This window comes from Lutra lutra, chromosome 11 (genome assembly GCF_902655055.1).
Source record: "Lutra lutra chromosome 11, mLutLut1.2, whole genome shotgun sequence".
Taxonomy (NCBI): Eukaryota; Metazoa; Chordata; class Mammalia; order Carnivora; family Mustelidae; genus Lutra; species Lutra lutra.
This window is the reverse complement of record NC_062288.1, coordinates 43893504-43965592: the sequence shown is the minus strand read 5'-3', so window position 1 is coordinate 43965592 and position 72089 is coordinate 43893504.

Here is a 72089-nt window from a genome sequence, read left to right as displayed (position 1 = left end):
GCCAACACCAAAATGACAGTGATATTAGAATCAGCTGACAATGATTTTTAAAGTATCTATCCTAAAAATATTTCAATAAGCAATTATGAATATGTTTGAAAAAATGAAGAAAAAAAGTCTCAGTAAAGAAATAAAAAGTCTAAGCAAAGAAATAGAAGCTGTGAAGAAGAGCCAAATAATATCTTACCTATGGAGGCAAAACAGTGCCAACAACAGCAGATTTCTCATCAGAAGCAATGGAAGCTAGAAGGAAGTACTGTCTTTTTCAGGAATAAAAGGAAAGAATGTCAACAAAGAATCCTATATCCAGAAAAATATCCTCCTGGAATGAAGGAGAATTTGATACATTATCAGAAGAAAGAAAACTAAAAGAACTTTCACTAGCAGAATTACTCTAAAAGAATGGCTAAAGGAAATTCTGTAAGCAACAATGAAAAGATAAATGAAGTTACCTTGAAACATCATGAGGGAAGAAAAATATTGTAAGAAAAAATGTGGATAAATATAATAGACTTTCATTCTCTTAAGTTTATGAATTACATTTCATGATAGAAGCAGAAATTATACTGTCTGAAAAATGTGATAAATGTGTGCAATTGTGATAAATACAAATATAAATAAATGTGTGATGTGATAAATATATGCAGAGCAAATATTTAACACAATAACATGTTATGTTCACATGACCTGTATATACATTTTTATAACATTATAGCCAAAATCTAGACACAACACAGATCTTTCCATGGATTCATGTTCAAACAAACTGTGTACATTCATATTATGGAATACTTAAAACCATCAGTAAAAAGGAGCAAACTATTGATGTACAGCAACAACCTGGATACATCTTCAGGAAATTAAGCTGAATGAAAAGAGCCAATCTTCAAAATGATACATACCGATATGAAACTACTTAGCAATTTTCTTGAAATGACAAAATTCTAGAAATAGAGAGGAGATTAGTTGTTGCCTATAATTAAAGAAGGGTTGTGACATAAAAGGAAATAGATATATCTTTAATAGAGCACCATGGTAAGTGATGAATCACTAAATTCTACACCAGAGAAAAATATTACACTGGATGTTATCTTATTGGAATTTAAAAAAAAACTTGAAAAAGAAAAAGGAAAGTGCCATGAGGGATTTTTGTTTTGACGGAAATAGTCTATATTGATTCTATTGATGTCAACATCCTTGACATGATATTGTATTCTAGTTTTTTAACCTGTTACCATGGGGGAAAACTAGGTAAAGAGAACAAAGTATCATTATAATATTCTGTACTGTTATTTCTTACAATTGCGTCATGAATCTATAATAATTTCAATATAAAATGCTTAATTCAAAAATGCAGGTGAGGGGCACCTGGGTGACTCAGTGGGTTAAAGCCTCTGCCTTCAGCTCAGGTCATGGTCCCGGGGTCCTGGGATCAAGTCCTGCATCGGCTCTCTGCTCAGCAGGAAGCCTGTTCCTCCTCTCTCTCTCTCTGCCTGCCTCTCTGCCTACTTGTGATCTCTCTCTATCAAATAAATAAATAAAACCTTTAAAAAAATTAAGGTGAAATAAAGATGTTTATAAAATGACTATTCTCACATTTTTTATCCTTGAAATTCATTAAAATGGCTTTGATGTCTACCTGACAGCCACGCATAAACAGTAAAACATCATCAAGTGGTGGTTTTTCATTGCTCAGGACAATTACAATGAGATAGATTACAATTTTTATTTCTCTAGGTTTTAGCTGCCAGAATTCAGTTGCTGAGGTTCTGAAATTTTAGCAAATTATTTTCTGCAAGAATTTGTCTATCAGTAAAAACTATTTCTTTATTTGTTTATTTAGCATTCAGTTGGATAAAATAAGATTTTCACCTTAGAAATTTAAATGTCAGCATTTCTTGGAGTGCTTGGATTGTTCAGCTGGTTGAGGCTTTGGCTCATGATTTCAGCTCTGGTTATTACCTCATGGGTTTTGAGATGGAGCCCCATGTTGGGCTCTGCCCTCAGTGGGATCTGCTTGAGATGCCCTGTTTCTGTCACTCCCCCCACTTATACACGAGAGTACTCTTTCTCTCTAGGATAAATAAATAAATCTTTTAAAAAAATCAGCATTGTTTTGTGCAGAACTCACATTTATTTTAAAAAGGGCAATAACAAAAAAAAGAGAGAGTAACCAAAAAAAAGGTAATAGCATTTTTTCCTAATAAAGGCTATCGTCCATACTTAGTTTTATCTTGAATATTTTCTAGGAATAAATAATAACAAATATTTGAACTAGTCATAGATCTATGGGGTAGAGGACACCTTATAAAGCCATTCAATCATACCCTTGTTCCTTACTTTCCAAATTACAGGAAAAAAAAATAGTGATTCCAGTAATGAACAATGCAGGTTATTATCACCTTCTCATTGAGCAAAATTTTCCATCTGTGCAAAATACATAAATCTGGAGGAATGATACAGCAGCAGTCCTGCCTTATAAAGAAAAGAGCTTTCACATTCCCAAACTTAGCAGTATGTCTGTAGGCATTCGTGTACACATCTTATATCTTCTCTATGTAGGTGTTTGTGTATACTTCTTGTATCTTCTCTCTCTCTCCCTTTCCCCATATGTGTGTGTGTGTGTGTGTGTGTGTGTGTGTATAATTTTCATTTGTAGAAATTTTTCTGTGCTCAGTTGGGCTGCTGTAGTTACAGAGGTAAAGTAGAGACCTAGTGGCACTTTGTTTCATAGGAATGTTGCTTGCCTTATAACACAATGAGCTCTACTGTAAAGTAAGAAAAAAAAAAAAAGCCCTGGGGTGCCTGTGTAGTACAGTTAGTTAAGGGGATGAGTCTCAGTTTCAGCTCAGGTCTCGATCTCAGGGTTGTGAGATCAAGCCCATCTTGGGCTCTGTGCTCAGCATGGAGTCAGCTTGGGTTTCTGTTTCTCCCTCTGCCCCAACCCCTGCTCTCTCTAGAAGAGAGCAGGGGTTTACCAAATCTTTATCAAATCTTTACCAAAATCTTTATCAAATTTACCAAATCTTTATCAAAAAATCTTTACCAAAATCTTTACCAAAAAATCCTTGAACAATAAAGCCACATCTTAAAATCCCACCTAGCTTTGTAGGCTTTTTTTGTACCCAAGTTGATCAGGACACTGAAAGTGAGACTGACTTCCAATGAAAATATGTGGAAACAATAATCACAACATCCTAGCGAAAGCTCTTTTGCTTCCCTAAGGCTTCCTTTGCTTTGCCTATCTTTAAAAATACTATTTTTCTTATTTACAACAACTAACAGAGAAATGAAATAAAAGTATTTTGTTTTCTTGGTTAAAGAGTGACCAAATTCTTTTAAAAAATGCTTTCCTCATTTTAAATTTTTCCATACATGGTGGTTCTATTATCAAGTGTTCTGTTGGTGTTAATTTTTAAAAATTGTTGTAAAGAGTTAAATTATATGGGAAACTCACAGTCATAAATGGAGCTAAAATGTAATTATGATTTCTTAATGTTTTAATTTGTAATAGGGTGTAAAGTCTTTTTTGTGTGAGTGAATTTTCATTGGCAATATGCAAAAAATTATTGGAAAATTCATATGATCTTTCTCATATCTAAATAATTTAGGATTTATATAGCGCTTTCTTTTCTGAAGTTGTTTTAAAGATAATTCATTAACTTTTTCACCACAATTTTGAAGGATAAAAAAATAACATTTCCTTTGATTATCTAACAGTTTGTTACGATTCCTATATTCTCTATTTACAAAAATGTAGTATATTAAACGCAGTGTACTTTTCAATTAGAAGGGAAAATAAAAAAGAAAAAATCAGATAAATAATTTTGCCCAAAAATATAAGTTTAGAAATAAAATTGTTAAAAGAAAACAACATACTATTCCATGCATCCTAGCAACCAAGGCAAAAAGGAAAACATTATGAATTTCTTAAAGAATTATGAATTTCTTAAAGAATTATACTAGTTCACCAGGGTAAAAATAAAGCTGTAACACAGAAGCATTTGTGATGTGACTGTGCTAGAAATCATTACTTTCAGTAAGTCTTTCATGAATTCTACAGAAACATTCTATGGACTAGAGATTTTCTTATTTTATACATCAGGGGATGTATGCAAAATCAGCAGATCTAAAACCGTGAACCTGATCTTTCAATTCTGATGTTGTGTCCTATTGTTTAGATACAGTCTAGACTCCCACTATTTCCTTTTAGAGAACCAGTTCAACTCCATGAATCTGAAAAAGTAGGTATTGTTTAGGATCATCGTATCAGCTGGGCCATTGGACTCTGTGGTTTGACTTGTTTAACAAATCAGAAAATTGGCTGTAATGAGATGGTTTAGATATTCATTTTTTGCCTATGTCTAAAGTTCCTTTATAGGGAAATAGGAACTTTTATTTTACTACTTAAGTAATACACATAAAAGTAAATTCTTTTTATATTGAAAGTAATAATTGCCTTGATATATCACTAAGTTTTGATGGTAAACTGATAGCAGGAAGGTGATATTGGGGTGAGATAAAAAAAAGTAAGCAAGATAGAAAAAGGTATGGTTCTGTGGTCAAAGTCATCTAAAATAATCAGCTGTATTCTTACTTTAAAGTAAAAATGTATGAATCGTATCTCCAAAGATTCTGCTTTATTATGTTGGACTGGGTTTTAAACATCTCTGTATCTAAGCAGCAAACTTCTTGGGTGACTCTGCTTTGAGCAACAGACCTTATGCAAAGAGGCCATCAATGCGGGGAAGAGCCAGAAGCAAAGGCCATTTAGACAGCAGGATCAATGGGTGAAAATGGGCTCCATGTACTTTATAGTGACCAATCACAAAGAGTGAGTCTTCTCAAAGAAACATTAATTAGGGATTATTTCGTATAAAAGTTGTATACCATAAAGCATCCTTTTGAAGTTGAAAATGTGTTCAACCAATTTTCTGAGTGTTTTTTATGCATTGACTCTTTTATCCTTGGATTAATAACCATCAATTCACCTGTCAAATATCATTCAATGAGAAAGATGTATTTTAATTTAAGAAAGTACATATATCTCATAACACATGACTTAAAATTTGAGTAGCATAAATAACCTACCAGATATTCATTTAACAATGTATTTTTTAATTTTTTATTTTATTTTATTTTCTCAGTGTTCCAAGATTCATTGTTTATGCACCACACCCAGTGCACAATATATTCAATTATTAACTAAATGCCAGAACAGCCTTAAAAAGGTCCAAGTTTGAGGGCTTCATGTTGTCATTATATATTCCTATAGGAGAAGCAATGAGGTATTCTACAATAAGCTCATCATTGTTCTGTTATTGAGAAAAGAAAAAAAAAACAGAAAAAAAGAAAAGAGGAAATGGAGGGACTTAACATATGCAGAAAAAAATAACTCAAAATGCAGCAAAAACTAATGAAGTAAAATAACCTAGTTATAGAATCAGTAAAGTAAAGATTGATGAATCCTCTTTTTGTTTTTTGCCAAAAGCACTAAGTGAATAGGTAGATTAGAAATAAGACCAAAAAACATCAGCTAGCTGATAGAATCATTTTGATTTTTATATAGTGAAATAAAAATCTCCATAATTTTTGTAGTTGCCCAAATACTTTTGAATTAGGTTCATTATATCAAGGGCTTTAGATATGTTGACATTTATTTTTCACATATCTTTTGTCAAGTCATATTATTTTTAAACATACCACAATCTGTGGTTTATGTTAATCTTACTACTTGAAAGTTCTTTGTACGGGAATTTTCATATCTTAATAAAATATATTCTGAGCCTTACATAATGCAAAAAGATTATAGTACAACTACAAATACAGAGCATTTTAAAATTCATTTTAAATTTTGAATACTTAGTCCAAGATTAATTTTAATATATCAAAAAAAGGTTAAAATGTCTACTCCTTTGTATAAATTTGTTTTGTCATTGAATAGGTATGAGAGAGGGGAAAAAGTACAAAAAAGAAACTGATAGGATGAGGGAAAAAATGCCAAATCTTGAATATGTTATATATTAATATCATAACTCCATATACTTTAATCTTTTGGATGTAAACCTTATTATTAAATTTTTCAAATTAAAGTTATTGCCTAATGAAATATTTTGTTGAGTGCACAAGGAAAAATTTCATTATGAAGATTTTTAAAATATAATTTTCTTAAATATAAATAAATCATTTCAAACTAACGTGTATTTAAGAAAATACTTCTTTCTTTAAGATTATCTTTTCATTTAGTCACTGAAAATGCCTTTTATTATCTCTATAACTAAATTAAATGTACTCAAATTTATCTCTGTTAAACAAAATGAAATCTCAGATCTTTTTTTTTTTTTTTTGGAAGTTACTGGGCAGTACTTAATTTTCAGTGCATAGGTAGATTAGAAATAAGACCAAAAAACATCAGCTAGCTGATAGAATCATTTTGCTATTACTAAATAGCAAAATGTTGGTCAAAGCCAGTTGTATATTTTGAAGAGAATAGTGGAGTTTGTTAAAAAGATGGTAGATCCCAGACATTCTATCATTTCATATTTTGCATCATATTTCAGCTATATGTTTATAAGGTTTGAGATAAATTTAGGTTAAAAAATAAATATCGTTCCAATAATATGATTTTTAAATATTTAAAAAAACCTGACCATTAAGGATTAAACTAACTTTGATGCACCTAAGAGTCTTTTAGAATATTTCTGGGGGCTGAAAGAAGTCACTTGTTGATAGTCATTGTTTTGAAAAAGTCATTTTAAACTCTTCAGTAAATATCATGTAAAATAATATAAAAATTATTTTAATATTTTACAATGATTCAAAGATACATATATTATATTATAAATTATAAAAATGATTCAAGGTACTCATTTAAAAATTATTATAAAATATATAATAATTTAAATGATTATATTAATTATAATATATAATTATTATAAAATTATAATTATATAAATGATTATAAAAATGATTCAAAATGATTCAAGCTTATAAAATGATTCAAGGTACTCATTTAAAAATTTTCAAGTTTCCTCAAAAGTTGACAATGATAATATACTTTCTTGTAAAATTAGGAACATAACATTTTAACAGGTATGCGCACTTTACTTACTTTTTTTTTTTTAATTTCCAAAATGTCACTGAAAAAAGATTTTCATCCAATTTCTGAAGACAAAAATGGCAGGATTAAGGGAGTTGTTGCCTTGAGAAGGCTTGGCTTTGAACCATTCTGCACTTCATTATCCTCTAATCAAGCAGTCAAGTTTCCTTACCTCTAGAATTCACATTCTGCTGATTATCATTTAAGTACATTAATTGGTTACACTGTAATTTCTGGCTAGACCGGTATGAACAAAGAACTGTTACTGATGGCTCATTCACGGTTTTACTCCCTTTTGTGTAGTTGGCTAAGAGATTCCCTCCAGATTTCTCTATCATCACCTACACAGCTCTCCCACTGGCTATAAAATACTGCAGCAGCTTGTAGGTAATTGATCAGACAAGTGAACTGTAAAATATTCATTTTCTACTTCAACAGCCAGATAAATCTCTTGGGAAGAGGATGAAAATATTGCTTATGCACATCAGGGTCGGGAGAGTAATAGCAAGGTTGCTGATAAGCAGGGGTCCACTACACAGCTAATACTTAATTCGGTGCTATGCCAGAGACTGAAAGCATTCAGCATCCCTGTGTCTGAAGCTACAAGTCTCATTATACACTCAACCTGAGGCATCAACATCAGTGCCCTAGTCATGTTGCTCAAAGAATAGTGCTTCCTCTTTTAATTAATCAGGTTCATCTTGGCATAACATGCCAAATAGCCAATTAACATTTAGCTACTGTAACCAACATGCTAAACACAAAATTGCTAATGAAATGAGAGTTGGTAGAAAGGTAGCTGTGCAAAGGATGGGAAAGCAGGTTGGCTGGGTTGTTTTTTTTTGTTTTTGTTTTAATAGCACCTGTGTTTTGGTGGTTTTGTTTTTTTTTTTTTCTCCTTCAGTTGGTTTCTTTCCTTTCTGCCAACTTTTCAAATAACTGTCAAGCTGCTTTAATTGGAAGTTGTTAAAAGTACCCTGTACTCAGACTAGTTAAGCTAAAGCAAAAGGTAGTACATTATTTTAATCCTTTGCTCTAGGGGTTTTAATAGTAAAAAAAAAAATAAAAAATAAAAGTTAAGAGACATTTTCCTTGGTCTTGTCCTTATTTTATATCTGTAACAGCTTTTTAAAGAGTCTCAAATCAGTGAAATATAAACCTGAAATAATTATTTTTTTTCTATAATCATCACTTTTGCTAGAGCTTTAATACATATTCTTTTCCTGTCCTGTAATGGAATCTCAGGCAGATTTTAAAAACAGTCCATAAACTGTGGTCATTAAAATGTAGTGAACTTCAGGGGTGCCTGGGTGGCTCAGTGGGTTAAGCCGCTGCCTTCGGCTCAGGTCATGATCCCAGGGTCCTGGGATCGAGCCCCGCATCGGGCTGTCTGCACAGCAGGGAGCCTGCTTCCCTTCCTCTCTCTCTGCCTGCCTCTCTGCCTACTTGTGATCTCTCTGTCAAATAAATAAATAAAATCTTTAAAAAAAATTAAAAAAATAAAAAAAATAAAATGTAGTGAACTTCATAATTTAAATTATAATCTTGGTTTCAAAATCATCTGGTTTTTTCTCTGTAGCAAAGGCATGGATCCTTCCCCCTTTCCATTGAACCTGGGTTCTCCAGTATAGATGAACTGGGAAGGAGAAGGAGAATTGGTCACAGTTGATTTGTTCCCTCCTGTTTCTTGGACTTACTCTGATGAAATACTGATGCCATCTTTCTGGAAAGTTTCCAAAGGATGGTTCTCAGAAGAACACTCCATTGGAGATCCTGTGGAATCTCTCCACTAAGCACATCTCTATTATAGAATGTCCAGTTCTGGCTCATCTCCTTCCAACGGTCTATTCTCCCCTGTGCTCAGCACATATGCTCTTGCTGAGCTCCTCCCACTATAGATGGAACACTGCCAAGATAGTCCATGCTTTTGTGATGTCCACTTGACATTTGAAGGGAAACATGCATTCTTTTCCATACCACTTTGCAAAGTTCACCCACTGTTCTTTCTCTCTCTCCACTACCTCTCTTCAGGTTCTCTCTCTGGCTCAGATAGGTGTAGATTTTGGATGCCTAAGCAGACATCCAGCTAGGGAGTGGAAAGTCTATCTCCCTTACTTCAGGCACTCTTAAGATCTTTGCTCTATAGGTCATTTTCTTCCCTCTACACTCTGTTGTCTTGAGATAGAAAAGAAATACTCTCCTCTCCCTCTCTCTCATCAACAAGGTAATGAGTTTACCAATATGTTGTTTAGGGAAACCCTGCATGGCTCTCTGTAAACCTGGACTCTCTCTCTCAGCCTCCTCTCTTAAAAGTCAAGAAAGTTGTAGCAGGGGTAAAGGGGTTCTCTTAACTCTTAATAAACTATGATAAATGTTCCTGGTCTCAATTCTTAGCTGTCATCAGTAGTTTGTGAAGTACTGTTGTTTTTTGCTGTGAGCTGCACTTAAAATTCTGGGGCAATAAGAAAAAATTCACTCCATATCCTTTTATATATCTAATCTGTGCTAACAAGCTTAATGGAAAACTAAAAAGCAATCAAAAAATGCCTGCACTGTCTTGCATCTGGCTTTATTCCTTATATAAGAAAGGAAAATTGGAAAGATAGTTAAAAACAAGAGCTTCATGTTTAAAATTGCGTCTGGTTAGTAGAAGGGTCAGAGAATATGAATTTTTCTTCCTGAAAATAGAGTTCTCCTCCATCAGCCTTCTCTTTCTATATGTTTCAAAGTCTAGCTTTATCATGTACCTATATACTTTTTTTCTTTTTTCTTTTTATTTTTTTTGTAAGATTTTTATTTATTTATTTGACAGAGATCACAGGTATGCAGAGGCAGGCAGAGAGAGAGAGGAAGGGAAGCAGGCTCCCTGCTGAGCAGAAAGCCCGATGCGGGGCTCGATCCCACGACCCCAGGATCATGACCCGAGCCGAAGGCAGAGGCTTTAACCCACTGAGCCTATATACTTTTTTTCTGATTTATGCCATTTTTATGTTTGTCGATTCATTGATAATGGAGAAATGAAATACCTTATAAACATTCAGATACTAACAGGCTCACTGTATTTTTAAGGAGGAATTCATTAGTGGCCAACTAATTTTATGTTTAGTTCCATTTAATTGTCATCAAAATTGGTAGAAATCACCTCAACATTTTGGCAACAAATAAAAATGGATGGATGGATGGGTGGGTGGGTAGATGGATGGATGGATGGATAGAGTTTCCACATCCTCTCTAATTAAGAATACCAACTGCAGGTAATTGGGGGAAAGAGCCACACTACTTGAGCAGAACCATAGTAAAGGAAGGGGGAATGGTTATTGGTGGGGCAGCCAGTAGTATCTGCTCATAGGGATTTACATTTTCTTCTTCACAACCTTTTATATTTTCCTGATGTTCTACAATATATATGCCACATTCATAATTATTAAAAGAATTAAGTTGATAAATATATTTTTGAAGGCCAAAAGATTATAATTATATAGAAGCTTATGTACTAAAAAAAAAAAAAAAGGTGATACTAAAATGTTAGCACTGCCTAGTTCTAAGTAGAAGAAATCTTTTTTTTCTAAAAATTTTAAATTTATTTTTCAATTATTTTATAATGAACATGCAGGTATTTTCTAATGAGGAAATTAATTATTACTAAAATTAATTTTATTTTTCCAGTAGCTCTTAAGGTGATTAAAATTGTGATCACATTCTGTTGATCTTAAGCTATAGACTATAGCTTAAGAAGTATATTGGATATGCCAATAACACCTAGTCAACAGAGTCATGGTCTCCTAAGGGAGACAAATTGAACACCACAGGTTTTAAATACTAAAGCTAAGTACATTAGAAAGAGATGTAACAGTGATCCTACAAATAAAACAAATCAAAGTTTCTTAGAGCAGAACAGTTGGTCAGTTGTTAACCCAAGTTATAAATGTTCTCATGCATAGTGCCTTCTAATAATTTTAAGTAAATTCTAGAAATAAAAATGGTACATTATACATGTAAGTACAATACATGTACTTACAGGGCTTTTTAACATGCCTCTCCTAGAATGTTTTCAGAAACTGCAGAGCCCATATGCCCCCTTGAGATTTATCTCCTTTCCACTGAAATAATTTGTGATAAAATAACCTTAAAACAAGATAATATTTTAATTTCTTCTATAATACTCAAGTCCTTATTGTTATTGCAGATATTCTTTTTAAATTTTTTTTAAAGATTTTATTTATTTATTTGACAGAGATCACTTGTAGACAGAGAGGCAGGCAGAGAGAGGGGAGGAAGCAGGCTCCCTGCTAAGCAGAGAGCCTGATGCGGGGCTCGATCCCAGGACCCTGAGATCATGACCTAAGCTGAAGGCAGAGGATTTAACCCACTGAGCCACCCCGGTGCCCCTCTTTTTTAATATTTTAAATGGAATATTTAAGGCATACAAAATGGAAGATATAATACCTTAATCCATGTATTCATGTGTACCTTAAAAAAAAATTAAAACTTTCCAACAGACTTCCTGTTTCCAGTTCCTCATATAAGAAGCTCAGAAGTCACCACTTTATCTTCACAAGTAAAAAGTTTAATAGACTGCAAAATCAACAACTCTTCCTGGATCCATAAGAAAAGGGAGGGCACGGGCAAACCACTGCCTCCAAGATCAGAATGACGGTGAGGCATATCCAGGGAGTTACAGCTAACTAGAAGGGAGACTCAGGAGTGGAAACTGGGGTTGGGGGACTGGTAATTTATAGGAAACCCGAGCCATAATTTGTGAAGTGCTGGGGGCTTGATGTGGACAACTTGAAGAGCTACAAACTCCAGACATAGAGGACCCAGACATAGAGGAGCCCCCACAATTTTATGACATTTACCTTGAGGAGCTCAACTGGGTTTTCACAATAAAATCAGAGAAAAATCCTCTCATGCTTCCAGCAGGAAGAGAGGGAAAGAAACCATTTCCAAGTATGTTAGAGTACTCTATTCTTCTTAACAGGACTTCAGAAGAAAGAAGTCCACAAAACCGTAATCTGCTTGGGAATGACAGGAACCTAACTGACCTAGAGAAAGGGAAATCTCTAATTCCAGCCAGCTCTAACCTTCAGTGAGAGAAGGGAAATGCCAAAGGACAGCCCATCTAGCCCTCCTGTCCACCTTGGGGGAGAAAAAACTGAGAAACTTCGTGAAGTTCACAGCCCAGAGGCATGGCTCACTAAAAGATAGATCTTATTTTAGGATTATAGAACAGTCCCCCCCCCCCCGACACCTTATTACCACATACCACATTTATAGGGCTATTTACAACAGTTACTTTTGCTCATTACGTCATGTCTGAATATAATGAAAAAATTACAAGGCATACCAAAAGGCAAAAAAAAAAAAAATACAATTTAAAGAAACAGCAAGTGTTACAATCTGACCTTGCAGGTATGTTGGAATTATCAGGTTTCTATTATTTATATATCACTTGATTATTCTTTAGGTTGTTACATGTGAGATTTCAATATACATTCTTAGTGATTACAGTAAATTACAAATAAACAAATATCTCTTTGATGGTACTAGTACCTTAGACTACTTTAATTTTATTTACTCCCCCCAATCTTTTCCCTGTCATTTATTTTATTTAAACATATATTGTATCCCTCATAATATGTCATTATTATTTTGTACTATAAACTGTTACCTCAAGTGTCTACATATTTATCCTTTCCTCTATTTTTTATTCATTTATGTATTTATACTTTTATACATTGTAATGCCTATCAGTTATCATTTTAAGAACTTTCCTTAGCATTGTCTCATTAGTGAATGTCTGCTGAAGATTTCTGTTTTTGCTATTCTAAATGTTTCTTTTCACCTTCCTTTTTAAAGAATTTCTTCAATAGGAATGAAATTCCCAGTTGGCTGTTTTTATCTTTCAGCAATCTGTAGATACCATTCTATTGTCTTTTAGCTTCCATCAGTTATCTTGAAAGATCAGGTTAGATCCTGTTTTTGCTTCTTTGAAGGGAGGGTGCCTTTATTGTCTGACAGCATTTAAGACTTTCTCTTTGTTTTTAATTTTCAACAATTTTGCTATTAAATGCCTGGCTTAGTTTGTTTTGAAGTTGCTTTGTGTTGATAATGGTTCTTCAGATTATGGCTAGATGTCTAATTTAGAAAATGCTTAGCTATTATCTCTTTAAAAATTATTTCCACCACTGCCCCCAATCTCCTTTTTTTTAGAACTGTATGTATATATATATATATACATACATATATATATATGTATGTATATATGTATACATATATGTGCACATAATATATGTGTTTGTATATGTATATATATAAAACTTACTGTCTTATCTGTATTATCATATTTTTGTTTTTTTAAATTCTTTTCGTTTTTTTTTTTTTGCTTTAGCCCTCATATTTTCTAGTGCTCTTATATATATATTAATTTTATCTTTTGCTGTGTCTAATTGTATTTTAAATCTATCTATTCTGTTCTAATTTTAGTTGCTATGTATCCTAGGTCTAGATTTCCATTTGATTCTATTTTTCTAAATTTTGGGTTTCTGAGATATTTTTCCATTTACTCATCTCTTTTCTTCATCTTATCAATAGCAATTATTTTCAAACTGATTTCTTACATCTCCAGTATTTGGAGGAACTATAGATCTGCTTTTATCATGTTTTTATTTTGATCCTTTCTGCTCATATGTCTAGCACTTTTTGATCGAATATAGTTACAACTAAGGAAAAAGAGTTATCTCTGGACAATGTGTTCTTCATTGAGAGAGTAACATTTATTTCTGACAGATGGAAAAAACACATATCTCTTAATTTAATCAGTGAGTGAGCAGATTCAAGCTAGCTTCAAAACTTTTAAAGCCTTATCTATGTACACTAAGTCCTATAATTTCTTAAGAGAGTCTTGGTTTTGGTGAGCCCTAACTTCTAGTTTTTAATCTCTCCTGAATTTGAGAGGGTTGTATGCTTGGTTTATCTTTTCTTCTACTTACCTGTAAATAGCCATTCAGGTGCTCAGCCTCTCTTCCCATTACGAATCTTCAAATGCCACAAGGCAAAAATTGTTCCCAAACTGGTAGGTTAACTTGAATGCATTTCCAATTCTAAGAGATCTTGGTATGTCAAATTTTGATGTCTTAGTAACTCTCCCATGACTTCAAAGCTATTCAATTTGCATATTATCAGGTTTCACTAAATTCTTTCCACAAGTTAAACCATCATAGTCAAAAGTAGAGTTTCTCTTATATTTTTTTCTCTAACATCTCAAATTCACTCTGGAGATTGTCTCCATTGAAGATACACTGGAGAAAATAAAATCAGTAGATCACCAACCTTATAACTCAAAACTCAGAAAAGATTCTTGATAATAAGGATTGTATCTTATTTATCATTGAGATATAGTGTTTCTGACATAGAAAATGGTGTACAATAGACACTCAGCCTTTTTGATTGAATTAAATTTCAGTGTTTAAGAGAAAACCCTCATATTGTTTGCAAAGGAGGTCGAAATCGCTTTAGCTTTTTCACTGCGACCTCTTAGAGCTGCTATACTGATACTTGTTGATCACTATTTTTAATGGTATATTGGGTCTTCCCACCCTAGCAAGTTTTGTACTGTACGTTTTCCTCACTACATCTAACAAAACCTCCTAAATTGATTCACTCTTTTTTAAAATTCATTTCTTTAAAGCCTGTTTTCACCAATGAAATTAATTTTTGCTAATAAGATCATAAGAATCAAGTTTAACTTAAATAATCTAAAGACCATGCTTCAACACAGTCATTTTTAAATATGTTTTGTAATATATGAGCTATATAGAGGATAGCCTTCTGTGATTAGGGTGAAAGGCCTAAACCCTTGATCTTTTAACCTATCATAACTATGACAGGCTCCACCCTCCTCCTAAATGTTGTCCTTGGTACTTTGGGGAACACAAATGCACCACTGTTTTAAAGAAAAAGAAAAAAAATATAAAGGAAGATAAAAAGGGGGGAAAAAGGGAGGGAAAGAAGGAAGAGAGAAAGAAAAAGGAATGAAGCGAGCAACAATGTGTAGCCTCTAGCAGGGCAAGAAGTTTTCAGTTAAGCAGGGTAATGGTAAATTCTTAAATGTTTAGTTTAGATATGGGCTGATGATCCATGTGTCTCATCATAAGAGAGAAAACCTGAAAATAATTTCTGTTCACTTTCTATTTTGAGCTTGTGCTTTAATTCAGAGGTTGAAATAATAATTCCTTTCTAAACAAAGTGCCCACAACCTTTGTGAAAATAGCCCTGATTGATACATGAAGGTCCACCATTTGGTTATTACAGCTCTGGTTTACTTAGGGTTCTCATTACCTGGTTTCAGGTATAGCTGAAGATAAATGAAGATACGTAAGCACATGAAGGATTCATTTCCAAATGAGTCACAGTATTTTTTAAGGAAGCATAAAAAAATAGACAAAAAAAACCCCATGAATTATTTTTTGTTCAACTTATTAAGGATAGAGGTAAGAATCATGTAAAATAAATGATAAAGTTGAAGAATTAGACATATTTTAAATTTCTTCAGTGTTATTTCCTATGAGTTTAGTAGAATGAAAAAGTCTCTTTTAGCCAAAACATTAAAACCATAAAGTTCACTTATCATATCATACATGAATCAAGAGAAATAAAAGTAGAAATGTTTAGCTTAATTTTCCTGTCTTTAAGTATAGAATGAAGTAAAATATGATGCACTTAATATGCATTAATCACTGTATCTTTTCTGCTATTCTTTTCATTGATGATACTAATGAAATTCAGAAAAGACTCTTTTCTAAAATGTGCAAATGTCTTATAGGAACTGAGTTTTGTGCTTTTTAAAATGTATTTATAACAGATACAAGACTGCCTGAGGGTTCTCTTTGAGAAATGAGAAACATTAAAATAGGATGAAGAAAATAGTATCTTCTTTCTCAGCCTGTCCATATTCTTACTTTTAAAAAAAATGTTTGAAAACAACTTCATTATTTTCAGTTATAATCAATGTACTTCTTAAAATTCAGTGTGAATGAAGAAAATGTAGTTAGACTCAAATGTTCTTATTAATAAAAGAAGTCTACACTTTCAAAGAAAAATATAAAATATAGTCCTAAAAGAGACCTGAGAGAATCCTCTCACAATTCCATTGATATTAAGCCTGTTAATCCCATCCTGTCTTACCTTATGATTTAAAATAGAGGTCTGTTGGGTTAAAATCTGTTCATTAATTTTCATCTTTATATGTCCCTGGATTTTGAATCTGACTTTGGCTATGGTTCTTCCCTCCCATTGTGCTTTCTGGAACTCTTATTTCATGTCCCACAAGCACCCACATAACTCTATCCCACTGATAAAACTCTAGTTACAATCTCATGATTTTGATCAAAATTTGGATTTTCCCTGAAGATATTATTTTCTTGGCCATTTTCTTTTGGTCCTTGAGTAAAGATCTCTGCTCATTTGAGATTCATGCTCTGCGATCCTCATCTACCTCCCATTCTTACCAGGTTTCGTTCTTATTTCATTTACTCAAGTTTTGGAGTCTTGTCTTCAATCTTACAATAGTGCAAGATGACAAAAGTGTCCATGTAATGACCTGTCCAAAATCCAGCCTACTAGTGTCTTAATTTCTTTGATTCCCATGAAAATTCTGAAATTTACTCTTTTCTCATCCTTAACCATAAGGGGCTCATCCATGAAACTTGTGATAGAGAATATTCCTTCCACACCTGTTCTTTTCACTTCATCCAAACCTTTAAATTGTCCTTTTCACTTTAATTGAACATTTAAAATTTTTAAAATGTTGTAATTGTGTTGTAATTATGGTAAATTGGTAAAATAATGTATGCTTCCTGTTAATAAATATTAATTTTATTTGCTTCCTTTGATAAGGTATAGGAAATAGGGTTGACTATTTGTCAACTTTTTCTTTTTTTTCTTCTGAACTTTTTCTTTTCTTAAGATATTTTTGGCCATGAACTCTTTGGAAAGTATCTTTGAAAAAAAATTCTCTCATCCATTATAAATTGTTTTAAATTATTGAATGTTTGTCCTAAGTGATATAAAATGACTAACTGCATCTGCTTCTGAAGATAAAGAAAAATAATATATGAATTTACTTTAAGTCTCTTTGGAAGAATTTCTCTAACCCCAATCATCCAGTGAATAGATTTGAAATTAAAAAGTAAGTCAGTCCAGTTGTCAATTGCTTATCTGGGTAATAAAGATTACCCAGATAACATTGGCCCAATTTCCAGTGTTTCAATAATCTCCAATAATTTCTGAATCACAAATAATGGCAAATGATGTGATAGAATCCAACATATTTTTAACAGAGTCCATAGCTTGCTGCATCTTTCTGTTGGAACTTAATACTGTTTAAATAAGTTTAATGATATGGAAGGAAAACTAGAAGGAGGAGAGTGCCCTCTAAAATAACCATATGGTTTAATAACTTATGAGTTGATATTGTTCCATGGATGTTTAGAGAAGACATGTTTCCTGGGTCATAGACAAAAGACAATTTATTACTCATAGTAATAGTAGTGGGCAGAGTAACATCATTGCACTGGTTTCCCAGAAGCCAAATCTTACATGAAGAGTCATGCAGATCCTTCTCATGTAAGGGGCAAACCAGAGGAGAGGATTTCTGAATGTAGGAAATCTGCCATTTATCTAGCTAGCAGTAAGCAAGGCTGTTCTTTTCCATAGGGTAATGTACGCACCGTTCATGATTACTTAATGCATTCTTGTGAATGCAAAGAAAAAATATATAATAATTTGGGGTGCCTGGGTGGCTCAGTGGGCTAAAGTTTCTACCTTCAGCTCAGGTCACGATCCCAGGGTCCTGGGATTGAGCCCCACATTGGGCTCTTTGCTCAGCCGGGAGCCTGCTTCCTCCTCTCTCTGCCTGCCTCTCCGCATACTTGTGATCTCTACCTGTCAAATAAATAAATAAAATCTTAAAAAAATAATTAAACTGATTAAACAATTCTGAGAAGTAGCACTGGTGAAAAAGCACTCACGGTCTTTGGATTCTGGTCACTTAATCAGGATGTGTGGGAGCAGGGACCATGGAAGGCTGCTTTCCAAAGTTATGCCTTCACTTACTTTATAAATATTTTACAAAGGTATTTAAAGGTATTATTCAAAGAATGTACTATTTTAAGAAAATTTTGAATCTCTCCATTTTCCACAAAATTTTGTCACCATTAAACACTAAGTATTCCTTAAGAGTGTGCACATAAATATCTTCATTTTTGTTATTACACTTACTTCCCAGTTTTCATCTTATGTTTTCTGAATTATCAAAAGCATGGCCACATACTTAATTCAAGTAATGTACAATTTTCTGCTTGTTAAGTTTTCTAAAACCTTGTATAAGTTGGACTCAGGGTTTCATTCAGGAAACTTTAAAAATAGCCTGTGACATTTCCTACGTGCTTGTCACTTTTTTCCCCACTATCAATCCTAACATATGTTTCTAGGGTCACATACCTCTATTATTTCCATTTTTAGGTTTAGATACATGCTTCCTGAAGTCATTCTTCTGGTCTAATCTTGACTGGTGGCTCCAAAATTCATTCTGTGAGTATCACTTTGGGACTTTTCATCCCCATCATCCTGTACTTCACTTTCTTTTGTTTGGATCATTTAAGTTCTGGATCATACATTTTCCTTCACTAATTCCTTCTTCAATATTCCTTCTTTCTTCATGCAGATCCTAGTTCCTGGTTTACACTATTTCCCTTCCCTCTATGGAACTTCTTTTACTATTTCTTGAAAGATAGGTCTATTTGCAACAAATTCCCTCTTTTTGGGGGAGGGGGGTCTGAGAAAGCCTTTATTTCTTCTTCATTTTTGAAGGATAATTTCTCAGGGTGAAGAATTCTAGCATGGTGGGGTTTTTCCTCCCATTAACACTTTAAATATTCATTCTACTCTCTTCTTTGTATGGTTTCTGAGGAGAAATCAGATTTAATTCTTACCTTTGTTCCTTTAATTCTTACCTATGGTTTCTAGCCCCCCTCTAGCTTCTTTCAAGATTTTTCATCTTTGATTGTCAGTAGTTTGAAATTATATGTCTAGGTATTTTTTTTTGGCTTTTTGTTTGTTTGTTTAAATTTTATCTGGCTTGCTGTTTTCTGAATTGCTTGGATCTGTGGCTTTATTTCTGATGTTACTTTGGGGGAAATTCTCAGCTATTTTTGTTTCAAATATTTTTTCTGTTTCTTCTTTCTATTTTCGGTATCCCACTACACATATGCTTTACCTTTTGTAATTGCTCCACAGTCCCAGTCCTTGGCTATTCTGTTCTGTCATCTTCAATCTTTGTTCTCTTTGCTTTTCTATTCTTAAGGATTGTCTTGTTATATCTTTTCTCTCACTGATTCTTTCCTCAGCCATGTCCAGTCTACTAATAAGCCTATAAAAGATGCTCTTAATTTATGATATAATATTTTTTATCTTTAGCATTTCATTTTGGTTCTTTCTTAGGATTTCCTTCTCTGTGCTTACGTTGCCCACTAGTTCTTGCAGCATATTAGTCTTTGTTTATTAAATTCCCAGTTTGATAGTTCCAACATCCCTGCCATATGTGATTCCAGTGGTTTCTCTGTCTCTTCTAATTGAGCTTTTTGCTTTTTGGTACACCTTATAATTTTTTCTGACATCCAGATATAATCCGCTGGGTAAAAGGAACTTTTGTAAATAAACTTATAGAAATATGGTGGTAAGGTATGGAAGGAGGGGAAGAATTTTATAGTCTTATAATTAGGTCTCATCTAAGATACTTCTGAAAAGGATATATCAGGCTATCCAGCTCAATCACTTATATGATGTACAATTTTGGAAAATATTTTATCTCTATAAAGAAGCATACAATTTAAATAAGAGAATTCCTATAACCATCAATGTGGCAGATGAGATTGGTGATCTAACATTTTGCTCACTCTTCCACAAAATAATTTTGGACAACTGTGAACATCTTTGCATGTTGTTCTTACTTAAATTTTAGCACACTTTGCTGAAATTTAAATTTCTGCAAATAATATAATTTAGAGGTTGTTTTGAGTATAGGTATTGTTAAATGAAATTTTATCACCTAAAAATTGTATTCAATGGAATTTAAATATTGTATTAATTTAATATCTATCACTACCCTTTAAAATTATATCAAAACATTAATATTCTTTTTTCATAATTAGAATTTTAAATGGCTACTTTTTAAATATTAACTTATAATGTATTATTTGCCCAGGGGTAAAGGTCCATGAATCATCAGGCTTACACATTTCACAGCAGTCACTATAGCACATACCCTCCCCAATGTCCATAACCCACCTCCCCACCCACCAGCAACCCCCCAATTTGTTTCATGAGATTAAGAGTCTCATATGGTTTGTCTCCCTCAGAATCCCATCTTGTTTAATTTTTTCCCTCCCCACCCCCTACAGCCCCCTTCCCTTCCTCTCAAATTTCTCATATCATAGAGATCATATGATAATTGTCTTTCTCTGATTGACTTATTTCGCTTACAATAGTACCTTCTAGTTCCATCCACATCATTGCAAGTGGCAAGATTTCATTTTTGATGGCTGCATAGTGTTCCATTGTGTATATATAGCACATCTTCTTTATCCATTCATCTGTTGATGGACATCTAGATTCATTCCACAGTTTGGCTATTGTGGATTGAGCTACACACAATCGGGTGCTTGTGCCCCTTCAGATCACTACATTTGTATCTTAAGGGTAAATACCCAGTAATGCAATTTGTGGGTCTTAGAGTAGCTCTATTTTCAACTTTTTGAGGAAACTACATACTCTTTTACAGACTGCCTAAACCAACTTTTATCCCCCTACTAACAGGGTAGGAGGGTTCCCCTTTCTCTGCATCCTCATCAACATCTGTTGTTTCCTGACTTGTTAATTTCAGTCATTCTGACTGGTGTTAGGTGGTATCTCATTGGGGTGTTGATTTGTATTTTCCTGATGCCAAGTGATGTGGAGCAATTTTTCGTGTGTCTGTGGGCCATCTGGATGTCCTCTTTGCTGAAATGAATGTTCATGTCCTCTGCCCATTTCTTGATTGGATTATTTGTTCTTTGGATGTTAAATTAGATACGTTCTTTATAGATTTTTGATACTAGCCCTTTATCTGATATGTCATTTATGAATATCTTCTTCCATTCTGTCAGTTGTCTTTTGGTTTTGTTGACAATTTCCTTTGTTGTGCAAAAGCTTTTAATCTTGATGAAGTTTCAATACTTCATTTTTTCCCTTGCTTCCCTTGCCTTTGGCGATGTTCCTAGAAAGAAGTTGCTGAGGTTGAGGTCAAAGAGGTTGTTGCTTGTGTTCTCCTCAAGGATTTTGATGGATTCCTTTCTCACATTGAGGGCCTTCATTCATTTTGAGTCTATTTTTGTGTGTGGTGTCAGGTAATGGTCCAGTTTCATTCTTCTGTATGTGGCTGTCCATTTTTCCCAACACCATTTGTTGAAGAGACTGTCTTTTTTCCATTGGACATTCTTTCTTGCTTTGTTGAAGATTAGTTGACCATAGAGTTGAGGGTCTATTTCTGGGCTCTCTATTCTGTTCCACTGATCTATGTGTCTGTTTTTGTGCCATTACCATACTGTCTTGATGATGACAACTTTGTAATAGAGCTTGAAGTCTGCAATTGTGATGTTGCCAACTTTGGTTTCCTTTTTCAACATTCTTCTGGCTATTCGGGGTCGTTTCTGGTTCCAAAGAAATTTTAGGATTCTTGTTACATTTCTTTTAAACTGATGGTATTTTGATAGGAATTGCATTAAATGTGTAGATTACTTTAGGTAGCACAGACATTTTCAAAATATTTGTTCCTCCAATCCATGAGCACGGAGCATTTTTCCATTTCTCTGTGTCTTCCTCAATTTCTTTCATGAGTACTTTATAGTTTTCTGAATACAGATTCTTTCCCCCTTTAGTTAGGCCTATTCCTAGATATCTTATGGTATCTTGGGTATAATTGTAATTATACAATTATTGGGATAAACTCCTTGATTTCTCTTTTTTCTGTCTTGCTGCTGGTGTATAGAAATGCAACCAATTTCTCTGCATTAATTTTATATCCTGACACCTTACTGAATCCCTGTATGAGTTCTAGCAGTTTTGGAGTGCAGTCTTTTGGGTTTTATACATAAAGTATCATATCATCTGAAAGATAATATCATCTGGAAAATAGAGTTTGACTTCTTCTTTGCCAATTTAGATGCCTTTAATTTCTTTTTATTGTCTGATTGCTGAGGCTAGGACTTCTAGTACTATGTTGAATAGCAGTGGTGATAGTGGACAGCTTTGCCATATTTCTGACCTTTGGGGAAAAGCTTTCAGTTTTTCCCTATTGAGAATGATATTCACTGTGGGTTTTTCATAGATGGCTTTGATGATATTGTGGTATGTACCCTCTATCCGTGCACTTTGAAGTGTTTTGATCAAAAAAGGGTGTTTGTAGTTTGTCAAAAGCTTTTTCAGCATCTATTGAGAGTATCATATGATTCTTGTTCTTTCTTTTATTAATGTATTATATCACATTGATTGATTTGCAGATGTTGAGCCAAACTTGCAGCCCAGGAATAAATTCCACTGGTCATGGTAAATAATGTACTGTTGATCCTATTGGCTAGTATTTTGGTGAGAATTTTTACATCTGTGTTCATCAAGGATACTGGTCTGTAATTCTCCTTTTTGGTGGGGTCATTGTCTGGTTTTGGGATCAAGGTAATGCTTGCCTCATAAAATATGTTTGGAGATTTTCGTTCCATTTCTATTTTTTGGAACAGTTTCAGAAGATAGGTATTAATTCTTTAAATGTTTTGTAGAATTCCCCTGGGAAGCTGTCTGGCCCTGGGCTTTTGTTTGCTGGGGGATTTTTGATGACTGGTTCAATCTCCTTACTGATTATGAATCTGCTCAGGTTTTTTATTTCTTCCTGGTTCAGTTTTGATAGTTTATATGTCTCTAAGAATGCATACATTTCCTCCACATTGTCAAATTTGCTGGTGTATAGTTGCTCATAATATGTTCTTAAAATTGTTTGAATTTCTTTGGTGTTGGTTGTGATCTCTCCTCTTTCATTCATGGTTTTATTTATTTAGGTCCTTTCTCTTTTCTTTTTGATAAGTCTGGCCAGGGGGTTATCAATATTAATTCTTTCAAAGAACCAGCTCCTATTTTTATTGATATGTTCGTTCTTTTAGTTTCTATTTCATTGATTTCTGCTCTGATCTTAATGATTTCTCTTCTCCTGCTGGGTTTAGGCTTTCTTTGCTGTTCTTTCTCCAGCTCCCTTAGGTGTAGGGTTAGGTTGTGTACTTGAGACCTTTCTTGTTTCTTTAGAAAGGCCTGTTATCACTATATACTTTCCCCTCAGGACCGCCTTTGCTGTATCCCACAGATTTTGAACTGATGTGTTTTCATTTTCATTTGTTTTCATGAATTTTTTCAATAATTCTTTAATTTCCTGGTTGACCCATTCACTCTTTAGTAGGATGCTCTTTAGCCTCCACGTATTTTAGTTCTTTCCAACTTTCCTCTTGTGATTGAGTTCTTGTGTCAAGGCTTTGTCATCTGAAAATATGCAGGAATGATCCCAATCTTTTGGTACTGGTTGAGACCCGTTTTGTGACCCAGGATGTGATCTATTCTGGAGAATGTTCCATGTGCACTAGAGAAGAATGTGTATTCTCTTTCTTGGGTATGAATGTTCTAAATATATCTGTGATATCCACCTTGTCCAGTGTGTCATTTAAGGCCTTTATTTCCTTGTTGATTTATTGCTTGGATGATCTGTCCATTACACTGAGGGGTGGGTGTTAAAGTCCCCTACTATTACTATATTATTGTTGATGTGTTTCTTTGATTTTGATATTAATTGGTTTATATAATTGGCTGCTCCCATGTTAGGGGCATAGATATTTAAAATTGTTAGATCTTCTTGTTTGACAGACCCTTTAAGTATGATAGTGTCCTTCTTCATCTCTTATTATAATCTTTGGCTTAAAATCTAATTTATCTGACATAAGGATTGCCACCCCATCTTTCTTTTGATGTCCAGTATCATGGAAAATTGTTTAAATCCCTTTTTGTTTAAAATTGTTTAAATCCCTCACTTTAAATCTGGAGTTGTCTTTGGTTCTAAAATGAGTCTCTTGCAGACAGCATATCGATGGGTCTTGTTTTTTTATCCATTCTGATACCCGGTGCCTTTTGATTGGGGCATTTAGCCCATTTACATTCAGGGTAACTGTGGAAGATATGAATTTAATACAATTGTATTGTCTGTAAGGTAACTGTTACTGTTTATTGTCTTTGTTCCTTTCTGGTCTATGTTACTTTTAGTCTCTCTCTTTCCTTAGAGGACCCCTTTCAATATTTCCTTTAAGGCTGGTTTGGTGTTTGCAAATTCTGTATTTTGTGTTTGTCCTGGAAGCTTTTTATCACTCCTTCTAATTTCAATCCAGCCTAGCTGGATACAGTATTCTCAGCTACCTATTTTACTCATTTAGTGCTCTGAATATATCATGCCAGTCCTTTCTGGCCTGCCATGTCTCTGTGGAGAGTTCTGCTGCCAATCTAATATTTCTACTGTTGTATGTTATAGACCTCTTGTCCTGAGTTGCTTTCAGGATTTTCTCTTTGTCATTGATACTTATAAGTTTTACTGTTAGATGATGGGGCATTGCCCTATTTTTATCAATTTTGAGGGGGTTTCTCTGTGCTCCTTGATTTTGATGCTTGTTCCCTTCCCCAGATTAGGAAAATTGTCTGCTATAATTTGCTCCAATATACCTTCTGGCCCCCTCTCTCTTTCTTCTTTTTCTGGGATCCCAATTATTTTAATATTGTTTCATCTTATGGTATTGCTTATCTTTTGAATTCTTCCCTCATGGTCCAGTAGTTGTTTGTCTCTCTTTTACTCAGCTTCTTTGTTCTCTGTCATTTGGTCTACTATATCACTGATTCTCTTTTGCCTCATTTATCCTAGCAGTTAGAGCCTCCATTTTTTATCGTACCTCATTAATACTTTTTTGATTTCAGCTTGGTTAGATTTTAGTTCTTTTATTTCTCCAGAAAGGGATTCTCTAATATCTTCCATGCCTTTTTTGAGCCCAGCTAGCACCTTGATAATCGTCATTCTGAACTCTAGTTCTGACATATTACTAATGTCCTTATTGATTAGGTCCTTAGGTACTCCCTCTTGTTTTTTTGTGGTGAGTTTTTCTGCCTTGTCATTTTATCTGCATAAGAATAGATGAATGAGAGAACAAAATACTGAAACGGTAGCAATGACCATAGAAAAATATACACTATACACTAATCAAATCAGAAGAGATCTGGAACCAAGGGGAGAAGAAAGTGGGGGAAAAATATATATATATATATATTAGAGTGGTGAATGGAAGAGAGCCACACACTTGATTTTGCTGTATTTTGGTCTGTTAGAAGAAACTACCTCTCCAAATTTTAAAGAAAGAAAATGTATATGTATACAAAAATAAGGCTAAACACAATAACGGGATGAAATATGACTATAAAGATGAAAATTAAGAAATATTCCGAAAAAGGAATTGATAAGAAGTTTGTTGAAAAAAGAAAAGAAAAAAAAAAGAGGAAAGAATATGATCAGGCTGTAGATTAGAACAAAGCCAGGCTCTAGATTCAGTGTATATATATATTTTCTTAAATTTTATTTTAATAAACATATATTTTTATCCCCAGGGGTACAGGTCTGTGAATCGCCAGGGTTACACACTTCACAGCACTCACCATAGCACATACCCTCCCCAATATCCATAACCCCACCCCCCCTCCCAAACCCCTCCCCCAACAACCCTCAGTTTGTTTTATGAGATTAAGAGTCACTTATGGTTTGTCTCCCTCCAAAACCCATCTTGTTACATTTATTCTTCTCCTACCCCCTCAACCCCCCATGTTGCATCTCCTCTCCCTCATATCACGGAGATCATATGATAGTTGTCTTTCTCCGATTGACTTATTTCGCTAAGCATGACACCCTCTAGTTCCATCCACGTCGTCGCAAATGGCAAAATTTCATTTCTTTTGATGGCTGCATAGTATTCCATTGTGTATATATACCACACCTTCTTTATCCATTCGTCTGTTGATGGACATCTAGGTTCTATCCATAGTTTGGCTATTGTAGACATTGCTGCTATAAACATTCGGGTGCATGTACCCCTTCGGATCACTACGTTTGTATCTTTAGGGTAAATACCCAGCAGTGCAATTGCTGGGTCATAGGGTAGTTCTATTTTCAACATTTTGAGGAACCTCCATGCTGTTTTCCAGAGTGGTTGCACCAGCTTGCATTCCCACCAACAGTGTAGGAGGGTTCCCCTTTCTCCGCATCCTCGCCAGCATCTGTCATTTCCTGACTTGTTAATTTTAGCCATTCTGACTGGTGTGAGGTGATATCTCATGGTGGTTTTGATTTGTATTTCCCTGATGCTGAGTGATATGGAGCACTTTTTCATGTGTCTGTTGGCCATCTGGATGTCTTCTTTGCAGAAATGTCTGTTCATGTCCTCTGCCCATTACTTGATTGGATTATTTGTTCTTTGGGTGTTGAGTTTGCTAAGTTCTTTATAGATTTTGGACACTAGCCCTTTATCTGATATGTCATTTGCAAATATCTTCTCCCATTCTGTCAGTTGTCTTTTGGTTTTGTTCACTGTTTCCTTTGCTGTGCAAAAGCTTTTGATCTTGATAAAATCCCAAAAGTTCATTTTTGCCCTTGCTTCCCTTGCCTTTGGTGATGTTCCTAGGAAGATGTTGCTGTGGCTGAGGTCAAAGAGGTTGCTGCCTGTGTTCTCCTCGAGGATTTTGATGGATTCCTTTCTCACATTGAGATCCTTCATCCATTTTGAGTCTATTTTCGTGTGTGGTGTAAGGAAAGGATCCAATTTCATTTTTCTGCATGTGGCTGTCCAATTTTCCAACACCATTTATTGAAGAGGCTGTCTTTTTTACATTGGACATTCTTTCCTGCTTTGTCGAAGATGAGTTGACCATAGAGTTGAGGGTCTATTTCTGGGCTCTCTATTCTGTTCCATTGATCTATGTGTCTGTTTTTGTGCCAGTACCATGCTGTCTTGATGATGACAGCTTTGTAATAGAGCTTGAAGTCCGGAATTGTGATGCCACCAACTTTGGCTTTCTTTTTCAATATTGCTTTGGCTATTCGAGGTCTTTTCTACTTCCATATGAATTTTAGGATTATTTGTTCCATTTCTTTGAAAAAAAATGGATGGTACTTTGATAGGAATTGCATTAAATGTGTAGATTGCTTTAGGTAGCATAGACATTTTCACAATATTTATTCTTCCAATCCAGGAACATGGAACATTTTTCCATTACTTTTGTCTTCCTCAATTTCTTTCATGAGTACTTTATAGTTTTCTGTGTATAGATTCTTAGTCTCTTTGGTTAGGTTTATTCCTAGGTATCTTATAGTTTTGGGTGCAATTGTAAATGGGACTGACTCCTTAATTTCTCTTTCTTCTGTCTCGTTGTTGGTGTAGAGAAATGCAATTGATTTCTGTGCATTGATTTTATATCCTGACACTTTACTGAATTCCTGTACAAGTTCTAGCAGTTTTGGAGTGGAGTCTTTTGGGTTTTCCACATAGAGTATCATATCATCTGCAAAGAGTGATAGTTTGACTTCTTCTTTGCCGATTTGGATGCCTTTAATTTCCTTTTGTTGTCTGATTGCTGAGGCTAGGACTTCTAGTACTATGTTGAATAGCAGTGGTGATAACGGACATCCCTGCCGTGTTCCTGACCTTAGCGGAAAAGCTTTCAGTTTTTCTCCATTGAGAATGATATTTGCGGTGGGTTTTTCATAGATGGCTTTGATAATATTGAGGTATGTGCCGTCTATCCCTACACTTTGAACAGTTTTGATCAGGAAGGGATGCTGTACTTTGTCAAATGCTTTTTCAGCATCTATGGAGAGTATCATATGGTTCTTGTTCTTTCTTTTATTAATGTTTTGTATCACATTGATTGATTTGCGGATGTTGAACCAACCTTGCAGCCCTGGAATAAATCCCACTTGGTCGTGGTGAATAATCCTTTCAATGTACTGTTGAATCCTATTGGCTAGTATTTTGGCGAGAATTTTTGCATCTGTGTTCATCAAGGATATTGGTCTGTAGTTCTCTTTTTTGATGGGATCTTTGTCTGGTTTTGGGATCAAGGTGATGCTGGCCTCATAAAATGAGTTTGGAAGTTTTCCTTCTATTTCTATTTTTTGGAACAGTTTCAGGAGAATAGGAATTAGTTCTTCTTTAAATGTTGGTAGAATTCCCCCGGGAAGCCATCTGGCCCTGGGCTTTTGTTTGTTTGGAGATTTTTGATGACTGTTTCAATCTCCTTACTGGTTATGGGTCTGTTCAGGCTTTCCATTTCTTCCTGGTTGAGTTGTGGTAGTTTATATGTCTCTAGGAATGCAACCTATTCTTCCAGATTGTCAAATTTGTTGGCGTAGAGTTGCTCATAGTATGTTCTTATAATTGTCTGTATTTCTTTGGTGTTCGTTGTGATCTCTCCTCTTTCATTCATGATTTTATTTATTTGGGTCCTTTCTCTTTTCTTTTTGATAAGTCTGGCCAAGGGTTTATCAATCTTATTAATTCTTTCAAAGAACCAGCTCCTAGTTTCGTTGATTTGTTCTATTGTTTTTTTGGTTTCTATTTCATTGATTTCTGCTCTGATCTTTATGATTTCTCTTCTCCTGCTGGGTTTAGGGTTTCTTTCTTGTTCTTTCTCCAGCTCCTTTAGGTGTAGGGTTAGGTTGTGTACCTGAGACCTTTCTTGTTTCTTGAGAAAGGCTTGTACCACTATATATTTTCCTCTCAGGACTGCCTTTGTTGTGTCCCACAAATTCTGAACCGTTGTGTTTTCATTATCATTTGTTTCCATAAATTTTTTCAATTCTTCTTCAATTTCCTGATTGACCCATTCATTCTTTAGAAGGATGCTGTTTAGTCTCCACGTATTTGGGTTCTTTCCAAATTTCCTCTTGTTATTGAGTTCTAGCTTTAGAGCATTGTGGTCTGAAAATATGCAGGGAATGATCTCAATCTTTTGAAACTGGTTGAGACTTGACTTAGGACCTAGAATGTGATCTATTCTGGAGAATGTTCCATGTGTACTAGAGAAGAATGTGTATTCTGTTGCTTTGGGATGAAATGTTCTGAATAGATCTGTGATGTCCTTCTGTTCCAGTGTGTCATTTAAGGCCTTTATTTCCTCGTTGATCTTTTGCTTGGATGATCTGTCCATTTCAGTGAGGGGAGTGTTAAAATCCCCTACCATTATTGTATTATTGTCGATGTGTTTCTTTGATTTTGTTATTAATTGGTTTATATAGTTGGCTGCTCCCACGTTAGGAGCATAGATATTTAAAATTGTTAGATCTTTTTGTTGGACAGTTCCTTTGAGTATGATATAGTTTCCTTCCTCATCTCTTATTATAGTCTTTGGCTTAAAATCTAATTAATCTGATATAAGGATTGCCACTCCTGCTTTCTTCTGATGTCCATTAGCATGGTAAATTCTTTTCCACCCCCTCACTTTAAACCTGGAGGTGTCTTCGGGTTTAAGATGAGTTTCTTGTAGGCAACATATAGATGGTTTTTTTTTTTTTTTTATCCATTCTGATACCCTGTGTCTTGATTGGGGCATTTAGCCCATTAACATTCAGGGTAAGTATCGAGAGATATGAATTTAGTGCCATTGTATTGCCTGTAAGGTGACTGTTATTGTATATTGTCTCTGTTTCTTTCTGATCTACTACTTTTAGGGTCTCTCTTTGCTTAGAGGACCCCTTTCAATATTTCCTGTAGAGCTGGTTTGGTGTTTGCAAATTCTTTCAGTTTTTGTTTGTCCTGGAAGCTTTTAATCTCTCCGTCTATTTTCAATGATAGCCTAGCTGGATATAGTATTCTTGGCTGCATGTTTTTCTCATTTAGTACTCTGAATATATCATGCCAGCTCTTTCTGGCCTGCCAGGTCTCTGTGGATAAGTCTGCTGCCAGTCTAATATTTTTACCATTGTACGTTACAGACTTCTTTTCCCGGGCTGCTTTGAGGTTCTTTTCTTTGTCACTAAGACTTGTCAATTTTACTAAAGGTGACGGGGTGTGGACCTATTATTATAATTTTGAGGGGGGTTCTCTGAACCTCCTGGATTTTGATGCTTGTTCCCTTTGCCATATTGGGGAAATTCTCTCCAATAATTCTCTCCAATATACCTTCTGCTCGCCTCTCCATTTCCTCTTCTTTGGAATCCCAATTATTCTAATGTTGTTTCGTCTTATGGTGTCACTTATCTCTCGAATTCTCCCCTCGTGGTCCAGTAGCTGTTTGTCCCTCTTTTGCTCAGCTTCTTTATTCTCTGTCATTTGGTCTTCTATATCGCTAATTCTTTCTTCTGCCTCATTTATCCTAGCAGTCAGAGCCTCCATTTTTTATTGCACCTCATTAATAGCTTTTTTTATTTCAACTTGGTTCGATTTTAGTTCTTTTATTTCTCCAGAAAGGGCTTTTATATCTCCCGAGAGGGTTGCTTTAATATCTTCCATGCCTATTTCAAGCCTGGCTAGAACCTTGAGAATCATCATTCTGAACTCTATATCTGACATATTACCAATGTCTGTATTGATTAGGTCCCTAGCCTTTGGTACTGCTTCTTGTTCTTTTTTTTGTTGTGAATTTTTCCGCCTTGTCATTTTGTCCAGATAAGAGTATATGAAGGAGCAAGTAAAATACTAAAAGGGTGGCAACAACCCCAGGAAAATATGCTTTAGCCAAATCAGAAGAGATCCCAAATCATGAGGGGGAGAAAGGGGATAAAAAGGGGTTCAGAAGAAGAAGAAGAAAAAAAGAAACTATTAAAGAAAGCCGATAAAAAATATAAAAAGGAAAAAAAAATATATATATATATTAGATAAACTATTTAAAAAACGTTAAAAAAAGAAAACGGTAAAAGTTTAAAAAATTTAGCAGAAGAAGAGAAAAAAAATTGAAAAAGAGAAAAAAAAATTAAATTAACTGCAAGGCTAAAGAATCATGGGGAGAAATCCATGAGTTCCATGGTTTGCTTTCTTCTCCTCTGGAATTCTGCCGCTCTCCTTGGTATTGAAACTGCACTCCTTGGTAGGTGAACTTGGTCCTGGCTGGGTTTCTCATTGATCTTCTGGGGGAGGGGCCTGTTGTAGTGATTTTCAAGCGTCTTTGCTCCAGGTGGAGTTGCACCGCCTTTACCTGGGGCCGGGCTGAGTAATCCGCTCGGGTTTGCTGGGTTTGCTTTCGGGAGCTTTTGTTCCCTGAGCGCTTTCCATAGAGTTCCGGAGGACGGGAGTGAAGATGGCGGCCTCCCGGTCTCCGGCCCGGAGGAGCCGAGAGCCCGGGGCCCCACTCCTCTGTGCGCCCTCAGAGAACAGCGCCCAATGACTCCCGTCACCCTGGCCTCCGGCCGCGCTCCGAGCTAACTGAGCCTGTGACCCGTTCAAGGTAACCCCGAGTTTAGAGCTCACTCCTCGGCTCTGTCTCTGTAGCCGGCTTCTCTGTTCTAATACCGGTAAGCTCTGCGACACTCAGACTCCCCCGATCCTTCTGTGACCCTGTGGTACCTGAGGCTGCGCTGACCCCGCCTGGGCTTCACCCCAGTTAAGCTTCTGGAGCGATGTCCGTCAGTGGAACAGACTTTTAAAAGTCCTGATTTTGTGCTCCGTTGCTCCACCGCTCACCGGGAGCCGGCCCCTGCCCCCGCGGTCTATCTTCCCGTCGCTTTGGATTCTCTTCTCCGCCAGTCCTACCTTGCAGAAAGTGGTTGATTTTCTGTTTCTGGAATTGCTGTTCTTCTTCTCTTCAATCTCCCGTTGGATTTATAGGTCTTTGCAATCTTTAGATAAGCTATTTAGCTGATCTCCCGCTACCTGAAGTAGTCTCAGCCTGCTACTTCTCCGCCATCTTGACTCCTCCCTCTCAGGGTATATTTTGATCTATTAGAAGAAATTGTGTCCCAGAATTTTAAAGAAAAAAAAAAAGAACACCTATATGTATACAAAAAATAAGGTTAAATACAATGAAGGGATAAGCTATGATTATACAATGAAAATTTAAAAAGATTTTTGAAGAGGTATTTATAAAATAGTTAAAAATGTTAAAATAGAAAATAAAACTTTAAAAAATTGAATAAGAATAAAATAAAATTTTAAAAAATTAAATTGGAGAGACTAAACGATCATGGGGAAAAAAAAGCCATGAGTTCTATGTGTTGCTTTCCCCTAGCTCTGGAGTTCTGCAGCTCTCATTATCTAGTAAACTTGGTCTTGGCTGAGTGTTCTTGCTGATCTTCTTGGGGAGGGGCCTGTTGCAGGTACTCTCCAATGTCTTTGCCTAAGGTGGAATTTTACCGCCCTTGCCAGGGGCCAGGCTAAGTAATCAGCTCAGTTTTTGTCTTGGGAGCTTTTGTTCCCTGAACACTTTCCATATAGCTTCAGAGGACAGGAATGATAATGGTGGCCTCCTGATCTCTGGCTCCATCAGAGCTCAGGGTCTCACTCCTGAATGCACCGTCAGAGAAAAGCAGTCAATGCCTCTTGTCTCCTTGGTCCCTGGCCACACCTGAGCTTACCCGGCCTGTTACCAAGCTTTTCTATCTCTGGTGCTCACCCTATTTGGAGTCTCCAAACCCAGCTGATTCCTACGTCATGCTCCTATGCCACTATTCCCAGAGGAGGAAGGTGAGTCTCCCCAGATCTGCTTGTTGGGTCCCTGCCAAAAGTCACTGACCCAACTGTGCCATGGATCATGGTTTAAGGTAATCCCAAGCTGAGAGCCCACTCTTTGGCTCTGTCTGCAGCCAGCTTTCCATAGTGATACCTGGGAGTTCTGCTGCACTCCAACACCCCTGGTCTTTTTGTGACCCCTTGGGTCCTGAGACCACACTCTTTCTGCACAGGCTCTACAATCTCCCCCCTAACTTAGCCTTTGGAGTGATGTCCCTCAATAGAGCAGACTTTTAAAAGTTCCAATTTTGTGCTCTGCTGCTCTCTCACTTGCTGGGAGCTGGTCCCTCCCCCATGGTCTATCTTCCTGAATTTTGCCTCAGATTCACTTCTCTGCACATCCTAACTTCCAGAAAGTGGTCAATTTTCTGTTCCTAGAATTTCTGCTCTTCTCTTTTCTCTCCTATTGAGTTTGTAGCTGTTCAGAATGGTTTGATAACCATGTAGCTGAACTCCTGGTACCTGATTATATTTAGGTCTCCTACTTCTCCACCATCGCCCTCCTCCTCCAATGGTTACTTTTTCACTAAAAACTCATATATTTTTCCACTTTCCCATAGAAATTTACCCTAACATATTTTATGTTTTGAAGTATTCTGTAATTAGACTATTATACTGCAACAAGTACATACATACAAATTTATATTTCTTTTATTAAATTACAAAACAAATGTATAATTTGTTTTTAAATTTCTGGGAACTATAATAATCAAATCATTAACATTTTTCTTTAGGATTAAATTATCATTGCAATTATTACTAATATATAATTTATCAAAAAATATAACCAATTTTGAAAATAATCCTAAAAAATAAATTTTTATGATACAATGCATTTCTTATTGGTATGATTAAGTGTAGTTTTCACAAGTAGCTCATACATATTTTGATGACATTTCTGAATGAAGCTAGTTTTAGCAGTAATTCTTTTCCTGTTTTTTTGTTTGTTTGTTTGTTTGCTTGCTTATTTTTTTTATGTGGGCAGGTATTAGTAAATGGAATCATTGAAAAATCATAGTCACAAAAATTAGTGTAGAAAAAGAAAGGGAATTTCCATTGCAATGTTATTTCATTTTTTCAAAATTGTGTGGTCTTCATGCCAAAAGTCACATTGTGACTTGCCATTAATCATTAGTTTTCACATTCAAAAGTCAGTTTGGTTCCATTCTAGTTTTTGTTGAACTAAGCAAAAATTGGAAAGCATTGAAATTGCTGAATTATTTGTTACCCTGTATTTAATTGATTTTCTCACCAAAGACCCAAATAGTCCCTTTATATGGCAGACCTGGGGTTTCTGTATCCGTGTATCTATGGAAATGAACCTTACAAGATAGGGGATCAATGGGACTTGGACCTTCACATATTAAAATAGGAGAAAGATAATTTTAAAAAGGGTTGTATGAACTGAGAACAGTAAGGTGCTAACAGTTTGAGCTATTTTAGGAGAATGGTGAAGAATAAGGATCTGGAAATGGAAACCCTGTTTTTGAAAAGTCTTTCTTTATCCCCACTTGTGCAGGTACTATAGATTGAAGACTGCTGTTTCTGTCGATCAGAAAATTCTGTTGTTTAAGAAATACTAAAAAAAAAAATGTAACAAACAGCCTTAAAAAGATAAAGCTGGGTTCAAAAAGCTGTAAAGAAAATTCCTATAAACATAAAGAATCATATAAAGAAATCAAAAGAAGTTTCTGAAGCAATGGTTGGGGTTTAGTACCATTGGAAGGAAAGAAAATAAGGCCAAGATCTTGAATGAGTAAGGAGTTAATAGTGGTATTCCCACATAAACCTGAGTTTATAAGTCAATAAACATAGGTAGTTAACAAGGAAATGTTCTTGTCTTTGGACCCAGCACAAGTTGAAAAAATAGTTTCCTGATAATTTATGAATAGGTTGGTCTTTCAACATGATGGGGAGGGGCAAGTTTGACTTTATAGTAGCTATATGGTCTAGGGATGACACGTCAAAAGATAATCATGAAAGGTTGTTCCAAACTTCTGATAAACCTGAGCAAACACTAACCTGCTCTAGAGAGACTAGTCTTCAGGGGTTACCAATAGTTTTTCAGTTTGCAAGTTTGCAGACATTAATATGTGAGCACATGGACAAAAATGATTAAAATCCCAAGGAAAATTCCACAATAAAGAGGAGTCAGCAAATGTTTTTAATACAAGAATTATATAACAGGAATAGGGATATGTCACATAGTGAACCTGATTTAGAGACTATAAATAAATACATTTAAAATGATTTGAGAGATAAAAAGGGGAATGAAAACATATAAGGAAGGATTCTGGAAAAAGGAAGGCAATAGAATAGTTGTTTTGTTTTTATATCTGTTAAATTTAAATTTGTATGAATCTGCTCATAAAAACAGAACTCTTAAGACCAAAACCAGAGATCCATGGATAAACTATACAAAAAAAAAAAAAAAAAAAAAAGTGGGTCACAGGTTATTCTCATGAACCTACAAATAGCAGATAGGAACAAACCACAGTGGGTAGCCTCAGAATCTACATAATATCAGCATCTGTTCCAAAGGAGATGGAGAGAAGGCAAAGACTTCTGCTCCTCCCCAAGTTACCAACGGACTGATTATTTCCATTGTTGCACCTATCACTGGCAGTGCTCCCTGCTGTTCTAACCTCTGCCAGATGACCCTGGGATCTGGTAGCACTGATTCCTTTCCAAGGTTCTCTAGTCTAGCTATGGTAGAGTCTTCCTGAAAAAAAATTGTTTTAACCACCTGAATGATGGCTTTTAGTTCTATCAGTGGTGTAAGCTGTTCTCTGTATCAAAATCTTTCTGTTTAAAAAAAAATCTGAAATATTTCTTCTTTCCTGGCTTGAACTTTGTTGATACACTCTGACTTCATGTCTATTGGTTTTTCAGTCAATAGGAGGCAGAATATTAAAAATAATGAAGAAAGGGGAAACCAACATGGTATCTCTTGCAACAGGTGTGTGATCTCCCTGGCACTATCTCCAGACATCCATAGTCATTTTTGCTGGGGAGTCTGGCCTGTGGGCTCTGCTACCACCACCTCTCTTCTTTGTCCATCCAGTCTAGGGTTCATAGCAGCTTCCTGCTGTGGCAAGTCTTTCTCTTAAATCACCATTTTCTGTTTGGCTTCTTATCATATTCAAGTCTGTAAGCAATTCCTTATATTATATTTTACTTTGAACACTTAGAGTAGTTTTTATATTCTTGGCAGGATTCTGACTGATTCAGTTTCTTTATAATAAATAAAGTTGTTAACCAACATCAAACAGAAAACAATACTGGATAAAAATGAGCAGGTAATTGCTTACATAATCCTATTTAAAAGAGCCTGAGAGACATCCCCAAAGAATTTCTGGAACTTTAAATAAGGGGTCAGATTTTCATGGAGTTAATAGAGGTAGAGCCTACCTGTTTTGTACCTGCTATTTTTACTAACTTTATCTAGACTGAAATATTTGAGGAAACTCTATGCCAATTGATTTGAATCCTTTTACATAAGATGCTAACAGATTTATTAAAGTATATTAACCAATTTTAATTTTATTTTTTTCTATTTCAATTGGCCGTTCTATTTAATCATAATAAAGACAGTATTTTTTTTGAAATTTGAATATTGGACATCTATCTAAAGACTACTACTACTATTGTTTCAGATTTTGAGCATATATGTGGATATATATGGAAGGTTTTCTTCTTTCAAGCCTATAACATGTTGTGTTTGCAAATTATGTTCTTTTAAATAAACAGAGTTTAATTAACTTTTAACAGATGAATACACAATATAAATTCAGTATGAAGCCTGTGATGCTATATTATGGCCAAGACCAAGACTTGGTGAATGATCTGATTTGCTTTGATTAAGTGTGACCTTTTTCTACACCAAGTTCAGAGATACCTCAATTAGTGTGGCATCTCTTGTGAATCTATGTGACTTTAATGACAAAGTAAAAAGGATAAAAAGGAAAATATATATCACAGCTTTGCAAAGTGAAAATATGATTCATTTTTTTCCATTTTAATTAGTGCTTTTCTATTCAGAATTCTATCTCGAAGCATATAGTTCGTTATCACATTAATAAATATAAACTACGTATAAATATCTTAATGGAGTTTTATTAGATACCCCCTTATATATCTGTGAGATATTCTTTTTTTTAAAGATTTTATTTATTTATTTGACAGAGAGACAGCACAAGTAGGCAGACCAGTAGGCAGAGGGAGAGGAAGAAGCAGGATCTCTGCTGAGCAGGAAACCTGGTGAGGGGCTCGATCCCATGACCCTGAGCTCATGGCCTGAGCTGAAGGCAGCTGCTTAACTGACTGAGCCACCCAGGCGCCCCTCTGTGAGATATTCTAATTAGTCTCTAGCAAATTGTCCCATTAAGTTACATTAATTTACTATTTTCATATTGAGGTGTGGTTGAATTGTATCCTCTCTCCTTTGCAAAGATATACTGATGTTCTAACCTCCAGTGCCTATGAGCATGACCTTAGTTGGAAATAGGCCCATTTCAGATGACCATATTGAGATTAAGTCATTAGGGGGGCCCTAATCCAACATGATTGTGTCTTTTTAAAGAAGGGAAGTTTGAACACAGGTAGATGCTTAAAATCTCATTTCACGGGAGTTTACTTGCTTTGTGGCAAGAAGACTTTTCAGAATGTCTTACCCAACACACTACTGAAGCTATTCTGTTGACCACATATTTTTAAGCTACTGTATTTCAGAATCTTTATTGCAAAAAAGTACTTCCAAAATAGCACCTTTGCTACACTATTTAAATTTAAATGCCCTCTAAAAATAAGTTTAAAACATTTCAAATAGAAAAACTATCATCTAGGAAATGCAAACAAGAGGAACTTCAACTGGACAGCATTTTAAGGACACTCAAAAGGTGATAGGGAATTTAAAGTTTTACATATGGATATATAATTATTTTAATACTTTGAAAACATGCAGACATATAAACTTTCTTTTATCTAAAAGTGTCCCCTTTTAACTGAATGAATCTCTCTGGAAATTAAATTATTTTTTTCATTTTCTTCTTCTTGTCCCATACCTTATTTAAAACAATTTAAAGGATATAATAACAACTCTGTGATTTGTTTATTTTTATAGTAAACACAATTGGCAACAGAAAAATTGCTCAAATATATAGAAATTTATACTACCTTTTTAAGATTTTATTTATTTATTTGAGAGAGAAAGAGAGAGAGAGAGCATGAGTTGGGGGGAGGGCCAAATGGAGAGGGAGAAGCAGACTCTCCACTGAGTGGGGAGCCCAATGTGGGGCTCAGTCCTAGGACCCTGGGATCATGACTTGAATCTAAGCCAGATGCTTAACTGATGGAGCCATCCAGATGCCCCATACTGGATTTTAAAAGCATAATTGTATAAAGAATCTTATATTCTGTGTAAATGCATGTTTATTGTAAGATACCTATTGTGGAACCTGTAATGGGGAATTCTAAGTGACCTAAATATCAAACGACCCCTTTAGCAGTCATAGCTTGCTTTCTCAAATGTATATTTAAAGGGGTAAGAAGATTCGAAGTGAGTTTTTAATATCCTGGTTCTATAACAAATCTGTCTGTAGTTAAGGACTTTTAAGTTGTCTCTCTGGAAAGAAAGACAAGTATCTCCTAGTAACAGGATGACTGACTCTTCACAAAATTTCATTAGAATTCACTCTGAACCATTCTAAATCCCACAAGTATTACACAATTTTCACTAAATTTACTAAGGGACAGAGTGGTGTGGGACAAATTCAAAAGACAATTCAATTCAACAGTATTGAGAGCAGAAGCTATTCTGGTATCATATTTAAATTAGTTTTGAATGCCTATATCTGTATAGCATTGTGTAATATGTAAGCAATTTTACAAACATTAATTCACCAACTGAAATCTTCAGGCTGTTTAGAAAATGTGTTTATAAAGTGATGTGGAGGTTAGTGATCAGTGAGGACCACTTTACTTGTTCCATGTTTTATAAATTTTTGCTTCTGCGTTTCCTTCATTCTTTCTCTCCTTTCTTTCCTTTTTCTTTAGTTTTTACTTCTTAAATTATTCACTGAACATTGTGTGTTGGTAGCTGTTTTCAATGTGAAGAAATAGAACTATGGTCCCTAGATAATAACCTAGTTGGCGGGGGGAGGTGTGCAGCATTGAACAACATGAGAGGTTAAAATAATGGTAAAGACCAGTGTATACTGCTATGGGAATAGTCAAAATGGCAAAAATTGCAATGGTCATATCCTCCAAATATAAACATTTGCAAAACATGTATGTTTTAGTATAGCACATTCTGTATGTTATCTTATTTAAAACATAATCCTTTTTTGCGCAGGGGAGTCGAGGAAGAAATGAGCTGAATGCTCAGTATATAACCTTTAAAGACTATATACTTAATCAAGATTTTGAGCGTAAGTAACATTTAAATAGATAATGAAAAGTAAGATGATCCTTCCAAGAGGGACATACAGTACCATAAATAAAATTACAGGGTTGGAAATGAGAAGATATGTTTAGATGATAATGAATGTATTTGCCTGGTTAGAAAGCAAGGTTCTTGTTGTTTGTCCATTCAGTAAATCTTATAGGGGACAAGCCTGGAAGTAAATGTTGGGGTAAATTTTTTGGAGAGCCTTGGCACCTGCCTATAGAGTGTTTAAACTATCATGGATGCAGTTAATTGATTTGAACAGATATTTAATATGATGATAGACATGTTATGGAAAGATTAACCTTTAGTTCTTCAACTACAAGTTAATATGATTATTTTTTCAAGAAACTGTTTTAAATTGATCTTCTTCTTAATGCAAAAATATTAAATCTATGAATATTTCACCTGAAAAAGGTGCTTTATTGATATAATTATTCCTTTAGTTAGAAGAAAAATTTTATCTAAATTAAAAAGTAGAGGAAAATCACTACGTTAAAAAATTAATTGAAATTTATGTAAGAAGACTCTGCAACCTGAGTTTGTGCCCTGAGAGCAGTAGGAGAGGCTTCAACAGGTAAAGTGAATAATTCTTTATAGGGTAGAGCTGAGAAAGGGTAAATACAGAGTATCTCCTTTAAAAACAGAACTAATTCTTTGTGATCAATTAATCTTTGACAAAGCAGAAAAGAATATCCAATAGGAAAAGGACAGTCTCTTCAACATATTATGTTGGGAAAACTGGATAGCAACATGCAAAACAGAAAGTAGATCACGTTATTATATCATACACAAAAATAAATTCAAAATGGATTAAAGGCCTAAATGTGAGAATTGAAACCATAAAAATCCTACAGGAGTACACAGGCAGTAATTTCTCTGACATGAGGCATAACAACTTTTTTCTAGATTTGTTTCCTATGGCAAAGGAAAAAAAGCAAAATAAACTATTAGAACTACATCAAAATTAAAAGCTTCCACAAAGCAAAGAAAACAATCAACAAAACTAAAAGGTAACCTACAGAATAGAAGATATTTGCAAATGACATATCTGATAAAGATATATCCAAAGTTAGTATCCAAAATATATAAAGAACTTACAAAACTCAATACTCAAAAAATGAATAATCCATTTAAAAAATCGGCAGAAGTCATGAACAGATATTTCTCCAAAGGAGACATATCAATGGCCAACAGACATGTGAAAAAATGTTTGTCATCACTTACTCTCAGGGAAATGTAAATCAAAACTACAATGACATATCACCTCAAACCTGTCAGAATGACTGAAATCAACAACACTAAAAACAACAGGTGTAAGGTGCACGTGGGTGGTTTAGTCAGTTAAGCACCTGACTCTTGATTTTGGCTCAGGTCATGATCTCAAGGTTGGAGATCAAGGCCCATGTGGAGTCCTATATTGGGCTCCACACTCAGTGGAGATCACTTAAGATTCTCTCCCTTTCCCCCACCCCTCCCACCCCATCTAAAAAACAAAACAAAACAAAACAAAACAAGACAAACAAAACCAGCATTGGTGAAGATGTGGAGAAAAAGGAACACCTATGTACCATTCATGGGAAGGCAAACTGGTGCAGCCACTGTGAAAAATTGTATAGAATTTCCTCAAAAGTTAAAAATAAAACTACCCTATCATCTAATAATCACACTACTAGGTATTTACAAAGAATATGAAAACACTAATTCAAAAGGATATGTGCAGCCCTATGTTTATTGCAGCATTATTTACAATAGCCAAGATATGGAAGAAGCCCAAGTGTCCATTGACTGATGAATGGATAAAGAAGATGTGGAAGACTATATATATGTATATATATATACATACACAATTCAGCCATAAAAAATAATGAAATCTTGCCATTTGCAAAGACATGGATGGAGCTAGAGAATATAATGCTAAGTGAAATAAGTCAGAGAAAGACAAATACCATGTGATTTCACTCATATGTAGAAATCAAGAAACAAAACAAATGAGCAATGGGGGAAAAAAAGAGACAATAAATTGACTCTTAATTATAGAGAACTGATGGTTAGCAGAGGGAAGGGGAGTGGGGAGATGGGTGATGGGGATTAAGGAGCACCCTTGTCATGATGAGCACTGGGTGATGTATGGAGTTGTTTAATCACTATATTGTACACTTGAAACTAATATAACACTGTAAGTTAACTAGATGGAATTAAAATTAAAAGTTACAAAATCATAAAAATAATAAAATAAAAACAGAATTCTTTTGTTGGGAATTATTATAATGAGGAATGACTGAGGTTCACCTTGACATTTATTTCTCTTTACTTAATGTTAACTGCATGAAACTACTTTTCTTTTTATTAGATGCTATACTTACTCAATTCTGTGTTCCATCAGTATGTCCTAGCCTTAACCAACTATTATAAAAAGAATCTAAATATGATTTGTAAGTAGAAGTCCCCTTCTGCAAATATTTCTATTAGTTTCCATGGGTTCTTTCATAGATCCACAAATTGTTACTTGATAGTGCCTATTGAGCCTACATGTCAAAACCACTATTCATTACACATTATTTCTCTGATTACCAATGGCTCTGTTGAAGAAATTCTCTTGTTGGTCTTATGTGTTGTACTGCTACCAATGGTGAAACCAGGTGTCTTTTGACATGGTTATTGATGAAGAAGATGGAGATATGTTGTTCTCACAAGTCTACTACTAACATGACTTTTACCCTAAACCCCCAAAATATTTGAGAATCACTGATTGAGTGAAAGAAAAGAAAGAGATAGAAAAACATCCCTTAAATTCTCAATATTTGAGAGTGGAAAGAAAACCCAAGAAATGTTTTCAAGAATGCCAAGGGCATTGGGTATCATGGAAGCCAAAAAAAAAAAAAAAAAAAGTACGTCAAAGTAGGACTAGTAAACACTGCAAATACTAAAGGTGACTAAATAGCATATGTGTGGACTATCTGTTGAATTCAGCCACTTGTAATTCAGTGATCACATTGGTCAGTTTTTGGGTGTTTAGAAAGGAAAACTGTATTTATTGCATTAAGATGATAGGAAGTTAGGATATAAATACAGTTTAGAATAATCCGTTGAAGAACTTGCACTTATAATATTGGGGCTGGGTTGCTATCTGAGGCAAGGGTACTTGGATATGGGTGTTAAGGAGATTTATTGAGGTTGAACAATATTTGAGTATGTTAAAATGTTGATAAAAAAGAGCTGTAATCAAATGACAGGTTAAAAACATGGAGGGGAAAATTAGTAGTTTAGCTGAGATTATCTATCAAGAGTGATGAGAGAAGTGGCACTGTTGAAGGTTTGTAAAGAAAGAAGAAAAAATTTTTAAAGATTTTACTTATTTATTTGAGAGTGAGAGAGAGCTTGATATTGGGGGAGTGGTCAGAGGGAGAAGCAGACTCCCTCCTGAGCAGAAAGTCTAATGTGGGACTCAATCCAGGGGCTCCTGGATCATGCCCTGAGCCAAAGGCAGACACTTAGCCAACTGAGCCATCCAGGTACCCCCAAGAAGGAAGAATTCTGAGGAAGACATGGTACTCTGAAGAATAGAAAATAAACCGATGAAGGAAGTATAGAAGAATTGATCCTCTGATTAAGAGGAAGGTCACACATAACCAGATTTCAAAGTACTAAATAAATATATGACTATATACATAGGCATAGCCAACAGTGGCCAAGGTACAGACATAAGAAAAGGTTTGGCAAACTAGGATGTTATGGGAAGATGTTATGAGCAAGAATCAATAAATTTGAAAAAGTAGAGTATAAAATAAAAGCTGGATTAGGAAAGAGAGAAAGACAGGATAGGATTGAGGAGTCAAGAACATGGGAGAATCACAAGGCTGAAGGTCTTGATGCTGCTGAAGAATAATTGTAATGAGCAGAAGTAAGGTAGCCATAAGAGCTGGGCTTGTGTAGTGCAAGTAGGTTATTGAATTTCTTGTTTCAGATAAAGAACAATTCTGACTGATGTGAAAGGCTTTTGTGAGACCGTTGGAGTAGGTAGCTGAGGTAGATTAAGAATGAAGGTCATGGCGGGACTGGAAGAGATTATGCTGAGTGAAATAAGTCAAGCAGAGAGAGTCAATTATCATATGGTTTCACTTATTTGTGGAGCATAACAAATAGCATGGAGGACAAGGGGAGATGGAGAGGAGAAGGGAGTTGAGGGAAATTGGAAGGGGAGGTGAACCATGAGAGACTATGGACTCTGAAAAACGATCTGAGAATTTTGAAGGGGTAGGGGGTGGGAGGTTGGGGGCACCAGGTGGTGGGTATTGTAGAGGGCACGGATTGCATGGAGCACTGGGTGTGGTGCAAAAATAATGAATATTGTTATGCTGAAAAAATAAAAAAATTATTTAAAAAAAAGAATGAAGGTCATGGAGATGATGAAATCAGAGAATTAAAAGTATAGATTTTTATATAAATAATTCTAATGGACTTTGAATTCACTTAGAATTAGGATGATATGTATCTTCTCTGGGAAATGAAAGCTGGGAAGCTTTCAGGGGTTACTACTAAATATGCTTTCTGCCTCCTTTCTCTCTTCTTCTGGAACTCCCAAACAGCAGATGTTGGTCCACTTGACAGTGTCCCAGAGATCTCTTAGGCTCTGTTTACTTTTCTCATTCTTCTGTACTCCACAGACTGGAAAGTATCACTTGTCTTTCTTCACGTTTCTTGGTTCTGTCTTCTGCCTGCTCAAAACTGTTCATTTTCTCTAAAGAAATCTTCATTTTAGTTGAACTTTTCAGCTCCAGAATTTATGTTTGGTTCCTTTTATAATTTTTATCTCTGTTCATATTATCATTTTGTTTATACATTGTTTTCCTGATTTCCTTTAATTCTTTGTCCATGTTTTCCTTTAGCTCTTTGAACACACTTAAGACATTTATTTTAAAACTTTATCTCATCATTCTAATGTCTGGACTTCTGCAGGGACAGTTTCTGTCAAATGTGGATGGGCCATACTCTCTTGTTTCTTGGTATGTGTTTGTTTCTTTATTTCTTCCAGGGCTTAGGTGGTCTGTTTCATGAGTAAATCTTAAACTTTTGTCCCAACCATCTCCTGCTTTTCTGGCCAGAGTGAGTTCCAAATTAGGCAAAACAGAGATAGTGTCTCAAGTACTTCAGGGAGCCCCAGATAGATTAAAACAAATCTATGAAATTATTTGCAGATAAGATCACTTCTGCATTCCGAACTAGGGATCAGGGATCCACTCTGGGAATACTGGCTATCATGGAAGGGGTAGGACAAGACCAAATAAAAATTCCACAAGGAATGCCTGAGTGGCTCAATTGGTTAAGCATTTGACTTCAGCTCAGGTCATGATCTCAAGGTCCTGGGAGTGAGCCCTGTGTCTAGCTCCATGCTCAGTGGGGAGTCTGCTTGTTCCTCTCCCTGTGCCCCTCCCCCTGCTCATGCTCTTTCTATCTCATATAAACAAATAAAATCTTTAAAAATTCCACAAAACTTTTTAACCATTTTAAGTAGCCTTTTTCTTGACTCAGCATTCAGTTGGTAGCTGTAAACCTTTCTAGAGTTCTGACAAAGTTAGTTCTAACAATTTCTGCTTACTTTTGGATGTTTTGTCAGGAGCTTGAAGCTGCTCACTCTGCCATTTTGCTGACATTATTCAGTATTATGTTTTATTTTATTTTAAAAGCATATTAAAATATGTTTATTTATAATTCACATACTATACAATTCACTCACCTAAAGTGTAAAATCCAGTGGTTTTTAATATATGCATAGGGTTGTGCAACTTTCTCCAGGACCAATTTTGGAACATTTTCTGTCCCTAAAAGAAACCTCATATTCATTTACTGTTACCAACAATGTATGAGAGTTTCAATTTCTTTACATCTTCACCAACACTTTTTTTTTGTCTTTTTTATTATACACTTTATAGTAGATGTGTAGTGGTATTTTGTTATGATTTTGATTTACATTTCCTTAATGAATAATGATGTTGAGCATGTATTCATGTACTCATTGACATTTGTATATCTTCTTTGGAGGAATATCTGTTCATACCCTTAGCTCATTTTTAATTAGGTTATTTTCTTAGTATTATTGATTTTTAAGTTTTCTTGTATATTCTGGGTATAGGTGTCCTTATCAGATATATGATTTACAAATAATTTTTCCCATTCTTTATAATGTTTTAAGATCTATCCATACTGACACTATGAACACACACATTTGTTTCTGTTGCATGACACCCTATGTTGGTCTTCCACTACAGTTTATCTTTTTGGCACTTTTGTGATGGACACCTGCAACTCCCTACTATCACAATGATGTAATGAATATCCTTGTAGAATTTTTTGATATGTGTCTTGGGATATATATCTGAAATTACTATTTTTAAGTTAATGGGTAACTTAATTACCTTCCAGAATTATTTCCAGGATAAATACCCCTGTCTATATTCTCATTAGCAGTGTGTAAAAGGACCTGTATCTTGTGTTTTTTATCCACACCAACACTTGAAATTATTCATATTTCTACTTTTACCAGTCTGATGTTTATAAAATAACTTTTTGCTGAAATTTGTATTTTTTATCATTTCCTTCCTTTATTTTGTACTTTCGAAAATGTAGCTAACTTAAGTTTCAGTGTATCTGACTTTAACATTAGTTAAATATTATCTCTTTTACAAGGCTGCAAAGAATCAATGAAACAATGTGCCTAAAGCCCTTTTTGCCAGGCACATTGTAGGCATTAAAAAAAAATGCTTTAGTAGTACTAGTGTGTTGCTGAAAACTATAAAGGCCCTTGCAGATAATGCTACGGGAGGCCTGGTGAGAGAAGAATAAAACTAGAATATTAGTATCTCAGAAAATGACAGATGTTCTTGCAGAGATTTCTGAGATCCTAGCCTCCAAGGGTGTCCTTTCTGATCACTTCGCCTTTTTTCTTTTGTCCTGTGTCTCTAGCTTTTGTTCTGACAAAATAGATACTTGCTGAATTTTGCCTATACAACTAAATCCATTACCTCCCTCCAGTGATTGCCTAAGGACCCGTTGATAGCCTCTCCACAAGATCCTGCACCCAGTCTCAATGAAATTAGAATTTGGTGCCTTGAACCAATGGAAATGGAAAATCATCCTAAAATAGATGATGGACTGTAGAACTATGTCATCTGAATTCAGATCCCAACCTTCTCATTTAATAGCAATGCAATTTTTGTTAATTACTTAACTCATCTGAGCTCTGAATGACTCATTATAAAATGGGGGTCCCTACTGTCAAATGGGGATCATAATCATTCCAACTCAAATAATGGCCACAAGGATGAAAATTAAAGAACTCACTACCTGCCACATAGTATGTCCCAGTCATACTACTACTGCTGCTGCTGCTAGTCCTCCTCCTCCTCCTCCTCCTCCTCCTTTTTCTTCTTCTAGAGGGCACCTTAGGTAACCAATAATCAATGAAGGCATCTCATATTCACAATATATTTCTGTTCTGGTGTACCTGGTAATTTCTTCTTGTGGCTAGTTAATCATCACTTAGCTCTAGATCATTGGCAGTTAGTTCTAACATCAGGACTGTTCTCACTTTCCCTGTCAATCTAATACAATTTTACCTTGGAGATTTACCCTGCAGCTCTACTTGGAGGAAGCAAGTGGGAATCTTTTTTTGTTTTGTTAATATGTATTCCTTTTAAAATTTATTTATTTATTTATTTACTTATTTATTTATTTGAGAGAGGGAGACAGAATGAGCAGAAGTAAGAACAGAGTAAGAAGCAGACTCTCTGCTGAGCAGGCACCCCCCGCCACCACCCCTAACACGGGGCTTGATCCCAGGACCCTGAGATCATGACTAGACCCACAGGCAGCAGCTTAACTGCCTGAGCCATCCAGGTGCCCCAATATTCATTCTTAATCTTAGCAGATTTTTCAGCTTTACATATTGACCACACTCAGTAACTCAGAGTTGGACAAGATTGTGAAATACACAATATATATGTGACAACTTAAACAAGTTCCTTTAGAGAATAAGAGATGATTAGAAATGTGAACTGCAAGGCAGTTTTCAGTTTAAAAATGAAAGGAGAGGAGAAAGTAGGAAAGCAGAGAAGGAACTGCAGCTTGCCCAATTGTGTATAGATTCAGTAAATGTGCAAAGCCAATTTAAACACTTAATAATATTGATCTTCCCCTAAGGGTTGGTTGTTTTTTTTTTTGTAGCTGATTTAATTACTGTTTATTAACCATTCTCCACCAAATAGTTGTCTGATACCTTAAAAGTCTATCTCAGCAGCTATAGTCCCTCCAGTACTAGAAAATGCCTCCCTATCATGCCTGCTTTAGTGGTGTAATTTAATTTGTATCTACCTACCTAATGTTCGGATAATGAGCTGAAAAGTGAAAGATTCATCAATCAATTGGTTGTTTTGTTTACACAAAATTAAACAAATTAGCTAATACAATTTTTTTTTTTTTGCTAAGGTGAATAACAAACAGCAGACTTGTAAAGTACATGTAAGTACATTAAGTAGGTTTATGATGGGAGGAGAATACAAAGTATTCTAATAAGCTTGTGATGAGCTTTAAGCAGTTTACTATGAATCTGGAAAATGTATAGAAAGAAAGATTAGAGACGACTGACTACTTTAGATGGAATGAGAGCAGATACTCTAACATTTTCATAAAGATGAACTTTTAATTTTAAGATGTCTTTGTATTTCTTAGATTTGCTAAGATTCATAGATAAAAGGGGGATGAGTAGGAAGAGAAGGAAGAAGAGGAGAAAGAGAGAAAGAAAAAAGGAAGGAGTAGGATAGATAGAGGAAGGAAAGAAAATACAATTTACTTTTGAACAATATGGGTTCAAATGATACAGGTCCACTTATACATGGATTTTGGTCAGTAAGTACAGTCCAATCCTGTAAATGTTTTTTTTTTTTCTCTTCCTTATGATTTTCTTAATAACTTATGCTTTTCTCTAGCTTACTTTATTGTAAGAATACAGTATGTCATGCATATGACTAATAAAACATGTGTTAATCAATTATGCTATTGGTATAGCTTCTGGTAGACTGTATGCTATTAGTGGTTAAGCTTTGGGGAAATGAAAACTTACATACATGGATTTTTGGCTGCATGTGTGGTGGAATCGGTACCTTTAAACCCCATGTTGTTGAAGGGTCAACTGTGATTATTATGTTCAGTACCCTTATACCACCAGTTCAACTTCTGCTACTTTCCAAGCCTAAAGGAAGTTTGGGGCATCTGTGATTCTCGACCAAACTGCTCCAGCATTCAGTAGGTTTTTGAAGGCAAGCAAAGGAGGAGTGTTAATAAAGAAAAAATGGTGGTAAAAAGATTAAACTACTAATTATTAATTGCTATGAGTCACACATGGAACTAGGCATTTTTCATGTTATCTCATCAGTCTCATGCCCTTCCTCCACCCCCACTCATGAGCTGCATGTTAGTATTGAACTTTTTAAAATAAAAATAAACAAACAGCTGACTAAGAAAGGTGTTTTATTCAAGTCCCCACATTTAGAAGGTTACATTTTCAGAAACTGAAGCCATTTCCCTCTGACTCTAAAACCTCTATCTTTATACCACATCTTACTACTGAGAAGAGGTAGCTGCTATGCCAGCTTCCTGATGATTTTTTTTTTTAATCATTTGGTTAATCTGTGCCTTATTCAGTGACAATTTCAGCTTTCTAGAGGAAACTTCAAGTTTGACTCCAGAAGAGGGCTGGACTGCATAGTAACTCAGTCAGTGATGAAACTGATTGGTCTGTAATGTAATGGTAATAATTAATAACTAATTGAACTGATTGACTTGACTTCTTGCTTAGAGATTTCCTATTTAGTGTACCATGTATGTATTTTTTGGAGTTTGGCAAAATCATATGGCGATGCGTACAGAATCACTGAAGTTTGTGGCTCTGTTTCTTCATTTGTTCATTCACTCATGTACTTGGTTCTACAACCTCTATTCCAAATCTATGACAGTCAATCTTAAGATAAACCAAGCAGTCTTTTTTTTTTTTTTAATTTAATTTCTTTTCAGTGTAACAGAATTTATTATGCACCACACCCAGTGTTTCATGCAATACGTGCCTTTGGTAATACCCACCACCAGGCTCCCCCAACCTCCCACCCCCTGCTCCTTCAAAACCCTCAGATTGTTTTTCAGAGTCCAGAGTCTCTCATGGTTCATCTACCCCTCCACTTTCCCTCAACTCCCTTCTCCTCTCCATCTCCCCATGTCCTCCGTGTTATTTGTCATGCTCCACAAATAAGTGAAACCATATGATAATTGACTCTCTCTGCTTGACTTATTTCACTCAGCATAATCTCCTCCAGTCCCATCCATGTTGATACAAAAGTTGGGTATTCATCCTTTCTGATGGAGGCATAATACTCCATAGTGTATATGGACCACATCTTCCTTATCCATTCGTCCGTTGAAGGGCATCTTGGTTCTTTCCACAGTTTGGTGACCGTGGCCATTGCTGCTATGAGCATTGGGGTACAGATGGCCCTTCTTTTCACTACATCTGTATCTTTGGGGTAAATACCCAGTAGTGCAATTGCAGGGTCATAGGGAAGCTGTATTTTTAGAGGAGCTCACATCTAACTAGAAGGTAAAAATAATAAAATCCATGATCTCAGCACAGTGCAATAAATACTGATAGAGTTACTCAAAAAGCAACCTGAAGACATACATGACTTTGGGGAGTCACAAAATATTTCCATGAGAAATCCTTGGTTATGGTACTGAAGGGTGATTTATATAGAAGAATTCTGGGGGAAAATTGTTGCATTAAGAAGCAAAAGCATATGCAAAGACATCCAGGAACAAAATAGTATAGCATTTTTGTAAAATGACAAGTTTTATAAGTCTGGAAGTTGACTGTAGGAAAATGAAAGGCAAAGAACTAGACAAGTAATGAGTAACCGTAAAGTATTTAAATAATTTATGCAAATTATAAGAAAATAAATATTAACATGTATACTAATACTTTTGTTTCTCTCTCTGTTTCATTTTATTTTGATTTTAAAGACTGCCAATTGTCTAAAGTCATCCAAAATAAACCTCATTTTTCAGTTTTTAAATGGTTTCTGTGTGACCATGAGTGTGATTTGGTGACTATTATTTCTGCTCAGATCATTGAAGTTGTAACAGAGCATCTCAGAATGGATCAATAGAGTTTCAAATTGAGAAAGTAACTTGATTCAGCAATATTTAGGAGATTTCTCTCATGTTTGTAGTTTCTAAATATGTGTTCAGGGATCTAGGCCCCATGGGCTTTTGAAACTGTCTTAAGGCAAAAAGAAATCTTAAGTGGGCATTATTCTATTATAAGGAAAAGCTAAATGTGTTTAATTTTGCATGATCAAATATTATTAAAAAATATGATTTATCAAAATGTGTTCAAAACTAAGGCAAGGATGAGAGATGCAGTTATTTGAAGAAATTAATATGCAGTCTTAAAAATTAATGTAGCACATTGCTTGCTTATCTCTATTCACCAAAACATTCTCAATATCTGTGCTTTTCTCTTTATGAATTCCTAATTATCTATATAAAAGATGCCAATATTTTAACTGCTCAATTTGCAAGTGAGTAAAGAGATTCTTGCTACCACCAAAATGAGCCCTAGGTTATAAAATGTCTTAGGATGAACTTGAATGCTTATTACTTGGGTTTGGAAAGACCATATGTAAATTTATAAAATGTGTGACTCATTAGCTCATTTGCTCAGAGGACAGTACCTAGAAGCTACAATATGAGGTTAAAATTTCAGTTATCTGAGTTCTGTTAATTAAATGACTCATTTTCTGAGTCAGTCATCCTATGAATGGGTGTTATTGGTTCCCATGGATTCTGGGTAATTGTCTGGATGTGTCAGCATAAAGACATTGTCTCTACCAAAAAACTCTTCAAAAATATGCTTTCCACCCAGAACATACAAAGAGGAAGTTATCTGTAAGAAAAACTAAACATATTATAACAATATAATTTATCACCAATTTCATTATATTTAGGGCTGAACTCAACTGACCTGGCCATTAACCATGGGTTTAGTCTTAAACTTTGAGAAATTAAAACTCTCTGAGGCAGAGGTTTGTAATTCAAAAGAGAAAGGGGATTGAAGATCAGTAAGGTCACCATTCCCATCTTTATTAACCTCTTTGTATTCTGCCTTACTTTGTTTGATGTTCAAGGGGTTAGCCACCAGATAGGATCATTGGTTCTATAGTCAAACTAACAGTTTCCTCCGCCCCCCAATTTTTATTTTCCTCAGAGGGGCAAAGGTGGAATTGTCCCTGGGAGGGTGAAGGGAACAGAGCAGACAGAGTCAAAGCCTGAGGGATTCTCAGCATTCTGCAATACTCATGATTATTTCTGGGGGAAAAAAAGTACTTTAAGACTCTTCTTAAGGCCAAAACAAAACCTTCTGGCTGAATGAGCTATGTTTTAAGAAGGATGCTAGGAAAGGATGCATATCTGTGTATAACCTTACTTATTCCTTTCCTAAAAGGAACATTGCTCTTTCACTTTACATTGTGTGAAAAATAAAACTGTATGGTATGTGCAGAATTATTCTGGAAAATATCAGTGCTTTTTACTATAATAATTTAGTAGTATTAAGTCTTACATGAGTTTTTGATGAAATATCCTTTTTCCAGTGGTTTAAAATATTTAATCCAGTTTTTTTTCTGTGTTTAAGTAAATTTGATTAGATTTAGTTTTTTAACTCCAGGGGGAAAATAGTGTGAGCAGTTGGACAGTGAGCATGGTTGTCTATATCTGAGTATGTGTATTTTTCTAAAGAATCCAAAGATTTTGAGATTTTCAAAGGGTATAGACCCTAAGAAGGTTTTTAACCACCTCTATATCCTATCAAAATGAACTTGAAACGAATCCTAATGCATTATAATATCTGCTTCATATTTTCTTTTACAACTTCAATTAAGTATTTAATAATATTGGGTTAAATACTATTATTTTTAAAAAGAGATGTGTAGATAATCAGACAAAGTATATTGTGTTTCCAGATTATTTATTTCCAATTAATTCAATAGCCTTGCTTGTTACTGCAAAGAAGAAGATTAGTAAAATTATATAGAAGATTTGGTCCATGGAAGAATTTAAATATTGTTTTAAATTATATCCTTAGTATAATATTAATCTCAATTTTCTGTTTGCCTCAACTGTCTGTTGTTTGGATAATGAATAGGTAGACAGAGGTCTTTTACTAGCCCAGAACCTACTAATCATAGGATCTAGGAGAAAATGCTAGCATAATTGAAAACAGGTAAAAGTGAAGGGGCTTCAAAAGCTGGATGTGTTAAGAGAAGAGGGACTTCAGGGTCAAACTCATTGTGTGATTCTGCTGAATAAAACACATATTCTGTCTTCAGAAAGCACTTTATGAAATTGTTTTATAACAATTTTTCCCACAAAAAATATGAGTACATAGGGTTATGTTTATCTTAATCATATAAATTTTCATAATAAGCTAGCCTGGTATGAAAAAAAATAATATGTACATACATATGTATCTCAAGTCTCACCCTGGAACACACGCATGTAGTTTATAATTGAGCACAGACTTAGTATTCTTTAATAAGTCTAGCCCGCAAGAGACTCAGAACTTCCCACACTTAGTCTATTCTCTTCCAGAACATGGATTCCTTCTGTGCTGTGAGATCATGCAGTCCCTATTCAGCGAGTCAAACTTATATGTTGTCTAGCAGCTATAATTCTTGTGTTTAGCACACTAAGCTGAAACCAGACTCTTTATACTTCTGCCCATGGCTCTTGGTTCATCGGTGCAACACAGAACAGCTTTCCTTTGTCTCCCATTGGCCAGTCTTCCAAACAAGATTTTGTTAACGAGTTTTTATAGTTTGACCTGGTTTAAATAATACAAAACACTATAAACCATTTTTAGTGTATTTCCTTTACCATCTTGATGTTCTCTGGTCTTCAAAGCTTTCTCTCAAAGTATGCCCCAGAGAAATGAACATGTGATGCCAGTGAAGATCTGAGCAGAGCAGACATTGTATTTTTTTTTTTAATATTTTATTTATTTGACAGGGAGAAATCACAACTAGGCAGAGAGGCAGGCAGAGAGAGAGGAGGAAGCAGGCTCCCTGCGGAGCAGAGAGCCCAACGTGGGCCTTGATCCCAGGACCCTGAGATCATGACCTGAGCCAAAGGCAGAGGCTTTAACCCACTGAGCCACCCAGACGGCCCCATTGTATTTTTTACCAAATCATCATTTTGAACTCATAGCCAACTAAAGCTACTATAAAGTGTTTCACATAAACTGGTGCTAAATTAAGTCTAAAGTGATGTTGTATTTGCAAAATTTCATTTTTTTTCTGAACCTGAAATTAAGGAGTTTGCCTTTATTTTTATTTAATTATATCTTCTGAGTTTTAGCTCTTTTCACATTGCAAGTAAACTTAGTCTTAATTCATATATACTAACTATCCCTCTCAACAGTGTCTTCTAAAACTTTATATATCATAAATTCCATATCATTTTTTTTATGTCTTTGAACAGCATGGAGAACTGGAAATGTTTCTAGAGACATTTCTCCATGTTAAGATCAATGTATTGATTGACATTTTGGGGACAGAGATATTGAATCAGCTGTTCAATCCAATCCACATTTTTTGACCTTGCCTATGGATATAATTAGAAACTGACATGTGTTGTATTGAACCCAAGATGATGTATATTCTCTAATACAATAGATCCTAATAAAGGAAATTAGAGCTTTTAATAGAAACGCTTAAGAATATCATATTAGCCCTAAATACTCCATTTATTTCATTCATACTTACAAATTTTTTTTTTTCCAGAACTCTCAGGCTCTCTCAAAACTGGCCCTGAACAGGTTCTGGGCTGCTCCTGTACCCCAGAAACTTACTATGGATGGCTCTGTGACCCTATAGCTAGTTCAAGTCACAAATCTGCCCCAAGAACTGGGTTCAAAAGTATAAACAGAATAACTGTATGCCAGCAATTGGTCTGAATAAAAAGCAGAGGGACAATTTGGAATCAAGTCATTTGCATTATTTCCTACCTCCAGGAAACCACAGTGGGGCTCTGCCAGCAGGTACTTTATCAGTCAACAGCACAGCCAGAATTATAGGACTCTTGAAATTGGGTAATTCAAGGAAGGTTTATTTACTCAAAGAGACTCAAAGGTGTGGGTAAGGGAGGACTACAGTGATGTTAGAGCCTCTCTGCTGCCAGCCTTGGCCTGAGATGATATGAATATGTTGGCATCCATACTGGCCAGCCAGGCTCTAGGACACAGGGTGGAGGAGGGAGACCAATGAATTGGAGAGTCAAACAAAAACATCCAGCACCATTTGCCTGGTCTGTAAAAGGTCAGGCTGACAGACTGGTAATAAATATTAAAATAGTTCATGTTGTATACCCGTGAGGTCTATAACCGTCCTCTCATATCTTCTCAGTGGACTGCCACTGCTGTTAATCAGCTCCTTTCTGCTGGGTCTCCTTACTTAGTTTACTCATAACTGATCACGTAAGGTATTTTATTTAATCTTTAGCAGATCAAGAAACTGAGGCTTAGCATTCTCACAGCTTAAGTGAAAGAGTCAGGGGTCAACCGTAACATATCCAACTCCAAACTCTATTATTTCACTAATGTCATAAGCTCTCTGAAATGCAGTGTTTTCATCTAGGAAATGAGGATGCAATGACATTGATGTCATCTAAAATCCCTTCAAGATCTGACATTTATCTCCATTTTATTCTAAATATTAATGGTGATATAAGCCATATGTATCTGCAGAAGGAAGTGCTTGTAAATTTACCCTTTGGGGGAGCAATTTTATTTTTCCTTTGTGGTTTATTGAATGTCAAGAACATGTAGGTTTTTCTCTATAGATACAAGGCATTTTAAACATCAAGCCAAGATTGCAAAAGACTCCACACTGGGATACATTTTCAAAACAATTTAGCCACTTTGAAATGTAAATTGGATAAGCAAAAGCACTACTGACACAGTTACTGTACTCCATGCAGAACCCTAAGCAGGTGCAAATGAGTTCACTCTGGGATAAGAACCTGCACCTGTTGGAGATCAGCATTTGGAAGCAGCCTGGTAGCAAATTCTAAAGTAGCTGGAATAGGAAGAACATATTAAATTGCAAAGGGAGATCTGAAGTGATATCTACCCATTGATGCGTATCTGTAATCATGGGTTTAAAGTCTGTCTAACCTGAGTTCCTGCTATTTTTGTTTAATGATGTCTGCTTCTCCAATTTGGGATGCCAGTCAAAATCTGCACTGTCACAGTTATTTGTCATGTATATCCCGTGTCCGCCTGGTCACACCCTGGCGTTGAAAAGAAAATTCTTAATATGATCTGAGGCTATATTCCAAGGATTTCTACAGATAAATAATTACTTTACTCTTTATCTTTCTCTTGGTAATGGGTTTTGAGTTTCTTATAATTCAAGTTTTTAAGTCTTAGTTTGAGACAAAATATTAAGTCAGTTTTAATTTAATTTATTATGCATATATAAAGAGCCCTCACTCATGTGCTAATAGTTTTTAACACCTTTCTTCAGTGTCCTCTAATTTTCTTTTGGAAAGAGAAAATGTGTCTACACCTCACCAGTTTTATCTGAGTAAGAAACAATGAAGAAGAGTATTTTAAACCAAATCCTGAATTAGGATCTATATAATAAACCCCAATCCTTCAGCAATGATCCAAAAAAAGAAGTCCTGAATTTCTTTCAAATAATATGTTAGGTCAATTTCTAAGATTGTTATTTGCAATACTTTAATAATTGTCCAATGTAAAGGATACTTCAGAACTGAAGGTGCTAAAGAAAGCACAGAAATAACACTTTACTGACTCCTTCTGTCATATAATATAGTAAAGAAATAAGAATGTCCATACTGCTACTGCTACTACAGGTTATTAAAAATAAGTATTTATCAAGAAATACCAAGATTATTCTAAGAATTAATATTCAGAAAACTCAGAAACAGGCATAATATAGGTACTAACCAACCAGAAATGACATGACCATTAACAGCTCATAGAGCTGAAAAGATGGGTGCCACCTGCATACCAGTCCTGGTGGTAGGTACCATCATTTCCCCAATTTTGTAGTTGAGGAACTGAAACTTAAAGTAATTCAATAATTTCTCCAGTGTCCATAGCCAATATAAGATTGCAACATTTCCTTTTGAAACTAATTGAGTTAACTCTCGAACCTGCACTCTAACCACTCCATACACATTGGCTATCTCTATGTAGGGCTTTGGCAAGTATTAAACAATGTGTATTGGACAAGAGCATTTGCCTGTATGCATAATCTAGTAAATCCATGAGTGATTTAAGGGTTTGTAATCTAATACTATAATTTTACAAAATAGGAAGCCAAAGTCTCAAGGAATGAAGTGGTGCTTTTTCTTACATTATGTTTTATTCCTCTGTCATTTAAAATAACTTTAAAATGTTAGGTATTAAAAACATTCGAAGGGGTGCCTGGGTGGCTCAGTTGGTTAAGCACCTGACTTTTGCTCAGGTCATGATCTCGGGGTATCTCTGTGCTCAGCAGAGAGTCTGCTTTTCTCTCTCCCTGTCCCTCTTCCTTTCCCCTCTAGCTCCCTTATTCTCTCTCTCTCTTTCTCTAAAATAAATAAATAAAACCTTAAAAAAAAAAAAACTTGCACTTATTAATGTTGAACTTATTGATAGAAACACTGGGTGATATGAATAATATATCTGATGATGACTGGCCGACTATAGATATTCATTTCAAACATTATGTAAAGGTAAACTAATTTATAAACATAATTGAAATATCTCAGTCTTCGGTAGATTTATCCCTATCAGTAAAGACAGAGGATATCAGAGGGCTGTGTGGGGCTTAAGCTTGCATTTTTCACTGTTTTCCAGCAAAATCTGGAAGATTGCTAATGAAAGTGGTTGTTTGGATGTCTAACCAACAGGCAACAAGAGAGGACCTCTTATATATCTTTCTCCCCTCTCTGAGTTTTTCAAAAGCAAAAAAAAAAAAAAAAAAAAGATTCTGGTTCCAGGGAAATGTTGCATACATGAGTTATTTGTTTTGTCACTAAATACCTCAGCTTTTGAAACTAGACTTTATAGATTTCTTATATAGCATAGCCTTAGCTCATTCCTTGCCACATCATTCATGCTTGCCAACTACATGCACCTTGCTAAAAATAAGACAACAGGCCAAAATGGAGTCGGTTATGCTCAGCCCTATGTCACCAAACAGACTAACTTAATTTTAGTCTCAGCTGTGACTTCCCCAGAAATTTCCCTCATAATGGAATCTTAAAATAGTCAATCAAGAATCACCTGATCAGGGACGCCTGGGTGGCTCAGTTAGGCCTCCCACTCTTGGCTTTCATTCAGGTCCTGATCTCAGGGTCTTGGGATCAAGGCCACATCAGGTTCTTTGCTCAGTGAAGAGTCTGCTTAGGATTCTGTCTCTCCCTCTCCTTCTGCCCCCACACCCCACTTGCACATGGTCATTTTTTCTCTCTCTTTCTCTCAAATAAATAAATCTTTGGGGAGAAAAAAAAAAACAACTCCTGATCAGTTCTAGTGAGGTAATCTGCCTGATAGACACCTTCTAAAGGAAAGAAACCTGGCAGTAATGAACCTGCTTTTTTGCTTGGTAAAACTTCTCTGTTCCTGCTCCCTTCTCTCTATAGAACTCTAAATTTGTATATCTTCTTGGAGCTACTTTCTGTCTGCTTCATTGGAGGCTGCTGGATTAATGAATCATTGAATAAAGTTAATAAGATCTTAAAATTTACTCAGTTGGATTTTGATTTTTAACAATATAAATAGCCTACATATTTGGGTTCTAAAAAGTCAGTCCATTCCTTTATTAAATCTAAACTACTTTATTCTTTGTTACATTTTCACCTGATTACTTTCCTTCTGCATTTCCTGGGTCTGCGTTAAAATAATGTGAAGATTCTAGGGAATAGGTGAACATTATTCCTTTAAGTTTCTTTTTTTTTTTTTTTAAGGCACATCTAGATATATGTTAGGAAAACATGTTCTTTTGAACTAACTTGTCTGATTTGAGGAGTCAGAGTGTTCATAGAGTTGTGACAAGCTTCAAACGTAGGTTAGCTGAACTGTTGAGGACAGACAGTTACTAAGTCAACTGAGAGAATTTTTAAATTAAAACGACAATGAAATTCCAGTTTAACCATTTCTTCTTTTATGCCATTTATTCCCTTTGATTTCTTTTTTTACTTCTCTTCCTTTTCCCCAATAAATAGAAGATTTCCGGGGGCACCTGGGTGGCTCAGTGGGTTAAGCCGCTGCCTTCGGCTCAGGTCATGATCCCAGGTCCTGGGTTCAAGCCCCACATCGGGCTTTCCGCTCAGCGGGGAGCCTGCTTCCTCCTCTCTCTCTGCTTGCCTCTCTGCCTACTTGTGATTTCTCTCTGTCAAATAAATAAATAAAATCATAAATAGAAGATTCCCCTGATGAGTCACCCCTCAAATATATCCACGCAAGCATTCTAACAGGAAAAAAAAAACCACACCATTTTTTTTCATAAATATACATTAAAATGGAGTGAAGGACTCCTTCCTACCCATTTGATTGCCAGTATTCATTGTCTAATAGAATATTGGATTATTTTCTTCAAGGCTCCCTGTTCAAAAATCAATGTTCTGCTAGACTGAGCGGACTGACAGTAGTATAAGGTTTGCTAGACCAACAACTGCATGCTCTCAGAATTGGAATCCAAAATTGTCCCTGCTAATGATGAGTGGTAAATAAGGAAGAAAAAATACAATTATATATGTTTCATTTGCAGTCATGAGGACCCTTATGAATTTTTTTTTTAGGAAAAGGGAACTATAACTCAAGCTCAAGAGGATATTAATTCAAATAAAGGGATTAAAACTATCTCTTAATTACTTTTAGGGATGGATGAACTTGCCCATATTTTGGGTTTATTGAGTATCTCAAATGTTTTCCCAGATGTCTGCAGTTTAAAAAAAAAAAAAAAAAAAGCTTTCTCAGCTACCTTTGTCTTATAGATCTTGTGTAATTTATGGTAAATCCAAATGAAAATATTTTAATTTAGTTTGCAACTAAGAAAACATTTGGCTTTATGCCTTTTCCTATTAATGTTTGAGGTTTAGTTTCCAATTGAGGTCTAAATCTTCTAGAAGTTTTGTGTGCAACAACAACAACAAAAGCATTTATTTTTAGGAAGTAGATATAAACTTTCTTATATGAATATTAATTTGTTATCAACATAGGGGAAGGATGTTTTGAAAGAGCACACATTATATGTAGCTCTGTTGGTATTTAGACATAATCAATTGGTTTGAATAAGAGTGCAATGCAGCCTTTTAAATATTTTGAGTGAGCCAGGATTTATGAAATAAAGGCTTTTATTTATTTATTTGACAGATAGAGATCACAAGTAGGCAGAAAGGCAGGCAGAGAGAGAGGAGGAAGCAGGCTCCCTGCTGAGCAGAGAGCCCGATGGGGGGCATGATGCCATATTTACTAATTTTCCCACCTGTGTACCCTGAAGTATTTTATCTAGTCTGACATTTTTATAGAAGGGAGATATTATGTTTTGTCTAAAAATACATATTCATATTTGAGGACACTAAAGTCTAGAATCAACTAAACTGCTTAGTTAATTTATTTCTGAGGCAAAATACTTCTTTGGTTGTCATTGTACACTAGACCCTGCTGGGAGGCATTCCTAACATTAAGGTAAAAGTATTTTTGTATAAACACTTAGCTAAGTTTTCCTCAAACTAGCTATTCCGTTTGACCATGACAAACCCTCCATTCTGCTGTGAATGGGGTATGGTATTTTCTACAGTGTTCTGCCAATTCCTCTGGAAAGAACATGTTTACAGTTACCAGACTTTTCTTTAACAGATTTGAAATCAAGATGTGCTAAAGTCTGAGAAAGTTAAGAGTTGATAGACTGCTTTTGACTTTTCTTTAAATGTATGTATTCCATTGGATTTGGGGTACATAACCTTATTCTTTTATTCAAAGAGGTTCTTCCTACCTTATTCCACATCATTTCTACATTTGTCTTAAGAAATTACATGTTTAAGACCCTTTGGTTCTTTGGTAACTTCATTGTTCTGTTTTGCTCTGCATTTAATTACATAATGAGAACAATCTCTAAATCAGAAACAATCTGTAAAGTTATTAATGATTTGCTCAAAACTGCTGAAGATGTAGAAGGATTGGAGAAATAGTTGCAGTGGCCTTGCTAATGTGTGTCATTACAAAAATCACCATTAAAATAAGTTTGTGATATTTGACTTATATTGTGTTAATGTTTCTATTTTTATAAAAGCTACTCTTGACTCCTATCTCTGTGCTAAGTAGAATCTTAAGTTCTTCTTATTTTTGGTAATTCCTTTGTACCTGTACTTTTGGGATCTTTCCTGAGTTAGTTTTCAATTCCTAAACTTAAAACACCATGATGTTTCTTAGTGCTTTTCCAGAAATGCGTATTTTATTTGGCCTCATACCATTCAAGACAGGTTCAATGAAACTTGGTACTGCTGAAAACATTACTAATCTTCTATTGCTATTTGCAGTTGGAGGTAACTGTCTCCTTACATCCCTTTTCCACTCAACTCAATGAAAATTAGAATTGACAGAAACAATTTCTACAAGGAAAGTGGAAAAAATGAACAAAGGAGTTGAAAATATATATCCTCTTATCTTACATTAAGTCTCCTGTACATTGTTATAAGTTCATTTTAATTTTAATGATATTTCAAATATATAAAGTGCACATATTCAAATTATAAAAGGGAAATCATATAAAACAACTTTTTTGAATGATAAAGCAGTAACTATTTGCGATAGTTCATTTTATACAGCCTATATGCAAGTCAATTGATTCTCAGAAGTTCTGGTGATAAGTAAAGTTCAAGGACATGAACTGAAAAGAGTTTTAAGATCACAGTGCTTTAAAACCTATAAAACACCTTGTTTTGCCATGGTTTTTCAATAGTGCAGTTCAAATAATCTGTAAAGCATTATAATGTAACAGATACTGTAGCATTATTTTTATCTCTTCATAGCTGTGCAGTGAATATTTTGCTTTAACTGAGTGAAAAACATGGTTGACCAAAAAGAAATTTAGAGGGCAAATTTTATGCTTCAGGGTTTCATCTCCAAACATTATTTCTTTACACTAAAAACTTACAACAGAGGTTGCAAACTGGCATTCCCATGAATTCCCAGTTATTAACAAGTTTGTAATGCATATTATATCAAAACTTACTAAATTTTAGCTATTTACCTGGATGTTCTGCATTCCTTAAAAAGTAACTGATGGCAATATTGTATTCTCATTCCTTCAAAGCTATGTTGTCTGGGACTAACTAGTTCTTGCCTTTCTTATGAAAATTCTTGGCCTTCTTTTTTAAATTTTCCATTATCCCCTCCATTCCTTACTGTTTTGTAGTTGACCAACTTCATTCATTTACACTGACTACCTGGCCCACTAGGTATTGAGTTTGAATACTTTGCATGAAAGGTCTGGCTTTACCAAATCCTTAATCTTGAAGTCTGCTGCAAATGTTGGGCTATTGTAAGGCCTATAGAGGACCAAAGTCTATTCCTATATAGGTCTGGGGTGGTATATTAAGAGCAATGGTTTCTAACTTTGATTATAGCCAATGCCTTCTCCTATCACAAATGTTTTATAATACCTGTTTTCCAGAAGTGAAGTGAAATTTAAAGGTAATATAATCTACCTATACACACAATTAAGAAAATATATAGTACCTTCAATACTAATGAAGAAGAATAAAGGGGTATAAAATAAATGCTTGGTCATGATTACATTAAAAGACATAATAAAGTAGTCAGAGGCACACTTCTAAAGAGATTTGCCATGAATGTGAAAGCTGAGATTTTAGACTGATCCAAGGGTGTAGTTTTGACGACTAATGGCAAAAAGAGCATCCCATTCTCCAAAATGATTTTCTGATATGGTTGACATCATAAAGAATTCTCAGTAAGCTTTCAAATGAAACAAACTATCCAATCAATTTTTTATATATATGCATGGCATACTGTAATGTGACAGCCTGTTAGCAAGGAGTTGGGATCTCCTAAGTATAAACAGACATTTCTCTGCTATGTCTGTCTGTCTTCTGGGGGCACTAAGAAAGTCAGGTGGTATCTGGAAAACGGTTCTTTCTGAAAGACTTTCCTTCTTGTTAGAAGATAGCAAACATCCTTGGACATACATGAAGTCTGCCCCAAGTAAATATCAATAGTGCCTTCCAAGTGTTGTGCCAACCAAAACAAAATAAAACAACATACCTCTCCAAATGTCTACTGGCATATATATAAAGATATATATATATATTATTACATCGCACCGTTTTTCATAATAAATATATATAAAGATGATTTTAACTTTTCTCCCATTTGGCAACTAATACAACTTGCTCTATATATTTAATAATCATAAGAAAATTCTGATTTGTAAACAGAGATGCTAAAAGTTACATTTTATCTCAGGTGTAATTTGGGGATTAAATGTAGACTGAAATTACACTCCTTGACAAGACAAAATGTATACCGATACCAAGATCTTAGTTTTAGAATTCTAACGTTTTGTTCTAAAATGATTTTTATATTTCTTGTATCTTTTTATGTTTTATTTCTAAGTCAGAAATGAGAACGCTTTCATTCTTTGTATACACTCCTCAGATAACACATTGTGCAGTCTTGAATTTTATAAAGAAAAAAAAACAAATTGGATTTAATCAAAACCCCGTTTATCCCTCTTTATTTATGAAATGTTACAATTTGATGTGCCATTGAAGAACTTTGACTATAAAACACAATTTATGATCTGATTAAGATGACCTGAGACAACTGTGCAGAAATCTTACCCTTTCTATATTTCTTTTTAACTTGTTTTCTAACAGCACTGTTCTTTATGCTGCAAACAATAGCTTATTCTGACACAGGCTAAACAGTCTTTAACCAAGAAAAAGACTAAAGTCATTTAAATAGATGTTTAGGGGCACCTGGGTGGCTCAGTGGGTTAAGCCTCTGCCTTCGGCTCAGGTCATGATCCCAGGTCCTGGGTTCAAGCCCCACATCGGGCTTTCTGCTCAGCAGGGAGCCTGCTTCCTCCTCTCTCTCTGCCTGCCTCTCTGCTTACTTGTGATTTCTCTCTGTCAAATAAATAAATAAAAATCTTTAAAATAAATAAATAAATAAATAAATAGATGTTTAAATAGCTGTCACAGTGAAAATACCTGTGACATCTTATACTGCTAAGTTTCATCTGTGTGAGAAACCATCTGAGGGCACAGGCCATTGCAAACCCATCTGATCTCAAAAAACACCAGCTATGCTTTGCTCACTTGATATTCATTAAATGGATTCTGAATTTGTAATTAGTTCTATTTCAGAGGAAAAAACAGCCAAATTTCTTAATTTAAAAAAAATAGAATTTATCAACATTCCTTCTCACTCTCTATTCACTACCACTATCACCAACTCTGTCTGGGTATTAAAAATCTGTTATTCAAATTTTTCTTCTTCTTCTTTTTTTAAGATTATATTTATTTATCTGAGAGAGAGGGAGAGTGTGTGCATACACAAGCAGGGGGGTGGGAGGGGGAGAAACTGAGGGAAAGGGAGAAGCAGACTCCCGCTGAGCAGGGAGCCCTAAAAGGGGATCCATCTCAGGATCCTGAGCTCATAACCTGAGACCAAGGCAGCTGCTTAACAGACTGAGCCACCCAGGCACTCCTTCAAAGTTTTTCTTATGAACCCAGTGCTGAATTACAGTTTATAACTAGAGTCAGAAATGTCTCACATAATCAAATACATTCTAACATCTGTTTTGATTTTTATCTTATCTTTTACCTAATCTTTAGTGCAATGCAGTAATAAAGTAAGCCATAGAGAGACAAAGGAGAAACAAAGACTTTCAGTAATCTAGAAATCATCCCGGCCTTTAGACTGTACAGAGATTTTTTGTTTGTTTGTAACCACTGACAGGAATCAGAATAGCATGCAAGAATGCCAGAGTATCTTCATCATTAAATAAAAAAGACCAATGTGAATATTTAGTATTTTTGTTTGGTTTTTACCATTCCACTAAGGATACTCTTGTATAATATCAAATACTGGCATTTTATAAAAATGCCCACAACTTTTTTGTTACCACATGGTGTTCTAGAAGTTTGAAAATCTCCATTAAGATGTAGAGTCTTCCATCACTTTGAACTTGAGACTTTGTGACTGCTTTGACAAATAAAATGGCTGGAATTAACGGTTCATGATTTTCAGAGTTAGATCATAAAAGATGACATGTCTTCTACCTTGTTCTCATATTCTCAGGACTCTTCTTTGGAATCTGGCCAACCTACCATGAGGAAATAGCCAAAACACATGAAAAATCTTAGTGAACACCCAGCATCAATCACCATAAACGTGAGTAAACAAGCTTTCAGCTATTCTAGCCCTCAGCCTTCAAACTGCTTCATTTGACACAGTATGGACGAGGGAAGAGCTGTATGTGTCCACCAAGCCCTGCTCAAGTATGCAGGGGTTGAGGGGAAGAAAGGGAGGCTATAGGAACTGAAGCAAGTGATTAACCTTTTTTCATATTTTGCCCCTCCCAATATATAAGCATTTACTAGTCTCCAAGACCTCACATATTTAGGGGGAAAAAAAATTAATCCCTACTTTAAAATTTTTTTTACCTATTTTAAAAGCTAACCACGTATTTATACTATTGGACAACCTAGATCTCATACACAACCTAGAAGAATACACAAGTACCAATACTTGCGTCATCCTCCATAAACTTTTAATACAAGTATACTTTTACTATAATTAAAATGTATAAGGCTACTGAGGGTGTATTTCTAGAAAAATTTTATGGAATTTTTATAAAAGTTATTTTATGAATACTAAATTCAATATATATATTCCTGATCATCTTTAATGTAGCAGAATATATGTTAAATAGTTTTAAAAGGGCCTTCAAATCTATGTAAGATATTTCTAAGTGGAATACAGCAAATATACTGCATTCATTTTGGTCAGGTCCTGCAATGGTGCCTGTTTGTTCAAAGAGATTTATAAACTTTATAAGGACTGATTTTCATTTATCATTTGCTCAGAGTGGGATACTGTCTTCATTTGTATTTGATAAGAGAATTATAGAATAATAAAACATTGCAATAATTATTTCATTATTATTTTTTAACTTGAAGAATCTTTACGACCTATCTCTTGTGGATATTGTGAAATCCTTCACTTTTTAACATCTTCAGATCCTTTTATGAAAAGTGTCATAAAATATACTAGCACGCTGTGATTCTTTTATCCCTTTCTAAGCTGTCATCTTGGTTGTCAAATTTCCTCTGGGAGTGTGTATTCTAAAGATGTTTTTGCCAAACATCATAGTAGGGCTTTAAACTAAGTGTCTCAAACTATTCACTATGAACACAGGGTAAATTGGGTTATGTTGGTATGACAGTATATTCATTTGCAAGTCCCCTGACACAGTCATTTCAACAACTTAACTTTAGCATTTACAGCCAGCTCCCAGCTGCAGAGGGAAATTCAATGGTCTCATTATTGTGTCTGAACTGAACTGTGTCACGAAGGAGGGGATCCAGAGTCGCAGGCAGATTGGGGCCTTCCGGTTCATCTGCAGTTTGAGCTGGTTCAGCAGCAGCAGCAGAATCAGGAGGCAGGAGAGCATCAGCTCTTAGGGAGGAAACTCTGGTTTGTCCATAAATCCTAAACGCATAGCAATTTTTGCCCTTTGAGACGCACAGAATTCTTTTGAACTCCTGTTGGATTCAGGGATCACAGGGATCAGCTTGACTCCTGGGAGCAGGATGTGTTCATTCAGAGGCAGCAGCTTTGGCAGCCAAAGAGGATTGTCAGGGCCTCTTTTCCTTTTAGCAGTAGGAGTAAGTACTGTAAAGAAACAGGGCTCAGGGAGGCTGCATGATGCTTAAACAGTATGTAATCCACCGAATGTGCTGGGAATTACAGAAGAAGGGGAACAGGAACAGAATTCTGCTGATACTACACTGGGTGGGGGAGGGGGGCTCTCCTCCGCGAAGACTGCTGCTTGCTAGAGAGGCCCTTGTTATCTGGAAGTAGGATGTCCCATGGTCTTTAGTCACGATCCCCATGCTTTGTATCAAAAAGGAAAAAAAAATCTAAAATTCTGACACTGAAATCTGAACAGATATGTCTTTTACTTATATTGCTTAATCATGTCACTCAATCTATTAAATTATTTAGAAAATAAAGGTGGGGGGGTTGTGGCTTAATAGCGAAAATCAACACAAGCATCAAAATAAACAAAGGGCAATGCTGGGAGATGGGGCAGGATGCTCTTGCTTTATGCATAAGCAAGAAGAATGTCTACTTCAGAGAACAGACTCTATTGTGTGAAATATGGAATGTTTTCCTGGGGATTTGTATTGAAGCCAGCATTTGACTTTTTGAGTCGACTTGCAAACACTGGGCAGGAATAAATAAAGAAGCTATCATCAATCATTGGATATTTATGCTAAGGAGGACTGTTTTCTTCTTTCTTTGTCATTTGTTTAATGGCCCACTCAGCGTGACTCCTGAAGGCTATGGCTCTAAGCCCTGAAGGCACATGCCCAAAATCCAGCACATGGTCTCCCCAGGCTAATTTACCAGCACTATTCAGAAGAAGGAAACTGAAAGTAGGAAAGAGCAACAGAAAGAAGGGTTTGGTCAAACATAATGCTTGCAGCTGCATTTCTGTTTCTGAGAGAGCTCTGATTTGCCAGCCCTTCACGGCAGTATTTTCAGGAGAGCAGGATTTGGCTTGGTTTTCTTCCTGTGGAGGAAAAGAAATAGCAGGAACTCCATTATTACATTTTAAAATTGCCCTCCTACTTCCCATTGAAAGAAAAAGATTTTAGGCTATTTCAGAGGATAATAAAATAATGAACAACAATTAGTCAGACTTTGTGGGGGGAAAAATAATACTTCCTTATGATAGTGTTTGTCAGCATAATTGTGTCATTTAGGTAGAGAGGCACCTTGCATTTATTACTATAGTGTGACTTTCAATTTCCAAACATTTAGGAAAACTGTATAAGTGTATACTTTGTTGCAAACTTATTCTTGGAAGCAAAAGAAGATGTTTAAGAAAAACATAGTATAAGGTTTGATTTCTTGAAAAATTTTGACATTTTTAGCTATTGCGCTTATTTTTCCCCCAAAGTTGTTGGAATTCGTTTTGAACTATGTCTATATTATGCATAGTGAAGCCAAATTGGCCTGAGTAGCCAATATTTTGAAAGTTTTGGTTATCTCTTGTGACTATTGAAATATATGGATTCCAAAGGATGGTAAGCTATAAGGCACTGGCAACATATTTCCCAGTAACTGAGTTAGTGGAATTTGCCTTTGTAGTCAGCTATTTTCCATTTGGTTACTTTGGAATTATCAAGGCCTCAGAAAGGAAAAGGAAGAAGAAAGACACAAATGCTTCAGACTGCTCTCCTTTGACCCCAAGGAAATGAATTACTAAATAGAGATGACAAGCTCTTGGACCACAGAATATGATTATGGTTGCTCTTAAAAGAAATCTCAGATTGCTAAAGTATAGTATTTGGGGTCATAAATCTGCACTCTGTGTTAAATAATAAAAAGGCATCTAATGTTTCTAGCTTAAATATGCTTTTCCTAGAGTTTATCTGATTCTAAGTACAAATTTTAAACATTTGTTCTATATGCATTTGTTGAGCATATACTGTATCAAAAAATATCTCCTAGAGGCTGGAAAGATAAAGAAGATAGGTTCTCTGCTAGACTTGGAACAAGTAGTGTATTGAAAAATAAAACATATTTAGTTCAGTGATAACAGTACAAAAACTGTGTGATGGATGACAACAGAAAAGGCTATTAATTTCAACTAGTTTAATTTTAGATGGCTTTATGAGGAATTGGCATTTGAGTTGAGCCTGAAAAGATGGTCAGAATTTCCACTAAGCAAGAGAAATCATGACCATAGGGACTGAGTTATTAAAGTTTACACTTTACTCTGGAAAAACTGAATTATAGAATGCATGGAGAGGATAATAGGATAACTATGAAACACTGAGAGCATGAGTTGTTTACTGAATAGCAGTGAAATCTGAATTGAGGTATAGTATACCTAGTGGCTAAAAGTCATTCTGAGAGTCAACATACCATAAGGAAATAAAGTGGTGATAGATTTCAGTAGAACCTTTCAGTTTCATATCCTGTCCCTTCCACTCAACCATTGGAGCATTCGTTAGCTTCTCCAAGCCCCAACTGTAAAACACATCTACTGTAAAACCTATATCACAGATGTAACATGAAGATTGAACTGATATGCTATATATGAAATATACTCATATAGTGACTCGTTATCTAATAAATGGCAGGTGCTATTATTACTGTTATTACCCATGTCCTTATTACATAGTGTAAGACAAAGTTGGAACCATAGTTTTCAGTAATGGTTTGGAAAGAAATTAAAGTTATGCTAACCTCACCGTAAAATGCAAAATCTACTTTGAAGAAGGCTGCAATGTTATCAAAACAATTTTAGAATATTGACTGAAGCCACATGAAATTTGTCGTGGAGGCATAGAAACCAGTTAGGAGGGTCCAACACAGACCAAGGACAAATGAATAAGAAAGCCAGATGGCAAGAGATGGAAACTATTGACCCATTGCACTTGATGATTAAGTATTACAAAGTCAAAGACATACACCTAATACAAAATTTTTTTAATGAGTTAATTATCCTATTTTAAAATCACTCAGTTTTCCATTTTTTCTCCTATAGAGACTATTAAATATATACCATCATGGTCATATAAACAGATTATGTAGTGAAATCTGTGTCTGTTCTCTATTGCATACAATCATTTGATCATAAAACATGAATATTTATTCAAATGAGAGGTGACAGATATAATTCAAACATTCAATATTTTAATAATCTAGAATTTAACTACATTTTGATTTGAAAAATATTATGATTTGGGCATCAGCAATTTGAAGAAAGTTTCTATAAAACTGTTGCAAAGCAGTCTCACTTTTATTTACTTACCACAGAAAAAGTAGAAAGTAGAGAATGATTAAAATTCTTAAAATATTTTGTTAATATTTTATTAACAATCACTAGGCAATATATTAAAATGCTGTTGGTAATTGGGTGAGCTGCATCTATCATATCAAAGATGGGAAATTTAAGTTACAGATGGGTTCAGAATCTTTCAGTATTTTAGGCACATTTTACAGACATTTTCTTTAATATTTATCACTGATAAGATTTCTCATTGTCTTTGTCTCAGCCTCTTCATTCCATATCACAATGTCCCATATGCCTCCAATAAGAACTTTCTCTTTAATATTGAGTTCTGAGGCAATTTCTGGGTTGTTGTTGGGTCTCCACAGCCCAAAGCTAATTCTTTTAATTGTACTCTTGAGTTAAGCCAAATATACTTCCATTTTTTCTTCAAATTGTGCCCAAAAGAAAGTAAAAATGTTAAGAAATTTTCAACAAACTGGGTTAATTGAACAATGTATAATTTGGGGATGTTCACAATATTTTGACCAAAAACTTGTAATTTAGTAAGCTTAATCTGAAAAAACTTATTTGACTTTTATTTTCTTCTTTATCAGCCCTTATATATTAAGCAGAATGATGAAACAAGTCTGTCAAATTCTGAAAAAGATAATTATTTACAAGGGAACCCATCTATGCAGACACAACTCTTCAGAGCAAGTACTTTTAAACATCCAGGTCCATAATTATATGTTGGCCCCCTGGATTCCACATTGACTTTACTCAGCAATAATGAAGATTAAAGAGATAACTGTAAGATTCATGTACTGGGGTAAAAATAAAAGCAACAATATCATGTATCTATTCAGACACACCTATACAAAACCAGTTTTTGTCCTTAAGGGATTCAGTTGATCTATGGGAGGCATAAAAATAACCCTGCAAATTTTTTTAAATGCTTTAATTGGTTATAATATTGGACTGCACCACATGTCATGAAAACCCTAAAGAGGGAGGGATTTATTCCTAATAGGAAGGTCAAAGTAGACTTCAACAAAGTTCCAGAAGGCTACAGAAATGTATCTATTTGATTCATTACTGTGCTTCCAGTGTTTAGTAACAGTTCATCTTCTACCTTAGTTCAGTATGAGTTGAGTAATTGTGTATAATAATGGATGAATGAATTGATTAATGAAGGAAAGACATTAGAGTCGGATCTTGAAGAATCTTTAGGAGTTCGGCAATTTGAGAGTCCAGATGAAAAAGAAGGAAGCCTAATTTAGAATAGTGACAAACAAAATGGTATTGAAGAGGTGGTGACAAGGGAGAGCAACCAAAATTTTACTCTGTAACATTCTGAATTTGAAACGCTTGCAGAAATCCTGACAAAGACACCAGGTAGAAAGTTGTAACTGATGTTAACACTATAAAGAAATTAAAGCTAGTGTGCATGTGCGTGTGTGTGTGTATGTGTGTGTGTGTGTGTGGTAATTGAAACTATGGGAAAGGATGAGTAAGCCCTAAAAGAAGTAAAAGACTACGGTAGGTAATAGAGCAACATTACAACTGAAACAACCTCTGCAGACACCCCAAAATTTCCAGTTACAACACAGTCAATATTCTCTTTCAGGATGCTAATGAAAAAAAAAAATAGTGAGAAGTCAGTAGGTTGAAGGGAGGTGAGATTGAGCTAACATTTATTTGAACATAGTTTTTGGTTGAGATGAGAGAGCCAATGAAAAGGAAGACACACGAACAGGTAAATTTGACCAAGAAACTAGAGAGTGAGGAGAGAATTTTCATAATAAACATGGCTGAAAAGCCTGTACCTCAAAGAGCATGGTTTCTTTGCTTCTAAGGCAGGAGAAAATAATCTGAGACTCTCAACTGAGGTGGGAAGGAAGGAAATTGGAAAATGTTTCTATTTGCTTTCTCCATGTTCACAAAGTAATGAAAAGGTAGCTCATTTGTTCAAGGCAAGTGGATAGGTGTTCATCAAAGAGAGAGCCTAAGAGAATGGTAAAGGTTTGGCATAACTTCCACACAGAATGTGTGTGGTGCCTTATAGAAAGGAGCCAAAAGATCACTGTCAAACTGAAGAAACAAATGAGTCTAGACAACTTAGATTGGTGATAGAGTCTGTAAGCACCTTGGAGCAATTTCTCCAGCAGTGCTTGGTAACATGAATAGGACAAAATGGGAAACTGATCGGTGTAAGGAAGAGAGAGGAGCTGAGGGGATACTGGCAGGTCAAGGGAATGAGGTAGTGTTTTCAACAGATTCTGGTGCAAATTAATCTGAAGAATGGTACCATGAATGGTACCAAGGATTGGGAGATTTTTTAAGTGCCCAACAGTAAATTTTTGGGAGTGAAAGTGAGAATAAGGATAAAGTAATAGAAAGTTGTGGTTAGAAAGCAAGAGTTTTCAAACTGGAAATCGGAGAGGATATGAGGATAGAATCCTGGAAGTTAGCATAGCCCCAATGTGGAGGCAGAATTTTTAGTTTTTAGATTAATCCAA